The sequence below is a fragment of the Argiope bruennichi genome, chromosome 11 (assembly GCF_947563725.1).
Source record: "Argiope bruennichi chromosome 11, qqArgBrue1.1, whole genome shotgun sequence".
NCBI lineage: Eukaryota > Metazoa > Arthropoda > Arachnida > Araneae > Araneidae > Argiope > Argiope bruennichi.
The window spans coordinates 67,041,531-67,113,619 of record NC_079161.1 but is presented as its reverse complement, the minus strand read 5'-3'; the positions used below and the strand labels follow the sequence as shown (position 1 = coordinate 67,113,619).

General features: G+C 31.6%; 1 protein-coding gene across 2 annotated transcripts; it reads left to right on the top strand.

Moving 5' to 3' along the window:
• The first annotated feature begins 38,532 nt into the window (after positions 1-38,532).
• On the top strand, positions 38,533-60,876 carry LOC129957521 (uncharacterized). 2 transcript variants are annotated; one of them, XM_056069858.1, is made up of 2 exons: positions 38,533-38,746; positions 56,619-60,876. In XM_056069858.1, exon 2 carries the CDS (start codon positions 56,922-56,924, stop codon positions 58,467-58,469), a length of 1,548 nt encoding a protein of 515 aa, XP_055925833.1. In that variant the 5' UTR covers positions 38,533-38,746; positions 56,619-56,921; the 3' UTR covers positions 58,470-60,876. The 2 variants fall into 2 exon arrangements, with proteins under 2 accessions (XP_055925833.1, XP_055925834.1); XM_056069859.1 differs by lacking the exon at positions 38,533-38,746 and adding an exon at positions 45,475-45,582.
• The last annotated feature ends 11,213 nt before the right edge of the window (positions 60,877-72,089 follow it).

The following is a 72,089-nucleotide window of genomic DNA, read 5'->3' as shown; positions in this document are numbered from 1 at the left end:
TGGTATTAAAATATTTCAATGTAAATTCACACACAAACAATTCAAAAATTCACACATATATGAGTTGCTTGATCTTCATAATTTATATCAAAGGAATAGCAATTAAGAATTGCACAAATTGTCGTGGCATTATAGTTTGAGAAAGACATTTGTTTGACTAATTCTGCTGAAATTGCTATATAAATAGAAATCAATGTCTGAGTCTATGTAGTTGATTTTAAGAAGTAAAAAAAACAAAAAAACAACCAATTTTATTTTTTTAAAAAACAAATTTTCCTTTTCACTTTGAATATGTTCAATATATGATTCATATTTTTCCCCTACATATTCCATTTCAATGCAAAATAAATAAATAAACAAAAAAAGGGAAATGCTTATTACGACTTGTCATGTAACAATTAGGTAAAATTAGTATTTAATAAGAATGTCAATAATTAGTTGGGCTTAAGTATTATTGAAACAAAGAGGAACAAAAAGTAAAGAGATGAAAGTATTTAAAATTGAGGAAATATGAATATCTGCAGCAATAAAGTTTTGATAGTTAAATATGAACATGATAATCATTGTTAAAAATTATGACTCAATACTTGTGAAAACATGATACTGATAGAAAGCCTTCTTTGCATGTTCTGCACGAAAAAAAAAAAAAAATCACTAGAAAATAAAATCTTTGAAATATATTTTTAAAAAAATCATTTATCTAAATATGCTACTTATTTGGTGATACATACAAATATACTTTAAATCATAATCATCCCACATGTTACTGAAGATTTGTAAGTTAATGTAAATGGAATAACATTATGTACATGATAAAAAGAACTATATTTTTATGTTTACTATCCCACATATATCAACAATTGCTCATAAATTATTTCACACATCTGTGTCTCAAACCACCTGTGAATTTTCAAAGATTAACCAGACAGAATCTGACACACGTTTGCTGTTCATTTCCAAAATGTAAACATACACAATCAATCACGTTTGGACGTTAGCCAATCACATGTACGATTGCATTGCTCATATACAACAACGGCAACGTCGTGATGTTTCGGAGTTCCGCGATGTGACAAAGTGGTCACGAGCACCTCCACATCATAATTTGGAATAGATACTTTAATTTGTTAGTTTAGGGAAAGTTAAATTTAATTGAACTAGTTTAGACGAGCGCAGTAAAGCTCTAACGTCATGAAATTTGGTAATTAATTTAATTTATGCATATTTTTCAATATTTGATCTAATTTGATTAATTAAAATAATAAAAAAGATTATTTATGGGGTAAATAGATAATTTTAATGGATTTACGTTGCACGTGCCTTTTTTCTATGGGGGACTGATCATAACTGGGCTGAATAAAAATTACAGAAAATTTTCACGCGTGTAGCACATCGTAGCTATCTAGGGCCTAAACAGTAATAATTTTGAGAATTTTAAGCCACCAAATTGGCAACAGAGTTACGATGTCCTCAGCTTTTTTACGGCTGGGAAATTAATGTAAACATTATCAATTGCAGCTCTAGGTCTTTTCCTAGAGCTGGGTAAAGCAGGATCGTATGCAGGTAGATTTAGTAACTCGTTGCGAATCTGGGGTAATTTTTCAAAGAACTTAATTGACGTTCTTTTAATAAATTCCGAAACAGGTTCAATTTTGAGGTCGTTATGTATTATTTTTCCTCTGACGTACCAGGGTGCGTTAACTATTTTCCTCAGTTGTCTGTTTTGAAAAACTTGCAACCTCTTGATGTTAGTGGCTGATGTCGCCCCCCATATTTGGGAGCCGTACATCAATATTGGTCTTAAAATGGCTTTGTAGAGCAGAAGCTTGAGCCTAATCGATAGCTGGCTCCATGGAGCAATTAAGCTGTTGAGTTTACAACTCATTTTGGTAGCTTTGGAGAGGGCTGCTTTAATATGACTATTAAAGCTTAATTTTGCGTCTAAAACTAACCCTAAGTATTTGTATTCATTTACAAAGGGGACGGGTTGGCCGAATATTTGGATTGGGGCTAGGTCAGGCATATTCACTTTTTTAGTAAATAGGAGGCACGCGCATTTACTTGGGTTGACTTTTATTTTCCAGCCGATGAGCCAGCACTGCAAAATGGTCATGTACTGTTGAATGTTTGCTATGACTATGTTTGGATCTCTATGCTGTGTAAGAATGGCGGTATCGTCTGCAAAAATTGCTAAGTGACAATTGCTAGCTCTAGGTAGATCGTTAACGTAAATGTTAAAAAGAGTTGGAGAGAGTAAACTTCCTTGCGCACAACCGCTTCGGATTGGTCTGGGGGAAGAAATTACATCATTAACTCGTACCCGAAAATTACGAGAAAGTAGGTACGAGCGTAAAATTTTGACAAATTGCGCCGAAAATCCAAGTCGCATGCACTTGAATAAAAGCCCTTCGTGCCAAATTTTATCAAAGGCCTTGGCTACGTCCAGAAAAAGTGCACCTGTGGTTTGGGACTTCACAAAGCCACTGTGAATCAATTCTGTAACACGAATTAGCTGGTGATTCGTCGACAGATTTTTACGAAATCCGAATTGCTCGGAAATTAAAATATTATTGTCGCTGAGAAATTGATTCAGGCGTTTGAGAAGCACAGATTCGTACACTTTGCTCAAGCTACTAAGTAGCGAGATGGGACGGAAATTTTGAGGTAAAGTCAAATCAGAGTTTGGTTTTGGAATAGGGGCAACCACAGCTGTTTTCCAGCAATCGGGGAAATAACAAAGTTCCATTAATTTATTTATTAAAAAAGTTAAATATAAAATAAATCTAAAAGGGAGGTTTTTAATCATGCGATTTGTAATTAAATCCAATCCTGGCGATTTATTCGGCTTGAGGTTATTCATGAATTCCATGATTTCCGTGGGCCGAACGGGGTGAAGGTCGTTTACGTGTTGTTGCGATAAGAAGCTCTCCAGCTGATCTGTGACGAATTGAGTCAGTGGGGGGTTCGCCAGCCACGCGTCCGCGTGGGGGGCGAACTGGTCCTGTAGGCTATCTGCCAAAGTTTCCGCCTTCTCAATGGGAGCAAGTGCGAGTTCCCCCGTCCCCCCTCTTAGGGGGGGGATCGGGGAGAATGGTTTTCTAAGGAAGGAAGAGCGGCGCCAGAGGCCGCGTGTGTCAAGGTCTTCTAATTGACTCGCTCGCAGTTGCTCGAAGTGACCTACTTTTAACCCTTTGATCTCATCCTGGATTCTGCAAAGTTCCGTTCTCACTTGAGGATCGCGAGAACGTTGCCAAATTCTTCGCAGGTAATTTCGCAGTTTAATTTTGGTTTGGATTTCGAAAGGAAGCTTTTCTGGAGGTTTGTTAAATTTTGGTTTTGAGGCTTCTGCGAGCGCCTCCGTGAGAATTTTTCCTAGACTTCCAACTGCAAATTCAGCGTCATCATTGCTCTCAATTTTGAAGGGAGGAAGGGGTTTTGAATTTAAAATATGCCGAAAGTTCTCCCAGTTGGTGGAGAATTGTGCTGGTGAATTTAGAGAAAAGGTTCCAGTATTAAAAGTCAAAACTACTGGAAGATGATCTGATTCTAAACAATTTAGCACTCTAATTTGAGAGTGGAAAGGAATTCGCTTTAATATTGCGAAATCTATGACGGAATCATTAGAGCTAACTTGATTAATGTGGGTTGGAGAGTGGGGCGCCAAAACATTGATTCCGTCCTGCGTTGCAAGATAATTATACAACTGCATACCATATCTAGTTGATTTATAGTTGTTCCAAGCGATATGACCTGCGTTCATATCGCCCGCAATGATGACGTTAGGGCCTAAATTTAAAAGTTTTTTCAAATCCTCCAGAGGGAATCTGTACGAACTCCCAGATCGTACATATGCTGACACAATTTTGAGAGGGGGGAGATTTCCTAACTTAACCTCAATAATTGTCGCGTCCATCCTCTCTAAAACGGGAGTGGGGATGACGTGATGTTCAATTATTGATTTCACATAAATACAGGTGCCTCCGTATATGCGCTGACGATTAATACTATCTCCGGATCTATTTGTTTTATAAATCCGGTAATTAGCGATTAGGGGTGTGCACTCCGGTGGGAGTTGGGTCTCTTGTACCAACAACACATCAAGATTTTGCTCTAGAACAAAGTCTCTAACTTCAGCGACCTTGTTACGCAAGCTATTTGCGTTCCAAGTGCAGACCTTAAGATTATGCAAGTTTACTGAGTTGTAACGATTGAATTTTATTTTTGGGGACCGCAACTAAGTTTGACGTACTCTTGGAAGAGAAAATACGCCATATCAGCACCGTGGGATGCAGCACGAATTGCTGGTAATGCCTTTCTAAAGGCTTCGAGTAGAAGAGGTGGTTCACACCATTCTTCTCTCATTACTGTAGCTAGGCCAGAAAAGATGTCGGTAAAAATTTTGGATTTATTTGCATCCGCTGGGACCGACTGTTTTTGAATAGGCTCTACGACCACTGGGGAAGCGGGTTCTCGCTCCACTGATACATCTAAAGAGGGAAAATCTTCTTGGTTTGTCAAGATATTTGAGAACGACACTTTTTCTTCGACTTTTCTGTAATTTTTTAGAGGTCGATGCGTCCTGGGGGGATCCCAGATGGATCGATTGGTAGGGTGGTTTTTAAGGAAATTACTGGTGGCGGGATTTCGTCCACCTGATTTAGGGAATCGTGGACACTGGCGCCAGTTCGCCGCATGGTCACCTGCACAGTTAGCACATTTTAGTTTATCCTCAAAGGCTAAAGGACAATCTTTAGCTCGATGAGGTCCTGCACATTTTACGCATTTCACAGGAAGCTTGCATGCTTCGGAACTGTGAAAAAATCCCTGACACCGCCAGCATTGAGAGGGCCCCTTTCTACCTCTGTAACGCTCTACTGAAATCTTGGTGCCAAACATTTCAGTCAGAGTGTACACCGTTTCTGACAGAGGGCCGTTTGCGATTTGCGCATAAAACAACGGCATCGGAGATTTGGTTTGAAATTTTGACAGTTGGCTCATATACATGGATATATGTAGCGGCTTTCTTCCGCGAGCTGGGATTGGTCAATAAGAAAAGTGAATTTTAGTACACATTCTGGGGTAAACATTTCCTCCAATCTTCCTCGTTCATCATATTCGGTATATGGTTTTTACAGATTGGAGTAAGTCGTTGCCACCGGAAGTATACCCCTGATTCTACCGGATGTGAACCAAAATTCATCGGATATGACGTAACACTTTGCTGACGTCATACTGGTCATTTAGCGCGGGCTTTATCTAGCAATATTTAGTGACTAATCCTTTTTTTTTTGCCCTGCTGTACGTGAGACGTGTGTATTGAATCTCTTACACCTTTTATTTGCTTGTGGAGATAAGAATTCATTTTGTTCTTTTATATATTATTAATCTATATTGTTTATTTATCTTTCATTATTTATTTATATTATTTAGGGTTTTTTTTTTACTTTACTTTACTTAATTAGAATTAGTATCACTGAACATACTAATTAGGGTTAGCTAGGAAACAAAAAAGTTTCTTTGTGCTTGTATTTTATATTATAAACTTTTATATTTAATTTTACTATTTGTTTTTCCTTAGATTAATTAGATCTTATTATTATCTATAATCTGAAAGATTTTAATTTCCAGATTAGTGCTAACTTGGGAAATTGTTTGATTGTTTTTTACATTTAATTTGTGTATTATTTCAATTTTTTAATTATTCAGTGGTGTATTGAACTTGATAGTTTCAAATTTATTTGTGGTATCTAATAAAAATCTTGGAACATCTTCTGTATATTGAATCTTATAATTGTTTTCTGTTTTGCTCTGTGCTTTTTTGGCAGTTTGTACAGAATTTTGTTACTATTACTAGCTTTTGAAAGAATTCCATTTTATCTCACTGTTTTACAATGAGGGCTCTCTTTATTGGCGATTCCATGATCAAATACTTGCATAAGTATGTATCTATTGAATCACTTGACTTTCATTTGGACATTGTTTCCTATCCTGGTGCAACTATTGAAAGATTAGCTAGCAATATTTCTGTACACAAAAATTATGACTGGGTCTTAGTGCATGTTGGCACAAATAATGCATCTTTGGATACTATTGAAGTAATACTTAGAAAATATAGAGCTTTGGCCACTGAGGTATTACTTCATAACCCAGGTGCAAGAATAATTTTCTCGAGTATTGTTCCAAGAGATTTTGTTTTCCACAGAAAGGAGTATAAGTAATCGGAGTATTATTTACAGACACTAAACTATAAGATTCGAGCTATAAACTCTGCACTAAAAGAACTATGTTATTTTCAAATGTATTTCTTTTGCAGTTCTTACCAGCCATCTTGGAAAAACTATCTTGCAAGAGATGGCTTGCATTTAAACGGATGGGGTAATAAGCTGCTTGCAGGTTGTTTTCTTGAATTCTTAACAGGATGCATTTCAGCAGATACAGCATCTAAAAAGGTATGTATGAATACATTGGTTTTTTTTTTTTCCACAATGAGTTTAAAAATTTATGCAAGCCTGAAGTCGATAATTTATAATTGGTTTTTGTTTTATTTTCGCAGATTGTAAAGACTCAGTCTTCCAACTCTGGTTTTTCATTTCATGATTCAGAGTTTCCTCTATTGTCATCTTTTCCCGCGGCATTTGTTTCTTCTGCTAGGCCAAAGCAAGAGTTTGCCACGCCAGTTCCTAGGCCCGTGCAACCTGCTAGGCCAAAGCAAGAGTCTGCCAAGCCAGTTTCTAGGCCCGTGCAACCTGCTAGGCCAAAGCAAGAGTCTGCCAAGCCAGTTCCTAGGCCCGTGCAACCTGCTAGGCCAAAGCAAGAGTCTGCCAAGCCAGTTTCTAGGCCCGTGCAACCTGCTAGGCCAAAGCAAGAGTCTGCCAAGCCAGTTCCTAGGCCCGTGCAACAGTCAGCTGCTCTGCTGACAAAAGATATTTCTTCTCTGCCATCTTCTAAAGGTAATACTCAATTTGTACTGCCTGTGATCCCATGCATTCCATTCAATCAGTTTAGTGAAAATGTTTTTAGTAGTATTCCCACATCAAATAAATTTTCAGTTTTGGCAACGAATTGTAAAATATTACATGGTGGAGGCCCTCAAAATTGTTCCTATTCTAAAAACTGTGTGTTATTGTGGGAAAACATATTCTACGCGGTCCTCGTTTTTAAATCACCTGAAGAAATTTAAAAGCCCGCAACCTGTTAAAGACTGTTATCCTAAACTATGTGAAAAATGTTTGAAGTCCTATTCCTCTAAATCTTCTTTTTCAAACCATTTAAATCAATGCAACAAATCAAAAACTCGTGTTTTCTTATCCCCATCTGGAAAAAATTTCAGTAGGGTTTTGGAAACAAATGCATGTCTAACAGAATCGGTGGCAGGACCTGCAAAGGATCTACAAGCAAGTAGAGATATTAAATTAACATCTTCAGTTTCAGATATTTGTCAAAAATTTAAAAGTCCTTCCAAAGTTAAAAATACATATCCTAGAATTTGTAAATTATGTTTAAAGTCTTATTCTTCTAAATCCTCTTTTAGCTATCATTTAAAGCGTAGCTGTAAATCTGAGGTTCAAACTGTATCATGTTTGCCAGTTAAAAGTAACTGTATTGTATTGGATAATAACTCTCACAAGGAATCAATAATAAACCCCATTGCAGATGTAGGAATAAATCAAAATGTACATAATTCTCAATTTATGAGTGATAATTATGAAAAATCCCCAAAAAGTTTAAAATGTGGTAGCATTATTCCTGTAAAACCTTTTAAAAGTGATCAAGAAACCTGCAATTTTACCAAGAAAAATGAACTGTTTTTTTGTGTACAATCTGAGTGCAATCGAGTCTTTTCTAATCTATGGCATTTAAATAAACATCATAGTGCTGCGCATCAAATTCAGAATGTCAAAACATTTTCTTTTGATTCTTTTAAAAATTTTAAGATTTGGTTAGAAGCTAAAAGTTCTTCTACTTATACTTTTTTCCGGAAATCAACAGGCAAAAAAGTTTTGGGTGATAAAACATTTCATTATTATGTTTGCCAATTTTTTTATCCTTCATATCTGTCAAGGATTCAATCAAGAGTAGAACGACATGCTAAAAGATACCACCCACTTAAAGAAAATACACGTAATTTAATTAAATCTTATTTATTGCTATCATTTCCTGTTTCAAAAATAGTAAGCTTAATTCGTGGTGATGCAGGCTGTCGGGATAAAAGAAATTTCTGCCCAACAAAAGAAGTTTTTATTTCTCGGAAGACTATACAGTCTTATTCAAGGCATCTACATAATACAATAAAGCCGATTAATGATGCCATGTCTGTTTTCTGTACTGTGGAGAAATTAAAAAATGAAAAATATAATCCCATTTTAATTTTCAAATTACAAAAAACGGATACTATCTTTGGACCTTCTTATTTGGATAGCTTACCAAATTGTGAAAATTCTTTTGCATTAGGTTTTCAAACTGAAGCTCAAAAAGACATGCTTATGAAACATTCCCATAAAATCCTTTGTATTGATGCTACCCATGACACAAACCATTATGATTTTTTTCTTCTTTCATTGCATGTGCAAGATGAATATGGTCAGGGATATCCTGTTGCGCATTTTATTACAAATGATTTAGATTTTCGTACATTAGTGGCTTTATTTTCTAGTTTACATTGTCGCATTCCTAATTTGAAAGTTAATACAGTCATGACTGATGATGATGGTTTTACTTTTAATGCTTTTAATTCTGTATTTGGTCCCGATATAAAGCATCTATTGTGTCAATGGCGTGTATACCGTGCTTGGTAAAGGCAGTTGACTGTTAAAGTCCATGATAAATATCTCCGTATGAAGATGTCGTATGATTTATTAAATATAATGAATGAAAAGTCTCTAGAGGATTTTGATAATAAAGTTTCAATTTTCATTAGTAAATATTTAAATGAATGCTAAAATTTTGTTGATTATTTTGTAAAAAATTATTCTGCTAGAAAAGCATTATGGGCTACCTGCTATAGACGGTTTCCACATGGTGATACCAATACAAATAATTACTGTGAATCGTTTCATAATCAGTTAAAAACTGTATATTTTGAGCGTAAATTTAATAGGCGCATAGATGAGCTAATTTTAACTCTTTTAAAGATGGAAACAGATAGGTTTTTAAAATATTCTTCTAATGTTGTAAATAATGTTCCATTAAATTCAAATTTCAATAAAACTATTAAAGAAAAGCATGAAATTGGTGTAAAAATTCCTATTAATGATATAGTTAAACATGATGATCAATGGTTAGTAAATTCACAGACGAAAAAGGGAATAGTATACTCAGTAAAAAAAATTACAGATGTTTGTCTTTTATTTGATCATTGCTGTTTTAAATGTACTGATATTAACTGTACTGTACTATGTAGTCATTTGTATGTGTGTTCTTGTGAAGACAATAGTAACCTTTGCAAACATATTCATAAAGTACATTTATTGTATTCTGAAATAAAAACATGCATAACAGATGATTTTTATGCTGTTGAAAATGAAACAAATGCACAAGGAATTGACCCCCAAATCTTAAATTTGGAATTGAAAGGTAATGTTTCGTCTGAATGTTTTAACACAAAAGAAGCTGAATGCAAAAAACTATGCTCCGAGATTTTGGAATTAATTAAAATTCCTCGTATTCAAGAAACTATGCTAACTAATGTAGTAAATTGTTTAAATACTTTAGTATCTGGTATGCGTGGAGTTGTCTGTCACGAAGATGATCCTGCTCCTGTCGCGCCTCAGTTATATGTTGCTCCCAATCAAAAAATTCCCCCACAGATTAAATTTTATAAAACTTCTCAAAGACATAAGAGGAGAAAATCATTTCAGGAAAAAAATGGGAAACGGCAAAGATTAAATGAAAAAAATATTGATGAACCTGACAGTATTATAGATGAGATTGCACCTTTACAATTGTATCCTGCGGGAGAAATTTCTAAATGCTTTAGTCGTGATGAAAAAAGTAATGATGATCCTGATGGTCATAAAAAGGAAATTATTCCTTTAAAAGCTTATTCTGCTAGAGAAAATTCTGTATGTACTAGCCTTAATATATTCAATAAATTTAGTAAGATGAATGTGGATAATCCTACTGTAACAGTAGTAACTATTAATAATATCAATCTTTCTTTTTATATATTAAAATCTTTAGATCCTTTTGTTACTCGGAAAGAAGAGAATTATCTAAAGTCTGTGTCACCGAGCTTTAAGAAGGGTTGGATTTATGATTCTGTTATTGATGCTTTTCTTTTCCTGTTAACCGAGAAATTCAAAAATTGTAAAGCAATAGAATCCTTGCAATCAGTTTTAATTTTTAATCAGAAGGATATTCTTAAATTTTCTTGGATTCAAGAGTTGCCAAATCTAGATTTATTAATTATCCCTGTCAATTTAAATTGTCATTGGACTTTGATTATTGTTAATATAAAACTTAAAACATTTGAATATTTTGATCCACTTGGTGGCAGACCAGATAATACTGCAATTTTGATTAGGAAGTGGTCTAAGATTTTAAATTTACTTAATTCAGAAAGCCACTGGCAGATACCTTTTCCACCTCATATAAAACAAACTGACGATTTTAATTGTGGAGTTTATATAAGTTTTTATGCACATCCAAAATTGAATAAATTTTCTTTAACTCAGGACTTCAACATACTTTCATTTAGAGCCCTAATGTTTGAACAGATTACTAAAAACTTAAATTTTTAAATCTTTTATTGTGAAAATTTTAATTTTGATATTAATTTAAAAATAATAAATTTGATTAATTGTTAATCTTACTTAATGGGAATTATCCCTTATCCCTTCTAAATTTAAACACCATAAATAAATAATTCCCAATGGTTAATTTTAAGTGATTGTCTTAAGTTTTTTAGCTTTCTCTTAAGCTTAACTTTTAGGAAGTTCTTTTATTATTAGTTTCACAGAAGATTTAATGCAAGTTATGATTGCTAATCTCAGTGAGAATAGATAATTTTGGAAATGGAGTGCCTTGATGGTGTCAAGAAAAGGTAAGTGACTAAATTCAAAAATTTAAGTTAATCACATATTCAAAACAGGAAGAAACAAGCTCATAATGGAAGCAATATACTAAAAATGACTTAATATAAGTATATGATTGTGTTACTTTAAATTGTTCTTGTCTCATTTTAATGGGTTTATTAAATGTTTGTTATTTAGTGAATGTAATTTGAATCAGTATATCAATAAAAGCTCACTGTGACCAAAATAGTATATATTTTTATAAGAAAAATAAATTAATTTTTTATACTGCAGTTTATATTGTATATATTTCAGTTTATTTATTTTCTCCTGTCTTAAAATAAAGGAACAAATACCCAATGGTTTAGCTGAAAAGATTGTCCAGAAATTTCTGGCTTTCTTTTTAAGCTTTTAACATTTAGGAAGTTCCTTTATGAAAAAAAAATTTAGTATCAGGATAAATCCATACCAGAAATTGTGGTGAAGCTTATAAGCCAGATAACAGCCTCTGGAAAGAGTGTACACTTTTGTCCAGGGGTCTTGTTACTCGGCTACAAACCCCAACGTCACGAGTTTGCTCCTCGTCCTCATCAATCTTCCTCATTGGTGACCCTGGCTCTCAACTAACAAATGTATCCAAACAAGAATTCAAGAAATAAATCAGTAAGTGACAGCTAAGAAATGGAACATTTTCCATGCTATAGCTGTGTTGTATTTAAAATTAAAATAGATAATATGAAAAGAATTATATTTCATTTGTTTAGTGTACATTCTTATAAGGGGGTGGGCATAGAAATCTGTATAAAAATTATTTAGATGTAGATGGTTGAAATATATGTAGAAATTTATAATGTTATATTATCTATTCATTGTCTGCATATTTCATCACTTTGCCATGCTTGTTAAAAATCTGCAAGGATATTGCTGAGCTTGATTTTTCTTCTTTCAGCTCATATAAAGATGTATAGTTCTCACACTCTGAAGTGAAACAAAACAATAAGAATATATTACATTATTACTTTTCACAAATTACAGATTTTTAATGATTCTATGTTATTTTATTTTTCCATTTATACCTATTACTTAATGATTTCTTTTTACATAGTTAATAAATATAATTAATCTTTGGTTATCAATTAATTTTATAAATGTCTCCCAGATACAGTTTTCTTTTCTTCATTTTGCAAATGAAACAAATTTATAAGTGCTTGGAATAGTATATAAAATTAGTGAACTTAATAAAATTCATCTATTTCTTTGGCACATTGGAGTACTGAGAGAATATCATATATTTATAACTTGAAAGAATAAAATAAAAATGTCAAAATAGAAACAAATTTTATATTTAACAAAATTATTTATGATTTTGAAGATTTGTATTTTAAAAAAATGAATTATACAGTGGCAATAAACTATCTTGCAAGGTAAAAAAAAAGAAGAAAAAAAGTACTGTTTCCTGATTTTATGTTTTATATAATTTACTACACAGCACATTTTTGCAGTGTCTTGCTTGGAGTCAGTTGACTGAATATTTTTTAGAAAATGTGACTAGGTTATTGCCAATATCCAACGTAAAAGGCCCTGTCTATGAAGTTAAGAATAAATATACAACATCTTTTTAGTCTTTTTTTTTTTTTTCATAAGGTAATGAAGATATTTGTTAAATATTGTAAAATTTTTAATTATGAGTTAAGATTTTTTATAAGCAAAATAGGTATGTGATAAATCCTAACTTTAAAATGTAGTGACAAATGAATCACTAAAAAATCAGCTCATTCAGTTATAAAACTTTTCCTACCAAATGCTGATATTGATTGTTTATGCTCATAGGGTGTGAGTGGGAAATTTCAATGGAAAAAAGAAAGGTAGAATGTGAATACTGGATTTTATGACTATACTTCCTGCTTTTAAACTTTCAGCTTGAGAAAATAAGTTCTTGTCTTTTTTTTTTCTTTTCTAGGGAAGAGCTGATTTTCCGTTTTTTCTGTGAAATTCAGAAAGAATGAGTACCAAATTTATAGAAAAAAAAATAATTAAACTGTGTTAAAATTCTGTAAAAAAAAAAGAAGTCTCTCATAATATATGAACACTATATTTGGACTAGTTTTTCCTTACCAAATTTCATTTGAAGGCTATATTATTGCATGCAATTTTTTTTGGGGTGAATTAAATATATTGGATCTAAAAAACTCTGTAAAATTAAGGTAATTTTCATTTTTTAAGAAATGAGGTTTCATTATAGTGTTGACAAGTTTTTTTAACACATAAACAGTCTGAAGAATTAATAATTGTTTGAATTTTTTATCCAAGAAATTAATATCCTAATATTGAAGACAAACTATTTCTTTTTATCTAAATGATGAATGAAACAGCTTGTCACTGAAATATTAAGCAATTTTTATTTTTAAGAGTCAATCATGTGGTTATTTCTTTTAATAATTTTTCACATCTGATAGTTTAGCAACTTATGTTCCTTGCATTGTTTTTATTCGTGTAAAAAAAAGTTCATTTTAATAAAAAATATCTTCAACAGAGTATATGTTGATAGTCTGAATACAATTCTGCAGTGCCTGAATATGACCTTTTTATTAAATAGACAACTGCTTAGGTCCCTCTAGATATTTTTTTTTTTTGTGTGGTATTTCCGATAGTTTCATTTTGTACTGTCGCCTAGTGTACAAAAGTCGTGCAAACTTAATTATTATTATAAATATTGATATTAATTTTAGAATATTTTTCTAGCCGTTCGTTATTTACTTTTAGAACATTGTTCTACCGAAAGTTTTATATTTTTTTGTTCCATAATTAAAAAAAAAGCTGCATTATAATTTAAAATAAATATATCAAATCTATAATTAAATATTATTTAGATTGTCTTTAAAAAGTCTTAAAACTTATTTTGTGTTGAATTCTTCGAAAATTTAATTTGGCATTGCGATATACTGAACTTTAGAAAGTGATCCGCAATAAAAATTTTTGTTATTTCAGTTTGATGAAATTTTCTTCTTAAAACTGTTTATATAGATATTGTTGAGGAGAGGAAAAGAGAAACGACCCCTTGAGGGTATAATTGGCATTCGAAGACTTCGTTTTAGTCCGGTTCACTATCTGACTTATGATCTTCAACTTCTTGGAAATATTCTTTATAAGAATTTTTATTATGATGAATGGGTTTATTTTTCCATAGCACTCCTTTAAAGACTTTCATTCTAAATTTCTAAACGTTATTCTGTCTGACTACTAAAAAACACAATTGCTCCAATGATAGAAAATCGTTTTCAATTGATTTTTTTAGAATTGCAAATAAGTCCTTTATTTCAATTTTAAGAATACATTGTGATCAGAGACGTGTTGAAAGGAGAAGGGATTATTGCTCCTAATTTTTTTTTTTTTTTTTTTTTTTTCCCGAACTTGCTCCACATTTTGGTACTTTTCATGATAATTCGACTGGAATATTTTATGTTTGATTCCTCTGATTTTATTGTACCGAAAATAATTACTAACGAATATACTTAATATCTTTGGAATGTGTGTGAGTATAAATCCAGTTACTACATAAATTACAGGTAAAAACACGCACGGCAATAAAATAAATTTCATAGGGAAAACTCATTTTTGTATTTTTAAAATAATTTAAAAAATGGTTTGTGTCTGATATGCTTCAAAATTATTGAAGGAAAAATTTAAAGTTTTAAATAATGTTTAGGTGAAAAATCTAATTCAAATTTTGAAAAACTCTTTCTTAATCCTTTAAAAGGTCATTTTTTTACACAATCCTGATTTGTTAAAATATTTTTAGGATTGAATTTGGCTTAAGAAAAGTGACTCATTTAGCTAATTACATTAATTAAATTTGGTTTCTTGATAATTAAGTAACAAATCAAGACACACTATTTTATGTGAAATAAGGAATTGAAGCATCTAAGTTCCTGTCTTATAGAAAATTTGTCCCCTCAGGGGCTCACCTTCTTTAGGTGGGTACATGTGTTCCAATCCCGAGGTACCCAGGGATCTTTACTCTTTCTTTTCTCTTCCTACTCCTCTATCTCTTTTCTCTTCTTTATCCCCTTCCCCTTCTGTTTTCTTCATTCTTCCATCTCTCGACGGTAAGCGAGGGAGCTTTCCATGAGAATCTGTCGCCGCTCTGTTTGCTTCTTGCTTCGTATGGACAACCAATAACCCCACGTGTTCGCCGTGCGTGGCGACCCTCTAAGGGTCTAAACCGAAATGTACCACCCGTCTAAACGGGTGTTACATTTCGGTCTCTGATGCATCAATCGGCCGGTATCCCAGATATTTGACTGGGCTGCTCAGGAGGATCAAGCGAAGGGGTTACTCCTTGGGCTTGGCGTTAAGGGTGCTCACTGTCCCCGGGGGTGACTCTCAGCGTATAGGTTCCAGCTAGCGCCATGATAAGCGCTAAGGCTGGGAATGGGCAGAGCCAGTGGCTGCCTTCCCTTGTTGGGCTCCGTGGAAGGCGGTGTCGTCGTGGCCCGAATTTTTTTCCCCTCTTTTTGCATGGGTTTTCAGACACTTTGCCATGTTTACCTATCACTGAAGATACTAGATTTCTAATATTACACACACCAGAGACCTTTCATAGTACAAAGATTGATTTCTTCATTTATTGGTGATGTGAAATCTACTAAAAAACTTCCATCCGGGGATCTTCTTATTGAGACCTCATCAAAAACACAGATTGCTACGATGCAGAAATTAACAAAACTTGAAGACTTCCCTGTACAGGTAACTCCTCACAGGACACTGAATTTTTCTCGAGGAGTCATCTCTGATTTAGATCTTTTTGATTGTTCGGAGAATGAACTCATTCGGGAATTGCATTCCCAAAAAGTTTGTGCAGCTCATCGCATAAAAATTAAACGTAATGGTTCATTTATTCCAAACAAAACATGTCATTCTAACTTTCAGTAGTCCGGAACTTCCGAAATTATACGTGCTGGCTATATACAATCCAAAGTTAAACCATATGTACCGAATCTTCTACGTTGCTTTAAATGTCAGAGATTCGGACATTCGCAGGGAACTTGCCATGGCAGCCGTCGATGTGCCAAATGCTCAGCTGATGTTCATGAAACTTCAGTTTGTAGCTCACAGACCTTCAAATGTTTAAACTGCTCTGGGCTCCATCCTGCTTATTCCCGTGACTGTCCTAAATGGAAAAAGTAATTCAAAACCTGAAAGTTAGAAGAAATATTTCATACGCAGAAGCGAAAAAATTTGTTTTAGACAGAACACCCAAACCTGGCCTTATTATAGTGCCGCCATAAGTCCAACATTAGAATGTACTTGTTCTCAGACCGAATTACTTTTGTGGTCAGTTTTACCACATCGATGCGCAGATGTGAAATTAATTCGTCTATGCATTGGACACACATAGACATTTGCTGTTTGGTGAACAAGCTCCTCATTGTACGAACTGTGGAGTGATCAATTCTATTGCACATATTCTTACTCAATGTCCTAATTTTACTTCTGATCGTTTAACTCACTTTCATTCGCCTATTTCAAATTTACAGGACCTGGTGGGTGAGAAACCTCACTGAAAATTTTTTACTTTTTAAAACCTACTGGTTTCTTTCATAGCATTTAAAATTTATTTTTATTCTTGTGCCAAATCATTATAAATCATAGACCTTTTAAACTTTTGACGTTTTACAATGTATCCTTGTTTTATTTACACCTTTATGATGGAACTGCTTAAATATCCTTGTGGATGACAGAACTTGTCCTAAATTGTACCTTGTGCCAGAAAACCTAAACTATACCATACCATACTACAGAAAATTCGAGTCAGAACTTAAGTAAACCTACATAACTTCACACAAAAATTGAAATATTTGGGAGGAAGCATATTTTCCATATCTCTTGAAAGGGTTAATGAGCATCAGCAACGTAAGAAGTAACTTTTGTAGTTGCAGATGCGATGATCTGTTTTGTAAACCATTTTGAATGATTTTTGTCATGCATGGTGAAATTATAAACAGTACACAAGTCTATAAACGCTATCATGTTAGAAATATAATCTAAATCTTTGCACTATGTACCACATTTGGGTTCATTAAATTTGTGTTACATGTTGTATCATTTTTATTTTATTAATATTATATTCTTTGTTAGCACAATAAGCAGTAAATGAAAAAAAAAAAAATTGAATGGATTAGAACCTAATAATGGATAGCAGGTCAAAATTAAACTCTGTAGAGGCATATAGGCAAGCAATACGTTTTTTTTTTTCGGGAAGGGGGATCTGAAATGTTTTGAATACAAAACGAATTCTAAACTGTAGTATATGAATAATAACATATCAATTACTCATTAAAAAATCAGCAATTTTGCAATTTCATGGGAAGAATTTTAATTATTTCCCTACAATAAGTATTTGTTTTTTGAATTTCCAATATCAGAGATATTTCATAAAATCAGTTTACATTGAACCAGGATTATACAACTTTTATTTATTAATATTGTTTAAATTAAATATTTCCAGAAAATGAAATAGCAAAGCATTTAATTTTTGCTAAGTTTCAAGAGAAAGAATTTTGGCATCTTATTTGTTAGAAAGCTATTTTAATTTAAAAACAAATTTTAACAAAATAGCAAATTGTTAAAAGGAATGAAAAATAAATATTACTCTTTTTTTGCTTCACTATATTATGTGAAGAGATGAAGTTGCAATGTAATGTAAAAGTTTGGAAACTGAAGATTAATATAAAACCAGGACAAGGTTTATATAAAATTAGAGATATTTTAAGAATTTAAATCTTAAAACATTTATTTGACACTGAGATAATCATCAACAAATGTAGTTGCTGAATGGTACCAACTTTAAATGTATTTAAAACAAATTCACTAATAATTAAACAAATTCATTAGGAGCTAACTAAGTACTATTTATTATGCTTGCATGAAACTTCTGTATAGCTTATTTTAAATACACATAATTTCTCAATCCTTTAAAAAAAATGTAACATGTGTGCATTTTAATATTATATTTTCATTATATTTCTTTAACGAGTAAAATATTGTATTAAAATTCTAAGTGCATTATATGAGGCCTCATACATCTGTATAAAGCCTTCCATAAAAGGATTTTAAAATATTCACCTTTACACGAAAAAAGGTATTCAATAGATTGGCATATTTTACCTTCATTGGAATATGCAAGTTTTTGTATTGGATATATATGTTATTGAAAGAACTAATTCAAACCAATTCAGAAAAAAATATGTTGAAAATTTTTTTGAAGAAATATAACATGGCTATTTAAAATTACATTATATATATATGTATTGCAAAATATTGAGTAAAATACAGAAAACGTGTTATTAGAAGTATGTCTTTTATTGAAATTTGGATATATTTTAAAATGGTTAATATGAAATAAAGTAAAAGCAGATGGTATTAAAATATTTCAATGTAAATTCACACACAAACAATTCAAAAATTCACACATATATGAGTTGCTTGATCTTCATAATTTATATCAAAGGAATAGCAATTAAGAATTGCACAAATTGTCGTGGCATTATAGTTTGAGAAAGACATTTGTTTGACTAATTCTGCTGAAATTGCTATATAAATAGAAATCAATGTCTGAGTCTATGTAGTTGATTTTAAGAAGTAAAAAAAACAAAAAAACAACCAATTTTATTTTTTTAAAAAACAAATTTTCCTTTTCACTTTGAATATGTTCAATATATGATTCATATTTTTCCCCTACATATTCCATTTCAATGCAAAATAAATAAATAAACAAAAAAAGGGAAATGCTTATTACGACTTGTCATGTAACAATTAGGTAAAATTAGTATTTAATAAGAATGTCAATAATTAGTTGGGCTTAAGTATTATTGAAACAAAGAGGAACAAAAAGTAAAGAGATGAAAGTATTTAAAATTGAGGAAATATGAATATCTGCAGCAATAAAGTTTTGATAGTTAAATATGAACATGATAATCATTGTTAAAAATTATGACTCAATACTTGTGAAAACATGATACTGATAGAAAGCCTTCTTTGCATGTTCTGCACGAAAAAAAAAAAAAAATCACTAGAAAATAAAATCTTTGAAATATATTTTTAAAAAAATCATTTATCTAAATATGCTACTTATTTGGTGATACATACAAATATACTTTAAATCATAATCATCCCACATGTTACTGAAGATTTGTAAGTTAATGTAAATGGAATAACATTATGTACATGATAAAAAGAACTATATTTTTATGTTTACTATCCCACATATATCAACAATTGCTCATAAATTATTTCACACATCTGTGTCTCAAACCACCTGTGAATTTTCAAAGATTAACCAGACAGAATCTGACACACGTTTGCTGTTCATTTCCAAAATGTAAACATACACAATCAATCACGTTTGGACGTTAGCCAATCACATGTACGATTGCATTGCTCATATACAACAACGGCAACGTCGTGATGTTTCGGAGTTCCGCGATGTGACAAAGTGGTCACGAGCACCTCCACATCATAATTTGGAATAGATACTTTAATTTGTTAGTTTAGGGAAAGTTAAATTTAATTGAACTAGTTTAGACGAGCGCAGTAAAGCTCTAACGTCATGAAATTTGGTAATTAATTTAATTTATGCATATTTTTCAATATTTGATCTAATTTGATTAATTAAAATAATAAAAAAGATTATTTATGGGGTAAATAGATAATTTTAATGGATTTACGTTGCACGTGCCTTTTTTCTATGGGGGACTGATCATAACTGGGCTGAATAAAAATTACAGAAAATTTTCACGCGTGTAGCACATCGTAGCTATCTAGGGCCTAAACAGTAATAATTTTGAGAATTTTAAGCCACCAAATTGGCAACAGAGTTACGATGTCCTCAGCTTTTTTACGGCTGGGAAATTAATGTAAACATTATCAATTGCAGCTCTAGGTCTTTTCCTAGAGCTGGGTAAAGCAGGATCGTATGCAGGTAGATTTAGTAACTCGTTGCGAATCTGGGGTAATTTTTCAAAGAACTTAATTGACGTTCTTTTAATAAATTCCGAAACAGGTTCAATTTTGAGGTCGTTATGTATTATTTTTCCTCTGACGTACCAGGGTGCGTTAACTATTTTCCTCAGTTGTCTGTTTTGAAAAACTTGCAACCTCTTGATGTTAGTGGCTGATGTCGCCCCCCATATTTGGGAGCCGTACATCAATATTGGTCTTAAAATGGCTTTGTAGAGCAGAAGCTTGAGCCTAATCGATAGCTGGCTCCATGGAGCAATTAAGCTGTTGAGTTTACAACTCATTTTGGTAGCTTTGGAGAGGGCTGCTTTAATATGACTATTAAAGCTTAATTTTGCGTCTAAAACTAACCCTAAGTATTTGTATTCATTTACAAAGGGGACGGGTTGGCCGAATATTTGGATTGGGGCTAGGTCAGGCATATTCACTTTTTTAGTAAATAGGAGGCACGCGCATTTACTTGGGTTGACTTTTATTTTCCAGCCGATGAGCCAGCACTGCAAAATGGTCATGTACTGTTGAATGTTTGCTATGACTATGTTTGGATCTCTATGCTGTGTAAGAATGGCGGTATCGTCTGCAAAAATTGCTAAGTGACAATTGCTAGCTCTAGGTAGATCGTTAACGTAAATGTTAAAAAGAGTTGGAGAGAGTAAACTTCCTTGCGCACAACCGCTTCGGATTGGTCTGGGGGAAGAAATTACATCATTAACTCGTACCCGAAAATTACGAGAAAGTAGGTACGAGCGTAAAATTTTGACAAATTGCGCCGAAAATCCAAGTCGCATGCACTTGAATAAAAGCCCTTCGTGCCAAATTTTATCAAAGGCCTTGGCTACGTCCAGAAAAAGTGCACCTGTGGTTTGGGACTTCACAAAGCCACTGTGAATCAATTCTGTAACACGAATTAGCTGGTGATTCGTCGACAGATTTTTACGAAATCCGAATTGCTCGGAAATTAAAATATTATTGTCGCTGAGAAATTGATTCAGGCGTTTGAGAAGCACAGATTCGTACACTTTGCTCAAGCTACTAAGTAGCGAGATGGGACGGAAATTTTGAGGTAAAGTCAAATCAGAGTTTGGTTTTGGAATAGGGGCAACCACAGCTGTTTTCCAGCAATCGGGGAAATAACAAAGTTCCATTAATTTATTTATTAAAAAAGTTAAATATAAAATAAATCTAAAAGGGAGGTTTTTAATCATGCGATTTGTAATTAAATCCAATCCTGGCGATTTATTCGGCTTGAGGTTATTCATGAATTCCATGATTTCCGTGGGCCGAACGGGGTGAAGGTCGTTTACGTGTTGTTGCGATAAGAAGCTCTCCAGCTGATCTGTGACGAATTGAGTCAGTGGGGGGTTCGCCAGCCACGCGTCCGCGTGGGGGGCGAACTGGTCCTGTAGGCTATCTGCCAAAGTTTCCGCCTTCTCAATGGGAGCAAGTGCGAGTTCCCCCGTCCCCCCTCTTAGGGGGGGGATCGGGGAGAATGGTTTTCTAAGGAAGGAAGAGCGGCGCCAGAGGCCGCGTGTGTCAAGGTCTTCTAATTGACTCGCTCGCAGTTGCTCGAAGTGACCTACTTTTAACCCTTTGATCTCATCCTGGATTCTGCAAAGTTCCGTTCTCACTTGAGGATCGCGAGAACGTTGCCAAATTCTTCGCAGGTAATTTCGCAGTTTAATTTTGGTTTGGATTTCGAAAGGAAGCTTTTCTGGAGGTTTGTTAAATTTTGGTTTTGAGGCTTCTGCGAGCGCCTCCGTGAGAATTTTTCCTAGACTTCCAACTGCAAATTCAGCGTCATCATTGCTCTCAATTTTGAAGGGAGGAAGGGGTTTTGAATTTAAAATATGCCGAAAGTTCTCCCAGTTGGTGGAGAATTGTGCTGGTGAATTTAGAGAAAAGGTTCCAGTATTAAAAGTCAAAACTACTGGAAGATGATCTGATTCTAAACAATTTAGCACTCTAATTTGAGAGTGGAAAGGAATTCGCTTTAATATTGCGAAATCTATGACGGAATCATTAGAGCTAACTTGATTAATGTGGGTTGGAGAGTGGGGCGCCAAAACATTGATTCCGTCCTGCGTTGCAAGATAATTATACAACTGCATACCATATCTAGTTGATTTATAGTTGTTCCAAGCGATATGACCTGCGTTCATATCGCCCGCAATGATGACGTTAGGGCCTAAATTTAAAAGTTTTTTCAAATCCTCCAGAGGGAATCTGTACGAACTCCCAGATCGTACATATGCTGACACAATTTTGAGAGGGGGGAGATTTCCTAACTTAACCTCAATAATTGTCGCGTCCATCCTCTCTAAAACGGGAGTGGGGATGACGTGATGTTCAATTATTGATTTCACATAAATACAGGTGCCTCCGTATATGCGCTGACGATTAATACTATCTCCGGATCTATTTGTTTTATAAATCCGGTAATTAGCGATTAGGGGTGTGCACTCCGGTGGGAGTTGGGTCTCTTGTACCAACAACACATCAAGATTTTGCTCTAGAACAAAGTCTCTAACTTCAGCGACCTTGTTACGCAAGCTATTTGCGTTCCAAGTGCAGACCTTAAGATTATGCAAGTTTACTGAGTTGTAACGATTGAATTTTATTTTTGGGGACCGCAACTAAGTTTGACGTACTCTTGGAAGAGAAAATACGCCATATCAGCACCGTGGGATGCAGCACGAATTGCTGGTAATGCCTTTCTAAAGGCTTCGAGTAGAAGAGGTGGTTCACACCATTCTTCTCTCATTACTGTAGCTAGGCCAGAAAAGATGTCGGTAAAAATTTTGGATTTATTTGCATCCGCTGGGACCGACTGTTTTTGAATAGGCTCTACGACCACTGGGGAAGCGGGTTCTCGCTCCACTGATACATCTAAAGAGGGAAAATCTTCTTGGTTTGTCAAGATATTTGAGAACGACACTTTTTCTTCGACTTTTCTGTAATTTTTTAGAGGTCGATGCGTCCTGGGGGGATCCCAGATGGATCGATTGGTAGGGTGGTTTTTAAGGAAATTACTGGTGGCGGGATTTCGTCCACCTGATTTAGGGAATCGTGGACACTGGCGCCAGTTCGCCGCATGGTCACCTGCACAGTTAGCACATTTTAGTTTATCCTCAAAGGCTAAAGGACAATCTTTAGCTCGATGAGGTCCTGCACATTTTACGCATTTCACAGGAAGCTTGCATGCTTCGGAACTGTGAAAAAATCCCTGACACCGCCAGCATTGAGAGGGCCCCTTTCTACCTCTGTAACGCTCTACTGAAATCTTGGTGCCAAACATTTCAGTCAGAGTGTACACCGTTTCTGACAGAGGGCCGTTTGCGATTTGCGCATAAAACAACGGCATCGGAGATTTGGTTTGAAATTTTGACAGTTGGCTCATATACATGGATATATGTAGCGGCTTTCTTCCGCGAGCTGGGATTGGTCAATAAGAAAAGTGAATTTTAGTACACATTCTGGGGTAAACATTTCCTCCAATCTTCCTCGTTCATCATATTCGGTATATGGTTTTTACAGATTGGAGTAAGTCGTTGCCACCGGAAGTATACCCCTGATTCTACCGGATGTGAACCAAAATTCATCGGATATGACGTAACACTTTGCTGACGTCATACTGGTCATTTAGCGCGGGCTTTATCTAGCAATATTTAGTGACTAATCCTTTTTTTTTTGCCCTGCTGTACGTGAGACGTGTGTATTGAATCTCTTACACCTTTTATTTGCTTGTGGAGATAAGAATTCATTTTGTTCTTTTATATATTATTAATCTATATTGTTTATTTATCTTTCATTATTTATTTATATTATTTAGGGTTTTTTTTTTACTTTACTTTACTTAATTAGAATTAGTATCACTGAACATACTAATTAGGGTTAGCTAGGAAACAAAAAAGTTTCTTTGTGCTTGTATTTTATATTATAAACTTTTATATTTAATTTTACTATTTGTTTTTCCTTAGATTAATTAGATCTTATTATTATCTATAATCTGAAAGATTTTAATTTCCAGATTAGTGCTAACTTGGGAAATTGTTTGATTGTTTTTTACATTTAATTTGTGTATTATTTCAATTTTTTAATTATTCAGTGGTGTATTGAACTTGATAGTTTCAAATTTATTTGTGGTATCTAATAAAAATCTTGGAACATCTTCTGTATATTGAATCTTATAATTGTTTTCTGTTTTGCTCTGTGCTTTTTTGGCAGTTTGTACAGAATTTTGTTACTATTACTAGCTTTTGAAAGAATTCCATTTTATCTCACTGTTTTACAATGAGGGCTCTCTTTATTGGCGATTCCATGATCAAATACTTGCATAAGTATGTATCTATTGAATCACTTGACTTTCATTTGGACATTGTTTCCTATCCTGGTGCAACTATTGAAAGATTAGCTAGCAATATTTCTGTACACAAAAATTATGACTGGGTCTTAGTGCATGTTGGCACAAATAATGCATCTTTGGATACTATTGAAGTAATACTTAGAAAATATAGAGCTTTGGCCACTGAGGTATTACTTCATAACCCAGGTGCAAGAATAATTTTCTCGAGTATTGTTCCAAGAGATTTTGTTTTCCACAGAAAGGAGTATAAGTAATCGGAGTATTATTTACAGACACTAAACTATAAGATTCGAGCTATAAACTCTGCACTAAAAGAACTATGTTATTTTCAAATGTATTTCTTTTGCAGTTCTTACCAGCCATCTTGGAAAAACTATCTTGCAAGAGATGGCTTGCATTTAAACGGATGGGGTAATAAGCTGCTTGCAGGTTGTTTTCTTGAATTCTTAACAGGATGCATTTCAGCAGATACAGCATCTAAAAAGGTATGTATGAATACATTGGTTTTTTTTTTTTCCACAATGAGTTTAAAAATTTATGCAAGCCTGAAGTCGATAATTTATAATTGGTTTTTGTTTTATTTTCGCAGATTGTAAAGACTCAGTCTTCCAACTCTGGTTTTTCATTTCATGATTCAGAGTTTCCTCTATTGTCATCTTTTCCCGCGGCATTTGTTTCTTCTGCTAGGCCAAAGCAAGAGTTTGCCACGCCAGTTCCTAGGCCCGTGCAACCTGCTAGGCCAAAGCAAGAGTCTGCCAAGCCAGTTTCTAGGCCCGTGCAACCTGCTAGGCCAAAGCAAGAGTCTGCCAAGCCAGTTCCTAGGCCCGTGCAACCTGCTAGGCCAAAGCAAGAGTCTGCCAAGCCAGTTTCTAGGCCCGTGCAACCTGCTAGGCCAAAGCAAGAGTCTGCCAAGCCAGTTCCTAGGCCCGTGCAACAGTCAGCTGCTCTGCTGACAAAAGATATTTCTTCTCTGCCATCTTCTAAAGGTAATACTCAATTTGTACTGCCTGTGATCCCATGCATTCCATTCAATCAGTTTAGTGAAAATGTTTTTAGTAGTATTCCCACATCAAATAAATTTTCAGTTTTGGCAACGAATTGTAAAATATTACATGGTGGAGGCCCTCAAAATTGTTCCTATTCTAAAAACTGTGTGTTATTGTGGGAAAACATATTCTACGCGGTCCTCGTTTTTAAATCACCTGAAGAAATTTAAAAGCCCGCAACCTGTTAAAGACTGTTATCCTAAACTATGTGAAAAATGTTTGAAGTCCTATTCCTCTAAATCTTCTTTTTCAAACCATTTAAATCAATGCAACAAATCAAAAACTCGTGTTTTCTTATCCCCATCTGGAAAAAATTTCAGTAGGGTTTTGGAAACAAATGCATGTCTAACAGAATCGGTGGCAGGACCTGCAAAGGATCTACAAGCAAGTAGAGATATTAAATTAACATCTTCAGTTTCAGATATTTGTCAAAAATTTAAAAGTCCTTCCAAAGTTAAAAATACATATCCTAGAATTTGTAAATTATGTTTAAAGTCTTATTCTTCTAAATCCTCTTTTAGCTATCATTTAAAGCGTAGCTGTAAATCTGAGGTTCAAACTGTATCATGTTTGCCAGTTAAAAGTAACTGTATTGTATTGGATAATAACTCTCACAAGGAATCAATAATAAACCCCATTGCAGATGTAGGAATAAATCAAAATGTACATAATTCTCAATTTATGAGTGATAATTATGAAAAATCCCCAAAAAGTTTAAAATGTGGTAGCATTATTCCTGTAAAACCTTTTAAAAGTGATCAAGAAACCTGCAATTTTACCAAGAAAAATGAACTGTTTTTTTGTGTACAATCTGAGTGCAATCGAGTCTTTTCTAATCTATGGCATTTAAATAAACATCATAGTGCTGCGCATCAAATTCAGAATGTCAAAACATTTTCTTTTGATTCTTTTAAAAATTTTAAGATTTGGTTAGAAGCTAAAAGTTCTTCTACTTATACTTTTTTCCGGAAATCAACAGGCAAAAAAGTTTTGGGTGATAAAACATTTCATTATTATGTTTGCCAATTTTTTTATCCTTCATATCTGTCAAGGATTCAATCAAGAGTAGAACGACATGCTAAAAGATACCACCCACTTAAAGAAAATACACGTAATTTAATTAAATCTTATTTATTGCTATCATTTCCTGTTTCAAAAATAGTAAGCTTAATTCGTGGTGATGCAGGCTGTCGGGATAAAAGAAATTTCTGCCCAACAAAAGAAGTTTTTATTTCTCGGAAGACTATACAGTCTTATTCAAGGCATCTACATAATACAATAAAGCCGATTAATGATGCCATGTCTGTTTTCTGTACTGTGGAGAAATTAAAAAATGAAAAATATAATCCCATTTTAATTTTCAAATTACAAAAAACGGATACTATCTTTGGACCTTCTTATTTGGATAGCTTACCAAATTGTGAAAATTCTTTTGCATTAGGTTTTCAAACTGAAGCTCAAAAAGACATGCTTATGAAACATTCCCATAAAATCCTTTGTATTGATGCTACCCATGACACAAACCATTATGATTTTTTTCTTCTTTCATTGCATGTGCAAGATGAATATGGTCAGGGATATCCTGTTGCGCATTTTATTACAAATGATTTAGATTTTCGTACATTAGTGGCTTTATTTTCTAGTTTACATTGTCGCATTCCTAATTTGAAAGTTAATACAGTCATGACTGATGATGATGGTTTTACTTTTAATGCTTTTAATTCTGTATTTGGTCCCGATATAAAGCATCTATTGTGTCAATGGCGTGTATACCGTGCTTGGTAAAGGCAGTTGACTGTTAAAGTCCATGATAAATATCTCCGTATGAAGATGTCGTATGATTTATTAAATATAATGAATGAAAAGTCTCTAGAGGATTTTGATAATAAAGTTTCAATTTTCATTAGTAAATATTTAAATGAATGCTAAAATTTTGTTGATTATTTTGTAAAAAATTATTCTGCTAGAAAAGCATTATGGGCTACCTGCTATAGACGGTTTCCACATGGTGATACCAATACAAATAATTACTGTGAATCGTTTCATAATCAGTTAAAAACTGTATATTTTGAGCGTAAATTTAATAGGCGCATAGATGAGCTAATTTTAACTCTTTTAAAGATGGAAACAGATAGGTTTTTAAAATATTCTTCTAATGTTGTAAATAATGTTCCATTAAATTCAAATTTCAATAAAACTATTAAAGAAAAGCATGAAATTGGTGTAAAAATTCCTATTAATGATATAGTTAAACATGATGATCAATGGTTAGTAAATTCACAGACGAAAAAGGGAATAGTATACTCAGTAAAAAAAATTACAGATGTTTGTCTTTTATTTGATCATTGCTGTTTTAAATGTACTGATATTAACTGTACTGTACTATGTAGTCATTTGTATGTGTGTTCTTGTGAAGACAATAGTAACCTTTGCAAACATATTCATAAAGTACATTTATTGTATTCTGAAATAAAAACATGCATAACAGATGATTTTTATGCTGTTGAAAATGAAACAAATGCACAAGGAATTGACCCCCAAATCTTAAATTTGGAATTGAAAGGTAATGTTTCGTCTGAATGTTTTAACACAAAAGAAGCTGAATGCAAAAAACTATGCTCCGAGATTTTGGAATTAATTAAAATTCCTCGTATTCAAGAAACTATGCTAACTAATGTAGTAAATTGTTTAAATACTTTAGTATCTGGTATGCGTGGAGTTGTCTGTCACGAAGATGATCCTGCTCCTGTCGCGCCTCAGTTATATGTTGCTCCCAATCAAAAAATTCCCCCACAGATTAAATTTTATAAAACTTCTCAAAGACATAAGAGGAGAAAATCATTTCAGGAAAAAAATGGGAAACGGCAAAGATTAAATGAAAAAAATATTGATGAACCTGACAGTATTATAGATGAGATTGCACCTTTACAATTGTATCCTGCGGGAGAAATTTCTAAATGCTTTAGTCGTGATGAAAAAAGTAATGATGATCCTGATGGTCATAAAAAGGAAATTATTCCTTTAAAAGCTTATTCTGCTAGAGAAAATTCTGTATGTACTAGCCTTAATATATTCAATAAATTTAGTAAGATGAATGTGGATAATCCTACTGTAACAGTAGTAACTATTAATAATATCAATCTTTCTTTTTATATATTAAAATCTTTAGATCCTTTTGTTACTCGGAAAGAAGAGAATTATCTAAAGTCTGTGTCACCGAGCTTTAAGAAGGGTTGGATTTATGATTCTGTTATTGATGCTTTTCTTTTCCTGTTAACCGAGAAATTCAAAAATTGTAAAGCAATAGAATCCTTGCAATCAGTTTTAATTTTTAATCAGAAGGATATTCTTAAATTTTCTTGGATTCAAGAGTTGCCAAATCTAGATTTATTAATTATCCCTGTCAATTTAAATTGTCATTGGACTTTGATTATTGTTAATATAAAACTTAAAACATTTGAATATTTTGATCCACTTGGTGGCAGACCAGATAATACTGCAATTTTGATTAGGAAGTGGTCTAAGATTTTAAATTTACTTAATTCAGAAAGCCACTGGCAGATACCTTTTCCACCTCATATAAAACAAACTGACGATTTTAATTGTGGAGTTTATATAAGTTTTTATGCACATCCAAAATTGAATAAATTTTCTTTAACTCAGGACTTCAACATACTTTCATTTAGAGCCCTAATGTTTGAACAGATTACTAAAAACTTAAATTTTTAAATCTTTTATTGTGAAAATTTTAATTTTGATATTAATTTAAAAATAATAAATTTGATTAATTGTTAATCTTACTTAATGGGAATTATCCCTTATCCCTTCTAAATTTAAACACCATAAATAAATAATTCCCAATGGTTAATTTTAAGTGATTGTCTTAAGTTTTTTAGCTTTCTCTTAAGCTTAACTTTTAGGAAGTTCTTTTATTATTAGTTTCACAGAAGATTTAATGCAAGTTATGATTGCTAATCTCAGTGAGAATAGATAATTTTGGAAATGGAGTGCCTTGATGGTGTCAAGAAAAGGTAAGTGACTAAATTCAAAAATTTAAGTTAATCACATATTCAAAACAGGAAGAAACAAGCTCATAATGGAAGCAATATACTAAAAATGACTTAATATAAGTATATGATTGTGTTACTTTAAATTGTTCTTGTCTCATTTTAATGGGTTTATTAAATGTTTGTTATTTAGTGAATGTAATTTGAATCAGTATATCAATAAAAGCTCACTGTGACCAAAATAGTATATATTTTTATAAGAAAAATAAATTAATTTTTTATACTGCAGTTTATATTGTATATATTTCAGTTTATTTATTTTCTCCTGTCTTAAAATAAAGGAACAAATACCCAATGGTTTAGCTGAAAAGATTGTCCAGAAATTTCTGGCTTTCTTTTTAAGCTTTTAACATTTAGGAAGTTCCTTTATGAAAAAAAAATTTAGTATCAGGATAAATCCATACCAGAAATTGTGGTGAAGCTTATAAGCCAGATAACAGCCTCTGGAAAGAGTGTACACTTTTGTCCAGGGGTCTTGTTACTCGGCTACAAACCCCAACGTCACGAGTTTGCTCCTCGTCCTCATCAATCTTCCTCATTGGTGACCCTGGCTCTCAACTAACAAATGTATCCAAACAAGAATTCAAGAAATAAATCAGTAAGTGACAGCTAAGAAATGGAACATTTTCCATGCTATAGCTGTGTTGTATTTAAAATTAAAATAGATAATATGAAAAGAATTATATTTCATTTGTTTAGTGTACATTCTTATAAGGGGGTGGGCATAGAAATCTGTATAAAAATTATTTAGATGTAGATGGTTGAAATATATGTAGAAATTTATAATGTTATATTATCTATTCATTGTCTGCATATTTCATCACTTTGCCATGCTTGTTAAAAATCTGCAAGGATATTGCTGAGCTTGATTTTTCTTCTTTCAGCTCATATAAAGATGTATAGTTCTCACACTCTGAAGTGAAACAAAACAATAAGAATATATTACATTATTACTTTTCACAAATTACAGATTTTTAATGATTCTATGTTATTTTATTTTTCCATTTATACCTATTACTTAATGATTTCTCTTTACATAGTTAATAAATATAATTAATCTTTGGTTATCAATTAATTTTATAAATGTCTCCCAGATACAGTTTTCTTTTCTTCATTTTGCAAATGAAACAAATTTATAAGTGCTTGGAATAGTATATAAAATTAGTGAACTTAATAAAATTCATCTATTTCTTTGGCACATTGGAGTACTGAGTGAATATCATATATTTATAACTTGAAAGAATAAAATAAAAATGTCAAAATAGAAACAAATTTTATATTTAACAAAATTATTTATGATTTTGAAGATTTGTATTTTAAAAAAATGAATTATACAGTGGCAATAAACTATCTTGCAAGGTAAAAAAAAAGAAGAAAAAAAGTACTGTTTCCTGATTTTATGTTTTATATAATTTACTACACAGCACATTTTTGCAGTGTCTTGCTTGGAGTCAGTTGACTGAATATTTTTTAGAAAATGTGACTAGGTTATTGCCAATATCCAACGTAAAAGGCCCTGTCTATGAAGTTAAGAATAAATATACAACATCTTTTTAGTCTTTTTTTTTTTTTTCATAAGGTAATGAAGATATTTGTTAAATATTGTAAAATTTTTAATTATGAGTTAAGATTTTTTATAAGCAAAATAGGTATGTGATAAATCCTAACTTTAAAATGTAGTGACAAATGAATCACTAAAAAATCAGCTCATTCAGTTATAAAACTTTTCCTACCAAATGCTGATATTGATTGTTTATGCTCATAGGGTGTGAGTGGGAAATTTCAATGGAAAAAAGAAAGGTAGAATGTGAATACTGGATTTTATGACTATACTTCCTGCTTTTAAACTTTCAGCTTGAGAAAATAAGTTCTTGTCTTTTTTTTTTTTCTTTTCAAGGGAAGAGCTGATTTTCCGTTTTTTCTGTGAAATTCAGAAAGAATGAGTACCAAATTTATAGAAAAAAAAAATAATTAAACTGTGTTAAAATTCTGTAAAAAAAGAAGCCTCTCATAATATATGAACACTATATTTGGACTAGTTTTTCCTTACCAAATTTCATTTGAAGGCTATATTATTGCATGCAATTTTTTTGGGGTGAATTAAATATATTGGATCTAAAAAACTCTGTAAAATTAAGGTAATTTTCATTTTTTAAGAAATGAGGTTTCATTATAGTGTTGACAAGTTTTTTTAACACATAAACAGTCTGAAGAATTAATAATTGTTTGAATTTTTTATCCAAGAAATTAATATCCTAATATTGAAGACAAACTATTTCTTTTTATCTAAATGATGAATGAAACAGCTTGTCACTGAAATATTAAGCAATTTTTATTTTTAAGAAGTCAATCATGTGGTTATTTCTTTTAATAATTTTTCACATCTGATAGTTTAGCAACTTATGTTCCTTGCATTGTTTTTATTCGTGTAAAAAAAAAGTTCATTTTAATAAAAAATATCTTCAACAGAGTATATGTTGATAGTCTGAATACAATTCTGCAGTGCCTGAATATGACCTTTTTATTAAATAGACAACTGCTTAGGTCCCTCTAGATATTTTTTTTTGTGTGGTATTTCCGATAGTTTCATTTTGTACTGTCGCCTAGTGTACAAAAGTCGTGCAAACTTAATTATTATTATAAATATTGATATTAATTTTAGAATATTTTTCTAGCCGTTCGTTATTTACTTTTAGAACATTGTTCTACCGAAAGTTTTATATTTTTTTGTTCCATAATTAAAAAAAAAGCTGCATTATAATTTAAAATAAATATATCAAATCTATAATTAAATATTATTTAGATTGTCTTTAAAAAGTCTTAAAACTTATTTTGTGTTGAATTCTTCGAAAATTTAATTTGGCATTGCGATATACTGAACTTTAGAAAGTGATCCGCAATAAAAATTTTTGTTATTTCAGTTTGATGAAATTTTCTTCTTAAAACTGTTTATATAGATATTGTTGAGGAGAGGAAAAGAGAAACGACCCCTTGAGGGTATAATTGGCATTCGAAGACTTCGTTTTAGTCCGGTTCACTATCTGACTTAAGATCTTCAACTTCTTGGAAATATTCTTTATAAGAATTTTTATTATGATGAATGGGTTTATTTTTCCATAGCACTCCTTTAAAGACTTTCATTCTAAATTTCTAAACGTTATTCTGTCTGACTACTAAAGAACACAATTGCCCCAATGATAGAAAATCGTTTTCAATTGATTTTTTTAGAATTGCAAATAAGTCCTTTATTTCAACTTTAAGAATACATTGTGATCAGAGACGTGTTGAAAGGAGAGGGGATTATTGCTCCTAAATTATTTTTTTTTTTTTTCCGAACTTGCTCCACATTTTGGTACTTTTCATGATAATTCGACTGGAATATTTTATGTTTGATTCCTCTGATTTTATTGTACCGAAAATAATTACTAACGAATATACTTAATATCTTTGGAATGTGTGTGAGTATAAATCCAGTTACTACAGATAAAAAATTAGAAAGTATATTAAAAAATATTTTTAAAATTTTATATAAATTACAGGTAAAAACACGCACGGCAATAAAATAAATTTCATAGGGAAAACTCATTTTTGTATTTTTAAAATAATTTAAAAAATGGTTTGTGTCTGATATGCTTCAAAATTATTGAAGGAAAAATTTAAAGTTTTAAATAATGTTTAGGTGAAAAATCTAATTCAAATTTTGAAAAACTCTTTCTTAATCCTTTAAAAGGTCATTTTTTTACACAATCCTGATTTGTTAAAATATTTTTAGGATTGAATTTGGCTTAAGAAAAGTGACTCATTTAGCTAATTACATTAATTAAATTTGGTTTCTTGATAATTAAGTAACAAATCAAGACACACTATTTTATGTGAAATAAGGAACTGAAGCATCTAAGTTCCTGTCTTATAGAAAATTTGTCCCCTCAGGGGCTCACCTTCTTTAGGTGGGTACATGTGTTCCAATCCCGAGGTACCCAGGGATCTTTACTCTTTCTTTTCTCTTCCTACTCCTCTATCTCTTTTCTCTTCTTTATCCCCTTCCCCTTCTGTTTTCTTCATTCTTCCATCTCTCGACGGTAAGCGAGGGAGCTTTCCATGAGAATCTGTCGCCGCTCTGTTTGCTTCTTGCTTCGTATGGACAACCAATAACCCCACGTGTTCGCCGTGCGTGGCGACCCTCTAAGAGTCTAAACCGAAATGTACCACCCGTCTAAACGGGTGTTACATTTCGGTCTCTGATGCATCAATCGGCCGGTATCCCAGATATTTGACTGGGCTGCTCAGGAGGATCAAGCGAAGGGGTTACTCCTTGGGCTTGGCGTTAAGGGTATTCACTGTCCCCGGGGGTGACTCTCAGCGTATAGGTTCCAGCTAGCGCCATGATAAGCGCTAAGGCTGGGAATGGGCAGAGCCAGTGGCTGCCTTCCCTTGTTGGGCTCCGTGGAAGGCGGTGTCGTCGTGGCCCGAATTTTTTTTCCCTCTTTTTGCATGGGTTTTCAGACACTTTGCCATGTTTACCTATCACTGAAGATACTAGATTTCTAATATTACACACACCAGAGACCTTTCATAGTACAAAGATTGATTTCTTCATTTATTGGTGATGTGAAATCTACTAAAAAACTTCCATCCGGGGATCTTCTTATTGAGACCTCATCAAAAACACAGATTGCTACGATGCAGAAATTAACAAAACTTGAAGACTTCCCTGTACAGGTAACTCCTCACAGGACACTGAATTTTTCTCGAGGAGTCATCTCTGATTTAGATCTTTTTGATTGTTCGGAGAATGAACTCATTCGGGAATTGCATTCCCAAAAAGTTTGTGCAGCTCATCGCATAAAAATTAAACGTAATGGTTCATTCATTCCAAACAAAACATGTCATTCTAACTTTCAGTAGTCCGGAACTTCCGAAATTATACGTGCTGGCTATATACAATCCAAAGTTAAACCATATGTACCGAATCTTCTACGTTGCTTTAAATGTCAGAGATTCGGACATTCGCAGGGAACTTGCCATGGCAGCCGTCGATGTGCCAAATGCTCAGCTGATGTTCATGAAACTTCAGTTTGTAGCTCACAGACCTTCAAATGTTTAAACTGCTCTGGGCTCCATCCTGCTTATTCCCGTGACTGTCCTAAATGGAAAAAGTAATTCAAAACCTGAAAGTTAGAAGAAATATTTCATACGCAGAAGCGAAAAAATTTGTTTTAGACAGAACACCCAAACCTGGCCTTATTATAGTGCCGCCATAAGTCCAACATTAGAATGTACTTGTTCTCAGACCGAATTACTTTTGTGGTCAGTTTTACCACATCGATGCGCAGATGTGAAATTAATTCGTCTATGCATTGGACACACATAGACATTTGCTGTTTGGTGAACAAGCTCCTCATTGTACGAACTGTGGAGTGATCAATTCTATTGCACATATTCTTACTCAATGTCCTAATTTTACTTCTGATCGTTTAACTCACTTTCATTCGCCTATTTCAAATTTACAGGACCTGGTGGGTGAGAAACCTCACTGAAAATTTTTTACTTTTTAAAACCTACTGGTTTCTTTCATAGCATTTAAAATTTATTTTTATTCTTGTGCCAAATCATTATAAATCATAGACCTTTTAAACTTTTGACGTTTTACAATGTATCCTTGTTTTATTTACACCTTTATGATGGAACTGCTTAAATATCCTTGTGGATGACAGAACTTGTCCTAAATTGTACCTTGTGCCAGAAAACCTAAACTATACCATACCATACTACAGAAAATTCGAGTCAGAACTTAAGTAAACCTACATAACTTCACACAAAAATTGAAATATTTGGGAGGAAGCATATTTTCCATATCTCTTGAAAGGGTTAATGAGCATCAGCAACGTAAGAAGTAACTTTTGTAGTTGCAGATGCGATGATCTGTTCTGTAAACCATTTTGAATGATTTTTGTCATGCATGGTGAAATTATAAACAGTACACAAGTCTATAAACGCTATCATGTTAGAAATATAATCTAAATCTTTGCACTATGTACCACATTTGGGTTCATTAAATTTGTGTTACATGTTGTATCATTTTTATTTTATTAATATTATATTCTTTGTTAGCACAATAAGCAGTAAATGAAAAAAAAAAAATTGAATGGATTAGAACCTAATAATGGATAGCAGGTCAAAATTAAACTCTGTAGAGGCATATAGGCAAGCAATACGTTTTTTTTTTGGGGAAGGGGGATCTGAAATGTTTTGAATACAAAACGAATTCTAAACTGTAGTATATGAATAATAACATATCAATTACTCATTAAAAAATCAGCAATTTTGCAATTTCATGGGAAGAATTTTAATTATTTCCCTACAATAAGTATTTGTTTTTTGAATTTCCAATATCAGAGATATTTCATAAAATCAGTTTACATTGAACCAGGATTATACAACATTTATTTATTAATATTGTTTAAATTAAATATTTCCAGAAAATGAAATAGCAAAGCATTTAATTTTTGCTAAGTTTCAAGAGAAAGAATTTTGGCATCTTATTTGTTAGAAAGCTATTTTAATTTAAAAACAAATTTTAACAAAATAGCAAATTGTTAAAAGGAATGAAAAATAAATATTACTCTTTTTTTGCTTCACTATATTATGTGAAGAGATGAAGTTGCAATGTAATGTAAAAGTTTGGAAACTGAAGATTAATATAAAACCAGGACAAGGTTTATATAAAATTAGAGATATTTTAAGAATTTAAATCTTAAAACATTTATTTGACACTGAGATAATCATCAACAAATGTAGTTGCTGAATGGTACCAACTTTAATTGTATTTAAAACAAATTCACTAATAATTAAACAAATTCATTAGGAGCTAACTAAGTACTATTTATTATGCTTGCATGAAACTTCTGTATAGCTTATTTTAAATACACATAATTTCTCAATCCTTTAAAAAAAATGTAACATGTGTGCATTTTAATATTATATTTTCATTATATTTCTTTAACGAGTAAATATTGTATTAAAATTCTAAGTGCATTATATGAGGCCTCATACATCTGTATAAAGCCTTCCATAAAAGGATTTTAAAATATTCACCTTTACACGAAAAAAGGTATTCAATAGATTGGCATATTTTACCTTCATTGGAATATGCAAGTTTTTGTATTGGATATATATGTTATTGAAAGAACTAATTCAAACCAATTCAGAAAAAAATATGTTGAAAATTTTTTTGAAGAAATATAACATGGCTATTTAAAATTACATTATATATATATGTATTGCAAAATATTGAGTAAAATACAGAAAACGTGTTATTAGAAGTATGTCTTTTATTGAAATTTGGATATATTTTAAAATGGTTAATATGAAATAAAGTAAAAGCAGATGGTATTAAAATATTTCAATGTAAATTCACACACAAACAATTCAAAAATTCACACATATATGAGTTGCTTGATCTTCATAATTTATATCAAAGGAATAGCAATTAAGAATTGCACAAATTGTCGTGGCATTATAGTTTGAGAAAGATATTTGTTTGACTAATTCTGCTGAAATTGCTATATAAATAGAAATCAATGTCTGAGTCTATGTAGTTGATTTTAAGAAGTAAAAAAAACAAAAAAACAACCAATTTTATTTTTTTAAAAAACAAATTTTCCTTTTCACTTTGAATATGTTCAATATATGATTCATATTTTTCCCCTACATATTCCATTTCAATGCAAAATAAATAAATAAACAAAAAAAGGGAAATGCTTATTACGACTTGTCATGTAACAATTAGGTAAAATTAGTATTTAATAAGAATGTCAATAATTAGTTGGGCTTAAGTATTATTGAAACAAAGAGGAACAAAAAGTAAAGAGATGAAAGTATTTAAAATTGAGGAAATATGAATATCTGCAGCAATAAAGTTTTGATAGTTAAATATGAACATGATAATCATTGTTAAAAATTATGACTCAATACTTGTGAAAACATGATACTGATAGAAAGCCTTCTTTGCATGTTCTGCACGAAAAAAGAAAAAAAAAATCACTAGAAAATAAAATCTTTGAAATATATTTTTAAAAAAATCATTTATCTAAATATGCTACTTATTTGGTGATACATACAAATATACTTTAAATCATAATCATCCCACATGTTACTGAAGATTTGTAAGTTAATGTAAATGGAATAACATTATGTACATGATAAAAAGAACTATATTTTTATGTTTACTATCCCACATATATCAACAATTGCTCATAAATTATTTCACACATCTGTGTCTCAAACCACCTGTGAATTTTCAAAGATTAACCAGACAGAATCTGACACACGTTTGCTGTTCATTTCCAAAATGTAAACATACACAATCAATCACGTTTGGACGTTAGCCAATCACATGTACGATTGCATTGCTCATATACATGGATATATGTAGCGGCTTTCTTCCGCGAGCTGGGATTGGTCAATAAGAAAAGTGAATTTTAGTACACATTCTGGGGTACACATTTCCTCCAATCTTCCTCGTCCCATATTCGGTATATAAGGTTAACCTTTATTTCACTTTAAATATAAGGAAAAAAAAAAATCTATAATCATACTTTCCTAACTTATATCCTTAATATAGTACTGAAGACACATTAATTTTACTGTCATTTTTCAGGAAGTTTCATTAAATATTTAAAAATCCAAAAATCAACCCTATTTTTAAAGTTTGAATTATAAAACATTTTTATTTATGAAATACTTTTTGAATTAACTTTAAAAATACGTTGAAAAAAAAACGTTCCTACTTTTTTTATGAGTTGTAAATGATAAAGTATTTTAAACATTTTTGATTTTCTAAACATGAAAAAATTCCATCTTGCTAATGCTCCTGACGTATGCAGATAACGAGAGAACGATCATGAGTGAATATTTCTCATTTCTCCAGTTAAATCTGAGCATGCGCAGAAACACTCATTCCTGTTCAGAAAATTTCTAAGTTCGTTAACATTGTATGATCGTTCTTTCGCTATCCGCTTCTCATCATCACCAACAATAAAATCGGAACGAACGAACCGGCTGTCACTTAGTCATGTTTTGAGAAAGGTGGTCTAATTCTCTGATTTCTTTTTTAAAAAGTGAAAAGCCTGTGTTAAAAAATTTCATATTTTTATTTCGCTTCTTGCTATCGTAAGAAAAGAATCGCATGGATTTCAAATACAAGAAAACTTTCCTTCAATCTGGTCTGTTCATTACCTGGTATGTATGTTGAAAATAAAAAGCATTAATTGAACGTTGTAGAATGCTCAAAATTAATATTGATTTCCCTTCACGTTTATTTTACGAAGAAATGTTAATTTAGTTAGTACAAACGCGTGAGTAATTTTGAATAATTGCTTGGAGAATACGTAGCTAAGGAAGAAAAATTGACATGATTCATATGAAAAACAAATCAGTCTTTTAGGTTGCCATTTTTTTATTAGAACCCCTTTATTCTTATAATTTATATTTGTATTATTATTTTTTTTATTATTGATATAAATATTAGATTGTGAAAAAGAAGTATATTTGATGAAATTTACATCGATATTTTGGTTGCTTAATTAATGTTTGTTCTTTACAGTGATTACTTTGTTTAATTTGAGCTTAGACTTAATTCCAGTACTTAATTTGCAGTGCTTGATTTTTTTTTCTAAAAATTTATTATGAAATTGTTATAAAAGAAGTGATAATGATGGAAATATTAAATTTATCATTAGTAATTTGTTGGTTGAACATTAAATAAATCTTCCACTCCACATCAGATTGATTTCTTCCAAAAGTAAAATGAAAATGTATTTCAAAGGTATTAAAGATTGATATGGATAGAGAATTTTCAGTATTCATTAATTACAAGTATAATGTATATATAAAAAAAATGCATTTTATTTCTAGCAGTGTATCACATTGGGATAGAATTTAAAATTGTAACAGGAAAAAAAAATCAGGACCTTAATTTAGTGAAATTTACTGCCCTTTTGTGCTTCTTGTTTATTTTTAATTGAGAAAAATTGATAAAAATAGCTAAAATATTCTATTTTAGCTATTTTTACAATATTTATACAGTATTGATGGCTAAATTATTCTATTTTAGATATTAATACTTCTGTGATTATTTTTGCATGTTTTTTAATAGGAGAAAAATAATAAAAATAGTGTTAATAGAGAAATATTGCACATATTAAGATGACTGAAATCCCTCTAAGAAAGTCATTCCATTGTTTTTGTGTAAAGTTTTACTGATAAAATTCTATAATATCATATCTATGAAATAAAAAAAAAAGGCTTTTATATGCTATATATAAAGAACAAAATAATGCCTTTTTTTTAAACTTTTGTTCTAACTTTAAACTAGCACTAATAGATAATTAGTTTTAAAAAAATTATTTTATTCATCTAAAAAAAAAATCTAGGATTTATATTTCTATATATGGGCAATGGGGCTTTCATTAGATAATTATTTGGTATTGACCAGCAAATATTTCATTTTCTTATACACTATTTCTTTTTAAATATGATTTATGCATAATAATTTTACACCTATACTCTGTTTCACCCTAACTTGGCAGTATTGTAAAAGGTAGAAAATGTGACGCTCCGCGTTGGGAAAGAGTTCCCCATCAATTCCGACTTTAAAATAGTTAAAATGCGCAGAAATTTATCAAATAATATCATAAATTACAGAAATCCTTTTTTTATCAATATGTATTTAAAATTATTCTCAAGTTAGAAGTGCTTATATGTTAAGTATTTTGTAAATAAAGCGAACGAATAAAACTAAAAGATTGACATAATGAATTCCACTTTGGCTAGAACCGGTCTTCAAGGTCAAATATTTGGCGCACTTTTCTTTTACATCTCCGCCAAACATTCAGATCTTGTAAAATATGATGATTTTACATTATCCTGTATTTGACGAAAAATCCATGCATATTTTCGTAGAAATGAGATCCCAACATTAGATAAAGTTTTAAAAGATGTGAACGATTATACAGATATCTTTTCGAAAAACATTAGCCGAACTACGCTTTACCGAATATTGAAAGATTTAGGGTTTTCTTTTCAGAAACGATGAAATGAAATGAAATAACATTAATGATTTATTAAAATAATGTATCAATAATATTAAAAAAATAATGAAAATAAGGAAACAATTAATTCTCTGATAAAGTGATAATATAATAAAGTAAATAAATATTTACTATTTGGCGAAAAATTTGCGAGATAAAGTTTCGCCAGTGATTTGCATTTCTAGTAACTTTGTACTTTAAAGTAACCCAGTTCCCCTGATAATGACTGCAATTCGGCATCCCTAGAATATACACTACTGCCAAGTTAGGGTGAAACAGAGTATAGTAAAATACAAGTTTATTTATATTGGTAACTAATGAGAAAATTAAATATTTAATGTAAATTAATGAATTCAATATTTTTTTCTGGAGTATTAATTCATGCATGAAAAGGAATAAAATAATTTATTAGAATTTATAATAATGTGTTTATACCCTGCCTTTGACATATCTTAAGTTGTCTTTGACTTTATTGTATTTGCATAGCTGCCTGGTATGGATCTTAAGGATCATAATAATTGATGAATAATACTTTATGGTGCTCAGTAAATTTTAATACTACATTTGAAATATACATCTGTTGAGAACTTGGAAAAAAAGATGTTACAAGTGTGAATGGAATCCTGTTTCTCTATGATTGTATTACTAGGTGTTTTTTCCTCTTTAAACATTTAATATAATGTTTCATACTGTTGTTCTAAAAAATTCACATTTACATGAATCAGTTGTTAGATTTTACATCATTCTACTTACTTAATACTTAAATATAAATTTCATGGAGAAAATATAAATGTCATTCATGTAATATATGTTATCACTTTTCTTTGAGTATAATATTAATATGGAGATAAATTTTCAGGCTTAGTCTTCTGTTTGTAACTTTTATTTCCATTTTTAAACTTCAAAAGAATAGATTTTTTTTTTTTTTACTTGACTATGTTTATCTAAAGATTATTAGATTTTATTTCTAAACTCTTTTTAATTTTAAAAAACATTAAACTTACATCCCAAAATATTTCAATTTCATTTTTGTTTGAATGTATTTTTATCAAAAGATACTAAAATTACTCCTTATTTCAATTTCTAAGTTTGAATTTCAGCTTTAATATGGATTATAAGTAATTGAAAATGTGGCTTCTGCGACAATCATTTGTTTTCCTTTATTTATTATTTTGTTCTAGTATATATTAGAATGGAACTTAATTAGCTGAAATGTTTATAATTCATTAATTTATATTGCCACAAATACTTGGAATTTCATATTATCACATTGTGAAAGTATTTTTTTTTTTTAAATCTGTATTTAAATTGCTTCATGTGAAGTCTAAACTAAAAAAAAAAAAAAAAACTTATAGTTTTCATAATTAAATACACCCATAGTAATTCCAGTGGTTGTGAATGAATTATTTATTAGTCTTTAATTTAATAGAAGATTGGACTAATGTTTTGTGTAATTTAAAAAGATAAAACAAATTTATCACATTTCTAAAACTTTAAAACAATAGATATAAACTATACTGTTTATTATGATGGTTTGCTGAAATAAAATTGTTAAAAATAACAATGGTGTTGAAAATTGCTTAATGTTAAAAAATAAATATTTACTATCATTTTTTTCTTAAAATTTTTCATTTTCCCTTGTTGTACTTCTTATAAGAGTCTTTTTAGAATGCAAGGTTTTTGATAAATCTAATTTTATGACCTAGCAGCTCTTTATTATATATCCAATGAATATTACATATAACAATTGTTTAAAAGAAACTAATGGAAAATTTGAAATTAATCAGAAAAAAATTTGGAATATTTTTGTAGCATCTGTTTTTTATTTGAAGATACCTTCTTATATTTGGCTTTTTGTACGTATATATTTATAGATTGAGAGAAGATGAGATTTGTAACTTCAGAAATTACTTATGAATATATATATATATATAAACAAATTTTTAAAAAAACAGAATTTGAATGCACACTAAAAAGAGACAAAAAAGGTAAAGGAATGTCCTTTATCAGAGAAAGTAAAATAATAATTATTATAAATAAAAAAAGAAAGGTGACCAAAAGAAAAAAAAATCATTTGTTCTGTTGAAGAGGGATCTTATAATTAGTCTCTTAAGGATCACATAATTAATGCTAGTAGAATTCTTTATTATTACATCAACATATTAATTACTTTGTATTTATGAGTTGTGTGAAATAATTTTAAAATCATAATCTTCAAAAGTTACAGAATGTACCAAATAATTTTTTAAGAACTATTCCAATTTAATTATTTCTTTAAACGAATCAAAATTTTTAAAGAATAATTTAAAATTCTACAAAATGTAGTGAGTGGCTCATGGAGGTAAATAAAGTAAAAGGATGTAAAATTCCTTCAATAAAATGGCAAGGCAAAATATAAAATTTTTTGTATGTTTGTAATCATTTTATGGAACTTCCACTGAAATCTTTTTTTTGTAATTTGTAGTATTAATCTACAAAATTGAAAGAAAATCTATTTAGAAGATTAGATCTGTATAGCTTACACTTTGTTTTGAATTTATTTTTATAAATTATTAGCATTTATTGTGAATGTTATGGTAACAATAATTAGATGACAGTAATTTAAACAGTAACTAGCTGTCTTTGGCAACCAACTTTTTTGCATAGATTATTCACTTTTTAGACTGTTAAACAATTAATGTGAAGTGCATTTTTTTTAAGAATCATCTTTTTAATTGATACAACTGAAAAAATATTAACTTAATTGTATCACTTTGGTACTATTTATTTTAGATGCAAATTGTAAAAAATGTATATAATGGAATACAAATTATAAAAATCCACAGATATAAGACCGGAGTTGAAAATCTTTCTTCGCAGTCTGTGTCCAAAGAAAGCAATTATTTTGATTTAACAGAAGATTAATATCATGTTTCTTGTAAGCATGCATTAATTTTTAATTATAATTTCTTTTCTTTCATGTAAAAACATTTAATTATGATATTGGATTATAAGAAAACAATATACCATTGAAAATTAAAAATTTTCAGGGCTTATCAAGTGAAATATAACATTATCCATTAAATGAATATTTAATATCTCAATTAACCATAAGTAATTAACTTTATTTTATTATCTTTTGTAGACAAAAAGGTAGACACATTTTTGAAAAATCCCTCTAATGAGCTATTTCAGTTCATTTTCTGGATCAGTATGATTGCAAATAATGAAAATTATTGACCAGGACATTCTGTGGTAGTTGAGATTCTGTAAAATATATCAATTTGGGTAAAAAAAATAGTGAAAATTGCAACAAAAATCAAAATGCTACAAAAAAAATTCTATTACATATATTTCAGTTATTTGTATACACGACATGCTTGCAGCTATGGTGAAGGGAATGAACTAGAATCTCCGAAATATGTGCATTTTCAAAAAAAAGTTATAGCTGATCGAATATTTCTGTAATAAAAATTTCACAAAATGTGTTGTTGAAAATTACACTTGGTAGCTATAAAACAAAAACTACTCAGTTCAAAATTCAATCCCTAGCTCATTACCTTTGTAATACTTAAGGTAAGATATATGCAAAATTTCAAGGTAATATATTAATAAGTTTTTAATTACTACAAAAGTACTATATTATTAATACAGAAAATGGTTGAACCGGAGTTTACCCCCCCCCCCTCTTCGCCAAGTTAGCGACAACGCGCCAAAAATTTCAACGGCCGTTTTCTGTGGTCCTTCTGGCAACCCTTTTATCTTTCACGTGATCCGCTGTCTGCTATGGTTGGACATCTACTTTGTGATTGGATAGTTTCTAAAAATTTTATATTTTCAAATTTCTTATATTTATATTTCAAAAATCAAGCTTAACATTTCCTTTCTGTGGGTCTCAAACGATCTCTTGCCTCTCTGCTACAATGGAATGTGTGGATTATAAGAAAAATTTGGATGAATGCTTTATGAATGAGGTAAAATATTCTAGTGGATATTTTGCGTTGATGCCTGTGTATGGTAAGAAATTTGTGTTAGATTGGTGTATGAATGAAGGTTTGATTGCTTCAAGTTATGAATGTCCGAAATGTGGGAAGCAAATGAATTTGACCAAGCAACCCAAGCTGAATGATGGGTATGAATGGAAGTGTAGGTCTCGATCTAAAGTGAATCCGCATGATTGCTCTCGTAGTGTAACGAAGGGTTCTTGGTTTGCTGTAAGCCATCTGAGTATATGTGATATTTTGAAATTAACGAATAAATGGTTAGGACAGTGTATGCAAAAGCATAATATGGCTGAATGGGATTTGACGGATAAAACTGTGACTGATTGGTATAGCTTTTGTCGAGGGGTTTGTCAGACTGTATTGATTAAAGAGAGTACTATGATAGGAGGTGTGGGTTCGACTGTTGAAGTAGATGAGAGCAAATTTGGAAAAATGAAGTATGGAAGAGGAAAGTATGTGAAGGGTGAATGGGTGTTTTGTGGGATTGAAAGAGGTTCGGAAAAATGTTTTTTTAAAGTGGTTCCTAACAGGACATCTGAGGAACTTGTTAGTGTGCTGAAGGAATGGGTGTTGCCTGGCACGGAAGTCATCTCCGATTGTTGGAAAACCTACGACTGTTTAAAAGACGAGGGCTTTACACATCTTCAGGTCCAGTACAATCTACATTTTACAGGTGCCCACACAAATACCATCGAAGGAACGTGGTCGGCGATCAAAAGGGCCTTGAGGAATACTCCTCATAAGGCTGATTATTTTGATTCGTACTCGTTTGAATATGTGTGGAGGAAAAACCACGGTCACTCGGTGGGACCTGACGCTTTTGAGGCTTTCAAAAATGATATCATAAAAGTTTACACCCCTTAGGTGAGAGATGAGGCCGAAGACACCGACAATAGATCAAGCGCCTAGTTGGCAAATTAGATCAGGCGACTGACCAGTAAATGTGTGGAGTGAATATGTGGAATGAATGTGCTGTTCACATTCATCAAACGAATGTGAATGGGTAAGTGAAAATTTTCTGCATTAAAATAGTATCTTTGCAGTATTTTAAAACATGTTAAAAATTAAAAAAACGGGGGGTTCAGGGGGGCCCAACCCCCCTGAGAAAAAAAATGCTTAAACTATTAAAAATAACAATGTGTTATTAAGCATTTTTGTTTGCATCTAATTTCCTTAAAAACTATTATTTTAAATGTTCTTTTTCAATTTTAAACATTATTATGCATTATTTTAAGCTTTTAACAGTGGTATTTTGTTTACTTTCTCAAAATTGTCTTCGCAAAAACCACGGTCTTGCGATCACGTGCTTCACGGTAACCGCACGTCGCAAGACCGTTGTTGGCGGGTAGGCGATTTTTTGAAAAATACGCCAAGCTCCGGTCGTACCCAGAAAATTTTCACTTACTCATCCACATTCGAGGCAATGAAAAGAAATGCTAGATTTGATTTTAAGATGCGAGATAAGATGTAAAGAGAGAAAATTTTAGTAAGATTTGAAGTTTTGAAACTATCCAATCGCAGACTAATTTACAATTCAAAAGCGAGGGAGCAGATGTCTAATCATAGCGCATAATAAAGGCGACGGATAATAGGTTTGCCGGTCTAGAGAAAAAAAAGGGGGTTGCCAGCTTTGGCGCGTTATCACAACTTGGCGAAGAAGGAGGTTAAACTACGGTTCACCCATGAAAAGTATGAAATATTTTACAAAATCCAAGTTTTTCAAAAAAATTCATTTGTCTTGTACTAAAATTGCTTTGTAAACATGAAGAAAGTTTAAAAGCAGATGTAATTGCCAATCCTTTCGGCTTAAAAACTACACAACACCTGTTCTAATACGCTTGGCTTGCTGATAGAATATGTTATAAAATAAATTATAATTCAGAGAGGCGTGTGTTTGATAAAATGTTGGAAAAAATACAACTTTCGGTTTCGCTACTGTAGTTTATAAAAAATCACGTATCTCGGTTTCTATTTATCGTAGAATTAAAACTAACACAGTTTTGAAAACCCAAATATGTGGGTTTTAAAATAAAACAATTAAAAAAAATGCGAATTTTGACCCAAAATCGCCTTTTAAGCGTAGACAGATACCTTAATACTGTTAATTTCAAACACATTGTAGTCCTACATTTCTAATTAATGAAATTGGTATTTTTCACTAATTTATTTGACATTTAGGCTAATAGCATTAAAAAAAAATACCTGCCTATTCTCGCTACTCGATGGACCTAGTTAGTAGTCTAGACTGCGCAGTAGTTAATCCGCCATTGTTAATTGCACTGAACGAAGTAAGTTGCATTTATAAGCCAATTTTGAAATTTAACACTGAAAAGTGTTTTGCGCCATGCAAGAAAATTCATTACAGAATAGAGATTTTAACTGATAAGTAAATCAGCTGGAGTGGTCTCCGCAAAACTTTCTCGTATACTCTCCAATAAACTTGTCATGCCAGAGAAAGCCTTCCTTGGCGTTGGCTTACCATAATTACGAAATATTAACTTTTGGTGTGAATTTGGCATTTTTACTGAATCTATCCTGTCGTCCTTGGCGATTAAATTCTGGCATGCGTTAATAGTATACAGAAATCGAATTTGTGTTTTGCGCGCACTTTTCTTAGCCGATTGAAACAAAAATTTTACAGAAAGCTACACTTGTAGTTAAAAATTCTTGTACAAAATTTGATATATTCAAGTCATTGAGTTTTTTGAATTATAGCTTTTACTTATTTCTGAAGGTACAGATTGATATACTGTCAGCCGGTTGTTGGTTTGGGTGTAAAATTTGATACGTTATCTACGCTATAGATGTTAAATCAATGTACCGAATTTCATCTGTTTAGCTCTCTTCGCTTTGTTAACTTATATTCGAACAGATGGAGTTTCTTATGTCTACTTAGTATGGTCAAAAATCTCGAACTCGAGATTTTGACGAATCTTTACGTTTTAAACATCCCGACTTCGAAAAGCACATTTTGGAAAAACGTCCACCTGTCTGTGAAAAACATAATTCAAAAACACTTTGAGCTAGACGCTTTCAAATTTGGCATACCATCTGTACACCAAATTTGCAGATTTGGTGTAAAAATTTAAAATCTGTTTTTCTTAAGAATTTAAAATTTTTGGTGTAACAGAATTAAAATCTGTTCAGCGGAAGTCTGGCTTTTCTAATATAAGTTAGCACTATAATTTTTAAACGAAGAGAGTTAAATAAAATTCGGTACTCATATTTAATATCTATGGAGTAGACAGCCAACAAATTTTGAAGTAATTCCGACTATGGGTTCACTTTCTGTTTGTCTGTACATTCAGAAATGAGTAAAAGCTGCAGTTCAAAAACGCAAGGACTTTAATATACCAAATTTGGTATGGAATTTTGTGACTACGAGTGCAGTTTTATATCAAATTTTTGTTCCAATCAGTGGAGGAAAACGTGTCTAAAGCACAAATTTGATTTTTCGGAACTATTAACAGCTTGTGAGGGATAAATTGTCAAAAAACACGCCAAGTATGACACTATAGATTCAGTAAAAATATAAAATTCATACCAAAAGTTGATATTTCTTAACTATTGCACACCTAATGTCATGTAAGGCGTTCTCTGGGATGACAAGTTTATTCGAGACTATGAGAGAAAGTTTTTGGTATATTCCTCAGGTTGTTTCTATTATTTACTCTTTGTCTACTTGACTGCATGCCTAGCCAGGAATTAATCACATTAATTAAATCAGAATGATATTTTTTAATTAAGTTGAAATATTTCACTTTATCGGATTGTTCTTTAAAAAGAATTAATATCTTTCAATTTATATATTTTAGTTTAAATAACTAAGCTGTATCAGTTTTAATCATAAAATAGTGTGTTTTTTTAAAACTGTATATGAATGATAGGACCAATGTATCATACAGAAAGTTAAAATGTAATCGTCATAAATTCTGTGGAATGTTATGATCCACTATTCCCTGATTTCTTTGAACATGATGGTGTTTACAGGCTAAAATAATGCATACAAGGTCACCCATAAAAGAGATCTTTGGACCTGAAACAAAAAATTCGCACGAAGTTACTTCTTCAGTTGTCGATGCTTAGAAAACGTTTAAAAAAGAACCCTTAAAATTATATATATATAATATGTATAAAATATATAATAGCTCGATATATGAGACGATAACTATCATAGCATTCAAAAGTTCACTAGAGCAGAATAAAATTTTTGTTCAAAGTATTAAGGTATGTACTCGAAGTCATATGAAAATCAACAGTTAAACTCTTAAAAATAACGGTTACAGTGACAAAATTCAGATGGCAACACTAACTTTTTTTTTTGTTTAAATGTGTTCTCCATAGCTAAAAAAAAAAAAAAAAAAAAAAAAGACATTGGAATGGCACTTACCACGAAAATCACCAGCCCTAGGCAGCCTCAGAAGAAAAGAGAAAACCACTGTGATTTGCCTACCATAGACGTGAAGTTCAACAAATTCCTTTCGGCATGGAACGTACTTTGATTCTGTGCACCATGAAGTAGATCAAGTAGAAAATTTGTGAAACTCAATAAAATGTGTTGTTTTCTGTTGCTTCTTTGCTGCCATTGGTTATTTTCGGTTTTTGTTTTTGTTGTTTCTTATTAGTCTGTCTAGAGCTGGTGATTTTCGTTTACCAGTACTTTTTCCAATGTTATTTATTGTTTTTTGCCAAGGAGAACACATTCCAATAAAAACAGTTAATGTTGAAAGTTGAAAGTGTTGTCATTGCATCCGTTAACTGTTGTGTTTTGTGTGATTCTTTAGCGCATACCTCTAAGTACATTGGTACTGTTCGTTTCAGTATCCTGAGACGACTGCTTTTCGACGATTCTATCTCACTAAAGGGCGAGACGCGGAAGGATGGGCGCCTCTCCGAAATTCTTCGTCATTTTTTGACTTGATTCCATCTCTATTAGATACTTGTTCGTTCATTTTTTTTTTCACGTGTATATAAGTATCGTGTCGTTTGTGACTTTATTATTTTATTTTAATTTAGTCTGCGAGTAATCCGAATTTTCCTTATTGTTAAATGTAAACATTTCCTTTCATCTTTCCTCTCACCCCTATTTTGACGAATTAAATCCATCATAACGCATGCGCAAAAGCGCGGTGGATTTTAGAAACCGTTGGCAAACAGTAATTACGTATGGTAGTTACGGTCTCATATATCGGGATAGCTTGTTTATAATCACCCAGTATATATGTATAGTTTTATATTTTTTCCTTTAATTTAAAGAAATTTATGAAATTATTTTTAAGTTAATTTGCAGGTAATTGTTTTGGTTTTTACATTCATACCCACATGATTTTAGATTCATTTCTTGTATGCATGTTTTCATTATTATATAATTAAAAGTAATTTTTCTAAAAATAAATAAAGATAAACGAATCAACCCTAAAACATCATGTTACGATGCATTAAAATGGAGTTCAATTGCTGAAATTAATTTGTCAACAGTTGATGTTCATTTCAATTCATTTTATTTGTGATTTGTGTGATTATTTTTTCGAACCATCTTTAGAACGAAACCTTTAATGAAAATAAAGGTTTCTTTCTGATTATAATTTTTTTTTTAATTTTTTGTTGTTCCTTGCTTGTTTGAATGCTCTTATTTGCTTTAGTTTCTTTTTTGATATCATTTAGTCATACAGACAGTGAAATAATAAAAAAGTAACTTCTTAAAATTTGATATTTGTTTGATATTTGTAACTTGTTCTTAAAATTTGATATTTGGAATATTCAGTGTTTTTTAATTATATTTCTCGACAGTAGTTTCGTAAATTGAGTTTTATTTCCCCATTTCTTTTTCAAATTGTCACACTATTTTTTTGATTTTCTCATATACGTAGTATAGAGAAAGTATTGTAACAATAAAAAAAGTCTTAATTCGAGATTTTGACGATTCTCCTTGTTTCAGACCTCTCTGAGTTCGAAAAACACATTTTTGGAAAATGTCCGTCTGTCTGTGTTAAAAATGCTTCGAATTAGACGGATGAAATTTGATATAAAATCTTTACACCAAATTTGCAGATTTCTGTCAAATTTTGAGCAAAATCTGCTCAGAGGAAGTCCGTGTATCCGGTTCTTTGAATATAAGTTAAAACGACAGCTACAAAATAAAGAGAGCTTGAGAGATAGAATTCGGCACATAGATTTAACATCTGCAACTTTTCAGATTTTGAGCCAAATCTAACAAGAATTTGACCGCCTGTCGGTCCGCACTTTTAGAAGCATGCAAACGCGATAACAAAAATGCAATGACTTGCATACATAAATTTGGTATGGAATTTTCTGACTACAAATGTAATTTTTGTTTCAATCAGTTGAATAAATACCTCTGAAACATGAATTCTATTTTCGGATATACTATTAACCGCATTCCAGGGATAATTGCCAAAAAACTCGAAAAGGATGATATGGCTGATGGAATAAAAATTCTAAATGAACACCAAAGGTTAATATTTCGTAACTATTGGACGCCAGTGTCATGTAAGGCGTCCTTTGGGATAACGTCTTTATTAAAGTATGCGAGAAAGTTTGGAGAAGACCACTCCTGCTGGTTTTATTTATTGTATGGCTAATGTTTTAAACCGTTTAATTTCTAAAAATTAAATATGACTGCATTCTTTCTTTTAATTTATACATTTTTAAAAATTATGCTTACAAATTACGCATTAAATTGAATTTACATTAAATTCATATTTTTCATAATTGTGAAGTATCAAAGAGAAAATTATAAATCGATATACTTACCAGATGCGTAATTTTTTTTAACAGTCTGGAATTCAGTGTTTCAAAGTTAAAAGTGAAACTCATGGACTGGAAAATAAAGTTCGAGATAAGATTTAATATATTGGTCGTATGCTTTTAGTGTTCATTCATTAATATATTAAATCGCAATAGCCAGCCAATTTTGAGAAATTTGCTTTCGGATTTCTTCAATGTTCATGCTTCGCATTCTTGAGGTCTGGATTTGATTCTAGGGATTTTTTTATTTATATTTTCCAGAATTATTTAAATTAACTCTTTACAAATAGTTTTATTTTGTATGTTACTCAATTTTTATGCTGAAATAAAAATATTTTCTCCTAATATTGGAATTATAATTTTACTTTTAAACAGAAAAATAATTATAAACATGAATGCGTTTTTGTTTTAAAATTTTTGGTGGTTCGAAGTGAGCAGTGGTTTATACTTGTGGTTAAATTCTTTATTTACAAATATTTGCATTTCTTTTGAGATGAACAAACAGTTCATACATAAGTGCAGGAATTAGAGTTCACATGAAATTAATAATACATGGCTGCTGGCTTTGTTAAATTCAACAAATTGAAGCCTTTTACAGCTTCTGCGGTCGCTGTTGAGCTGATGCGGGTTATTGTTCTAATGAATCTCTGACAGGCTCGACGTGGTAAGGCGAGTAAAAGGCTTGCTGTAATTTCTAGATCGCCAAGTTTGGTGTTATGCTACGTTCGCGTGAACAATTTTTAATAATCCAGTGCCCAGTCAGAACTGTGGCCAAGGTATTTTCTTTCCAGTCGGGAGGCCAGGGTTCGATCCTGGATCCGTTTTTATTAAATTTCTTTTTAAAATTATTACAAATATTTTTAAATTTGTCACTGTTTTGAAAAAATTAATGTATATTTCATCTAAATACTTGATTTTTTTTTCCTGTCGTGTGACTTATTTTTAAGCCAAATTTTGCGCCGTAGCTTCTGAGGATAAATACCCCTGAGCACCCGAGGGCAGAAGTCTGACTTCTAGCTCAAATGAAGATAGCACACACACATTCGCTTGCACAACCCCTTTTTACAGGGAGGCTCATTCACGCACCTCACAGAGAGAAGAGAACAACAATGCCCGAACCAGGACTCGAACCCGGAACGCCTAGATGACAGGGAAGACGCGCTACCCCTAGGCCAGGACGTTGGCAATACATGAAATATAATGAGAATTTAAATTTTTAAGTGGTAAAATAATTTAAATATAACTTTAATAGTGTTAAATAATTTAAATTGTTGCTGCCATCTTACAATTATTAAAAGTTTTTAATTTTTGGACTCTTAAAGAAAGTAACATAGTTTATTAAATACATAAACAAACGTTCCTGACCTTTAATAATAGAAATGAAATAGCAGGAAGTGGGTGTTGAGTTATTGAATACGCAAACAGGTGGTGCAAAATTTTAATGATCACTCAAATTCGATTAAAGGCTAAGGAAATAAAAAAAAAATCTAACACAAATATTTATTTCCTCATTTAGATGAGAAATACATAACATACACGCTCCTACACACACACACACACACACACACACACACACACACACACACACACACACACACACACACACACACACACACACACACACACACATATATATATATAAATACCAGCAATAATTCAAATGAAGAACTGTCATCAGAATGCTCTAGCAGAAACCTGTGGAGAAAATTTAAGTGAATATTGCGTCTCAACTATATTTTAAAATTCTTCTTTCCTACAACTACAAATTTAGAGCAAAGGAGCCAGTTGTGGGTTTTGCTACGACTGGGATATCATCCTTTAATTAATTTAATTCATTATATTGCGCATAGTTATAATATTCTGAAATCTAAATGCATGTGCTTAGTAATGTATAACATATTAATAAAAACTAGTTATAAATGAATAATTTATTTTAAATAATTCTGATAAAATATAATAATGCATCCATATTTATAATTATTTTTTCTGTTTGAAAGCCATTTTCCGAATAATTGAAATTATAACCTAATTATTCCTGTGTAAATTATGAGTAACATATAAAACTATTTGTAAATTGTTAATTCAATTTAATTAATTATGGGGAAAAATTAAAACGAAACCAGAACCAGGGGAAAAAAACCCCATTTAGATTCGAACCTTAACTTGGCAGATGAGAAGCGAGTATACTAACGGTTGTGCTAATCCGCTGCTCAGCGAAGGTGATACCTTACTAGTATACAGGATGTCCCTGAATTCATGGATCAAACTTGAAGGGAGGCAAAAGAGGTATACAGAAGCATTTCTTCTATAGCAGTGTGGGGTCGGGAATTTTTGGCGGAAAAAACAAAATTGCTGGGGGAAAAAAATGAAAAGAAAGTTCTTTACCTACAGCCGCTCCAAGCCAAACAAGGACAAAAGATACGAATACAATCAGAATTTGTAATAAAAAAATAAGAAACTTAGTTAAATGAATTTTCAATAGTATATTTATTGCAATTATAAAATCAAATAAAAATTATAAATTAATTCATTTTAACCAGAAATTATAGCAAAAAACAAAAAATAAGGTACAAGCCAAACTCGGACGGATAAGAAGATTTTAAAAACTACTTAATATTTCAAATGTATTATTATTTTGTATGCAAGTCCTTGCTTTTTTATTACCATTAAGTTCAATTAAGTAGTTTCTCATTCCTGCAACTCTTTTCAATTCTTCTCAACAAGAAATGTCGTGTTCCCGAATTTTTTTCTCAAGGTATTCCAATAAATTTTCGATGAATTTTATATCGGAGCTTTGGGGTGGAGTGTCCATGACGCGAGGACATTTATATAGAAGCCAAGAATGCACTTGATAAGCTTTAGATTTCAGATCATTATCCTGTTAAAATCGCCAGTTGTTGCCAAGAGAAAGTTTCAGCACACAATGTTATAAATTTTCCTTTAAAATATCGGAATATACATTCTGATCCATTCTCCCTTCAATAAAATGCAGGGTTCCTGGGTCAGTAACTGAAAACGAGCCCCTGACCATTACTGATCCACCATATGACTCACAGTTGCTTTCATTCTTTTTTTTAAACCGAAATTCTTCGTTTGATTTTCTCCAGACGTAAGGCTTGCCATGGGATCCAAAATTGTTGAATTTGCTCTCACTAGTAAATAAGACATTTTTCCAGTAATAAAAATCCTTATTTTCACGTTCCTTGCGAATTTAAGTCTAGTCTGATTTCTCTTATTTACGAAAGGCTTTTGTTTGGCTTTTCTTCCATTGAAATCTGCCTTATGGTGCACGTTTTTTTTTATTGTTGATGGACTACTTTTTTTTTTCCTATTTCTTTTTTAGTAATAATAGATAGGTTTGGTCACCAAGGAACAGATTTACTTTTACTTTTCTGATTAAGTATTGATTATCTGCTTTTTTGAAAATCTTATTATGGGTTGTGCCGTAGCTGGTTCGTGAGTGCTTTGAATAAATAGGCAAATAGAAAACTTAACAAATTTATTGCAGATTTGTTCGAGTTACTCTGCTCAGTAACTCCTTCTCCTCCAAGAGCAAACATTAGAATGACATCACTCTTTTAATTACACTCGCGCTAGTTGTCTAGCGCCATCTATGAACGTTTATTTCCTAACGCTTCAAAATCCAATCTTAGGCTTATTTTCCACTTGATTAATGGTTTTAAAGCGTCTTATGATGTCATTAACCGTTGAATGAGTTCTCTGGCCAATCTCTGATATTTCTGGCGTATACTTTCCATCTTCAGAACGCTTAATAAAATCAATTTTCTTACCTCAGTGCTCGTTTGGCCCCTTTGCCTTGATATTTTAATTAAATTAATATTTTCTTCCACAGTAAAAGAAAATAACACAATTGAGAAATTCCCCTGAACAATTATAACGTTAACCATAAAGGTGGCAGTAATTTTTACCCAGATTTGTCATTATTTGGCGCTTGATTATGAAATGTCCGAGTTTAGCTTGCGGACTCTTTTTCACAAATTTTACTTTTATATCTAAATATTTAATTATCATTTATGAATTGGCATTATTTGGTTTTGCTTTTAGCTGTACAATAAACTCGCTGTTTATTGTACTGCTTTTTTCGCGTTTTTTCTAATTCATTTTAGTTAAAATATTTTGGCAGAACAAGTTTTTTTGTCTTTGATGTCCGAGTTTGGCTTGTAGTGACTGTTAATATTGCAGTAAATGCACAAATGTGCCATCACCAATATTGATACAGGCCTGGTAGTGCCTAGCAAGTGATTGGTGTGCGTTTTCAAAGACACCCGGTGTTTCACGAACAATTGCGATAGCAACTCAAAAGTTTTGCAATGAAGTCTTCATCCGAGTCAATTGGAGTCTCCTTGGCACTGCATACTTCCGCTTTGTTTGTACTTATTTAAATTTATTTATTCCAATTCTCTTCATTTCTGATCCAGTATTGCTATACAAAAAATGCTTCTTTATATATATTTTACCTATCCTTAAAGTTTGGCCCATGAATTCAGGGACACCCTGTGTTCGTGGGTAATCAAATAAAAGGGACCTGATCTGTCTTTTTTCCATTTATTACACATAAAGCAGCTACTGACGAAGACATCTAAAGCACATTAACATAACATCACAAAAGCACGCGCACACACAGCAACCGGAAACACATCCGTTACATCTCTAATAGGTATTACCAAATTCTGAATCACAAAGTAATAATAAAAAAAAAGCGTATCAAAGTTCAACAGAAACTGCGCATGCGCCGGTTTCCTGATGACTACAGCTGGAATAGGGGAAAGGCGTCTCTAAGACGGAACACCCTGTATAAGCTATCCTGAAAGTTGGAAAGTTATTTTTGCGGAATTGGCTGACATTTCCGTTTTAATATTTTTAGGAATAAACATCTTAAAGGCATTCACCATTATACTAAATTTCACTTCGAACGCAGTTTTCCAATCCCTGGTCTCCCCTTATTGAAAACAGCTGTCGAAGGCTGGTTGTTTGTGATAAAAAGGAATCAAATAAATATTTTTCAACTCTTGCTATTGAACTACAATGGTTAGAAAAATTATAATATACTTTTTCGTTTACATTTTTCTCGAATTAATTTGTCGCTTAAAAGTGTTTTCTGATATTTATTTGCTTTCTTGAAATAAAGAAGTTAAGTCTTTAATCATGTTATATGTAACACAGTTACGATATATTACCATTATTTGGAAGCATTTTTTTTTCTTTTCAAAATTAAAGCATTTGATGATTTTATTTCTTTTTTTATTGCAGGTAAAGGACTTACCTGCAAGTTGTTTGGATATTAACACAGATGATAGGACTTGTGAAAGAATAGAGCAACTGTGGCTTATTTTCTTGCATTTCAAACACTATTGTTAACGACAGCATTATCTTGAGAAGGGAGACCAGCAATAGACGGCAATTTTCATTATTTAAGGACACAATATCAGACTTGTAACAACCACAAACCGAGTGAGGCATTAAATGCCATCAATATTTACTCTAGGTGTGGAAGCATTATCTTTGTCGACTTCTTAAATATTTCAGGAATTAATTTTCATTTGCTTTTTAACGATGGAGCAGCGACCAATGATCTATAAGAGGTTGTCACTCCAAGAAATGGCTCTCAGAACAGCACTTGTCGACATCTGGAACAAAACAGTCGATTTACTTTCGGATGAGAATTTCCGCTGTCGATTATATTATGCCCCTTGCAAAAAAGTCAATACAAATGTTGAAAATAAAATAAATGAAATAATTGAAGGTATGGTTAAAGACAATGTGCTTAAACTGATGATACCTGCTCCACTGAAAAAAAGAATGATGCTTTTAGTGAGACCTATAGGCACAGAATTATTAAATTGGCAAAAATTCCACAAGGGGATTTTAAAACATTCTTGTAATACTTTCTATATACCTCTCTTACATCATTTGTGCTGGCAATCTGCTGGCTTGATAGCTTATGGGGATACAGCGGAGAGACTCGTACATCTTGAATCGCTTGATGTTGAGAAACGCTATCAGTTCGCTTGCACATATTGCCTGGTAGATTACATTCCAAATCTTTGGGAAAAACTCTCAGAAGAGACCAGGGAGCGTTTCTATGGACAATTGAGCGTTTCACCATGGAGACAGGTCCAACTTGAGTCTTACTGGGCTTATGTCCTTAAGGGCGAAGAATCTAAACTAGATTCTATAGTTTCAAGACGGTTTGAGGAAGGATTCTCATTTAATCGGTATGCTTTCGAAGGTGTAGCCCGCAAAGGCAATAGAACAGCAGCTGAGTATTTCTTTCAGAAACTTACTGATGAAGAAAAGCGTAATTCTGTACGTGATACAACTAAGTTTATCTTGAAAATCGGACGTCCGAATGCGACCAGGATGAATTGTGACGCTCCAAAAGAAAAACTTTCTGACGTCATGTTTTACATTTTTAGTCAAATGCGTGATGAAGAACGGCTAGAACTAATGATTCGATTTCCTGCCGAAACTTTAGTATGCTATTTCGATTGGCCCTGGCAAGACGCTTTGTTGGATCACGCAGCTATTATTTGGGAATTTCTTACTGGAATTCAATGTTTCAGATTAGTAAATGAGATAAACCAACATATTGAAGATTCTGGTTACTATTTGCCAGATTTGTTACAACAGTTTTTTCTGAGGAGTCCTGACAGGTTTAGAACAGACTTTGTGTGTTACGAATGTGAGATTTCTGGGTTTTATGGTGATCCTGGTATTCTTTCAAAACTTTTCGAAGCTGAAGACAAAGAAACTATCGGAGTCATATTTGGAGCGATCGATGTGGAGGATAGGAGAAAACTTGTCTCCACTTATCGTTTTTACGAAATTTTCGAAGGCCTGATAGAGAAAAACAAATGGCAGTTGATTGAATTGTGTCTCCAAAAGGCCTCGTTTACCGGAGAAAGCAAGGAGGAATTGAAGAAGACGTATAGGAGATTTCTTGACAGAGCAATGCCGAATAAAAAACCTGGATTGGATAAATTCTTTGAGTTCCTCGACAAAATGGAAAAAAATACTTCTAACAAGAGAAGCTCCGAAGAAGAGACAGAACTAAAATCGAAAAAACGGTGCTGTGAAAAGCGAGAAAACGATTTGCATTGATGTTCCATACGGAGCGTGCATAAGATGTCAATTCCTTTTAACACTTATTTAAAATATTCCAAAAGTTTCTTTTTGATTCTGCATTCTACTTGCCGTTATGTATTTGTCGAAATTCATACGACTGTTCATGGAACGGCTTATTGTACTTTTGTAATTTGTGTTCCATCAAAGCCCATTGTTGATTTTATTTAGTGTAGCCTTCTCTTTCATGTAATTCACTGACAAAGAGTCACCTGAAGCATCCTTTGGACTTTGTTTGTTGATCTATTATAGTACAAATGATGATGATTTGTTTCTGTATTCCCAACATTCTCTTAAAATTCTGTGAACGGACTTTTTGGAACACTCGGCGTATTCCTGTTAGGTGGGTATAAAACAATAAAATTGAAAATTGAAAAAATTAAATTACTAACACTAAATTTTTACTAATGCACTAGATTTTTTCTTAATCAAGGTTTATTCCCTTTTGTTTGTTTTTTCTATGCATTCTATTAAAATGACACTTTAAGAAAAAGCAAATTTAAAATCATGGAGAGTGCATACTGCATTGATACTTCTAGTAAAGACGCATAATGATTTCAATTTTAAAATATTATTTGTGTTCTACGCTCGATTACTGAATTATCTACAAATATTCATTTTGACTCTCAGAGATAATTGGTAAGCAATGAGTGTATAGTTCGTCAACGGATTCTGAGACGACCACATTTCGATGACTCCATCTCATTAAGGGGTGAGACGCGGAACGATGAGTGCATTTCCGGTATTCTCTTTGACCTTGGATTTCCCCTATTAGATACTAGCAAATGTAAACATCTCCTCCTTTCATTTTTCCTTTCACCCTATTTTGACGAATTAAACCCACCCTAACGCATGCGCAAATGCGCGGAGGGTTTTACAATCCGTTGCTGAACTATATAGGCATTGTTGAACAGTAGCATCTTTACATGTATTTCGGCTTATAAATATAATTAATAATTTATTTAATTTTGCAACATTTAAATTTCATTTATAATCAAATCATATTGACTTTTAAGCAGTTTCAATTTAAGCAATTAAAAGAAAAGCAACGCAGTACTACGATGCAAAATTCACTTCCCTTTTCCCCCCCACTTTATTTGAAGTATATTTTATAAACAGAACTATCCGGATACTTTTCGATACCTTTATTTATTTATTTATTTCCCCAATTTCTCCAGGTATGCAGGACGAACTGCTTTTGAACTTCACCCATAAAAAGATTCTAAGTTATCATTTATTAAATATAAGAATCGATCAGAACTTGTTGAATAAGAAAATGGTTTGGATTCACTCCATTTCACACAAAATTGATAATCATTTGCAATTTTCATTAATCATAATTTTTGTCGTGTGAAATCTGTATATACATTTATATATATATATATTTTAAAAAAACACCACGTGATGATATTAAAGCTTTACTTTTTTTTTAAATCCTAAATTTTTAAGCATGTTTTTGGTTAATAACACACAGTTTTCTTACGAAATTCTGGTAAACTTGCAGAATATTACTGCTCATGTTCGAGACAGTTTATCATTCCGCTATTCCAAACTCGAATAGCTTTTTTTTCTTTTGCTAATGACACAGTTTTCTTACCAAATTGAATGAAACTTGCAGAATATTTGATAGTATACTAATGTATTACATTAATATTTGTATATTTGTTGCAAATAAATAAAAACTGCTCATGTGCGAGACAGTTTATCATTCCGCTATTCCAAACTCGAATAGCTTTTTTTTTCTTTTGCTAATGACACAGTTTTCTTACCAAATTGAATGAAACTTGCAGAATATTTGATAGTATTCTAATGTATTACATTAATATTTGTATATTTGTTGCAAATAAATAAAAACTGCTCATGTGCGAGACAGTTTATCATTCCGCTATTCCAAACTCGAATAGCTTTTTTTTTCTTTTGCTAATGACACAGTTTTCTTACCAAATTGAACGAAACTTGCAGAATATTTGATAGTATACTAATGTATTACATTAATATTTGTATATTTGTTGCAAATAAATAAAAACTGCTCATGTGCGAGACAGTTTTTCAATTCGCTATTCCAAACTCGAATAGCTTTTTTTCTTTTGCTAATGACACAGTTTTCTTACCAAATTGAACGAAACTTGCAGAATATTTGATAGTATACTAATGTATTACATTAATATTTGTATATTTGTTGCAAATAAATAAAAACTGCTCGTGTGCGAGACAGTTTTTCATTTCGCTATTCCAAACTCGAATAGCTTTTTTCTCTTTTGCTAATAATACAATTTTCTTACCAAATTGAGCGAAACTTGCAGAATATTTGATAGTATCCTAATGTATTACATTAATATTTGCATATGTGTATATTTGGTGTTAATAAATAAAAATTGCACCTGTTCGAGACAGTTTTTCATTTCGATATTCCAAACTCGAATTTTTTTGGTTATTTCAAAACTATAATTTTTTTATTATAGGGCGGTTTAAATTTTTATTTTTTTAATTGTTGCTTACCGTTCAGATTTTAAGAGATCACCATTGCAGCGATCTGATTTCAGCTGCTTTGTTAGAGAGTCTAAATAATGAGAGATTTTTCTGGAACTGAATATTTTTTTCAAATTTGAATGTTTGAATTATTATATTGAAAATATTTATACTTAAATTAAATGTTTTGATGCTTAAACTTTCAAAATAGACTAATGCATATGTATGCATATGTATAAATTAAGTATATGTTTTAAATTGCATTAAATTAGACATCGCAAATAGCAATAAATAATAATTTATTTTAATTGCATAAATATAACAATAGTAACATTATGTAATTTAATATAGAAGTAATGGATTTGAATTTTTCAAAATCCTGTAGATGTGTGAATTACTAACTTGAAGGGGACATCTTTTGCTACAGTGTTACCATTACTCTATAACTTTTCACAAGTTTTTGAAATGCTTCTGTGAATCTTCATATCATTCTTCAGAATGGAAACTGGTAAATTCAAATGAATTGGCTCATGTGATTTGCGTTGCAGCTTCTTAGATATTCTATGGTTTGAGATCCGGACTTGAATTAATCCAGTCAAATTCTTGAATTCCAGTAGTCGTCGAATGTAAGTAAAACCACACAGTTCCACATCAGCGGATCTCACTAGAGCTTACTAAGTTTCTTGGTCCGTTTAACTGTCTGTGAAAAAGATAAGATAACTGAAAAACGCTTTGAATTAGACGGCTGAAATTTGGTATATTTTCTGTACATCAAATTTACAGATTTCTGTCAAAGTTTGAGTAAAATCTGTTCAGAGAGGACTGGCAGTTCAAATATAAATTTACACGATAATTACAAAACGAAGAGAGCTAAATAGATAAAACTCGATGCACAAGTTTAACATCTATAGTGTAGACGTCTGTCAAATTTTGAACGAAATCCAAGAACGGATTGACTGTTTGTACTTTCAGAGACATGTAAACGCGATAACTGAAAAACGCAATGACTTAAATATATCAAATTTGGCGTGGGATTTTTGATATATTTAATCAACCTCTGGTTTCAATCGGTCGAGAAAAACTTGTTGGAAATACAAATTCCATTTTTGGATACTATTAACGGATGCTTGGAATGAATCGCCAAAAAACTCGCCAATGGTAACACGACAGATGAGGTAAAAAAAATGCTGAATTCACCCCAAAAGTTAACATTTCGTAACTATTGTACGCCAATGCCAAATAATGCGTTCTCTGATATAACACCTTTATTAGGGAGTATCCGAGAAAGTTTTGGGAAGACCATTCTCGCTGGTTAACGAATGGTGAGAACTTCTGGCAGAAACATCCCAAATACAAGGGAATAGCTTTTCGCATAGAATAGTTGTCGGCATTTTACCAAAAGGTTACTCCACTTTGTTGTTGTTGTCAGTAACTGATGCGTTTGCAGAATGAATAAAACATAACTGAAGTAAACCGTTGCGAGTTGGGGTTATGATTAACTATTCACTATAGTTTTTATTAATGTGTTGTGCTGTCATTTAACAAAAAAAAAAAAAAACGATTTATCTAAATTTCCCTAATTTTTCAAATAGAACAAAAAAAATTTTTTTACAACAAATAAGAATTATTTTTTTTTCACAACTAATGTGAACTTGAGAGCATTTGTTGTTTCTATAAAAAAGGGGGGAAATCCATTTCTGTTTGCGATACTTTTACCTTTTAAGTCCTCTGGCAAAATTTTTAAATTTTCACACATGATATAGCTTGTTAAATGACAATGTTAAATAAGTGGGGTCCCCTAATTTAGAAATTTGACTGAATTTCTTTAATTGTGATTGCAGTTTGTTTTGTGCCGTATTTTAAGCCGTATCGAGTTAATTATAGTCAATAATTACTGTTAGAGTTACAATAAATTACTATGTAAATTATAATTCATTCAATATTAATAATTATTGCAAGGAAAAATAAATATATTACATGCAGTCAGGTTGTCTCAAAATGCAATTATGTAGGGTCGTTAAGGGGTTCAGTAAAAAGTCCTAATTAGTGTAACATTTATTTACAGATTACGTTACACACAGACAGTTTACCTACAAAATGTAGGAATAATTTTAATTAAGATATATTTAAGAGCATTCATCTAAGCACGCAGCATACGCCGTCATTTCCTGTTCTGATCTCTTGCTGGGTGATTAAATCTGAAACTCTGTTAATCCCTACACTTCAACTGACGAATTTGTGATTCTATTTTGCTGAATTCTTGGAAGCATTTATATATGTAAAGTAAATCTCTCAATCCTAAACTTCTTGTTTTGTTTTAAATTTCCAAATTTTCTACAAAGCAACACTGTTTGCTTTACGATTGATTAATTAAAAAAAAAAAGTCTAGCGACAAGACGCTTTATTATTATTATTATCATTATTAGATGACATTGCATACTTCTTTCCATTTTAGAAGAATAGAGGCTTCCAGAGGTGATACACAGCCTGTTTGAAAGAAAAAGCTTTGGAGAAGCACATAGATATTATCTGAAATAGGAGTCTAGGAAGGCATGTGGATATAAATTGGCCTTCAGTTTAACTTTAATGAAAATAATTCTCTGTTAAATATTTATAGGCCCTTTAGTAGAAAAATTTACATATTTTCGACATTGGTCCTTCATCTTGAATCCTGAATAAGCCCTTTTCGTCGAAAAAGTGAGGAGAAGTGTAGAGCAGTGGCGGATTTCCGCACTAACTTTGGATACGCTCACCTCATGACTTGAGACCTTCAGGGGGGGGGGCAAAATCTATATCGTAGTGCTGCATCCGCAGCAATTTTTTTCGTTGCAGACTAGCATACAATCCCCCCCCCCCCTTTTCCTTTACTCAGAAAAAACAAAACAAAAAAAAAAAAAAACGATATTCAATGAAAATGCAGGGTATATAATTATAAATGAAAAAACCAAAAACAAATAATATCAAAAGTAGTAATATTCGAGAATTTTCTAAGATATAAAAAGCTCTAAAGTATTGAGGGGGGGGGAACCCGAAATATCAAAACCATTTGTTCCAAATAAATTGCAATATGACTAGCAATGTTGCTATATGATTTGTGTATTATTAACAACTGAGGAAGATATAGCACACCGGGACGATCTAAATGCTTTTTTTTTTCGGAAACAAATGAGCAATTTTGTTTTATTTATTTGATTTACAAGGATAGTGTACTCTAATTCATTATAATTAAAATTAAGCTTCTGTCAAATTTCAGAATATTTCTCTTAAAATTTATTTCAAATTTGTTTACAGATCTTTGAACTTTTCTTTTCGATAGCTAACTGACTCACAAGTTAACAATTCTCAGCTAACATAAAATAAAAAGGGGAAAAAAAAAAGCCCTCTTTTACAAGAAATGCCAATGCTGTAATTACAACATTTTTTATAAATATCGTAAATGGAATAAAAACAATTCAAGCATCAAAACCTTATTAAATAATGCATTCAATGTTAATATTTAAATGCAAAATTATCTTACATTTATTCCATACACGTGTAAAAATGAACAATTTCAAATAATTTTATGATTTATGAAGTATTGATTAATATTTTAAATTATCACTATTTTTGACTGCATAAATTCATGCGTTTTTAATTTTTTTTTTACTTTTATATGTAGGACAGAAATGCATCAAATAAAATTAAAAAAAAAAAATTCTATCTTTTAACAAAAAATTTCAATCTTCTTCTACTTGATATGTCGAAATTAATAACTTCTGGAAAAATAGTTTTATTAGAATTTCTTTTGATAAGCCATACATCTGACTCTCCGACCCGTCCGAAGGCACACGGATTTAAACCATAAAACTGAATGATCTGACCGCCGCAACAGCAACACTGGCGGTAACTGTGGTTGAGTCCTAAGGGCCATCACCGGCCACGGTACAACCCTCCCCGAAGGAAGTACGTCCCGTCACTAATGGGAGGAGTCAGATACCCCACCTATTTGTGTACCGTCCAGGGTGGCGAGATCCAACCACCGTGCCGGAAGCATCTCATCCTCATTTCGAGGTGCCGCCCGGGGGTTATTTCTTTTGATAAGCAAGAATATTTAATTTCAAAATAGTACATAAATTTTCGAATGAAATACATTTTTATTACTTTTTTTTAAAGATTTGATACTTACAAAGAAGACAACAGATTATAAGTGACTTTTTAAAAGTTCTCGGTTATTCTTTATTTGACCTGTTATAATAAGATTTGTGATTTGTCAAATATTTTATTTAAGGGACTTAAAGCGCTGTTCTTCTTTTAAAAAGAATTTTAAATTTTTTAGAACGAATGCGAAAATTAAGCCTATATTTACTCTGAATTTTAAATATAATTATTTCTGATAAATTACATTTAAATGTATTATTACAATTTTTAATTCTTTTTTTTTTATTGATTTTATGAGTCCATTTAATATATTTGGTTGATGAAGGCTATAAAGTTTCTATTCCGAAACGGAACGAATTTTATTGAATTCGTTTTGCTCTGTTTTAATAATTAAAAAAAAAAGCCTTAATATAAATTTTTGTTAGTAAGACATACATTATAACATCTGATTATAAAGATATCCTATAGAATAATTATTCTCGTAATTATGTATATAATAATTATTCCTATAATTAAATGTATTATTATTATCCCTATAATCATATCTGTGTCGATGTACTTCAAGCTTTTAATCACGGGCGAAGCAACACATTTAAAACAAAATACGTCGTCACAGTAAAAGATCCTTCTTACAGAAGCAATTTATCGTGAGCTAGAAGCAGCATCAACGGTGAGAAATTGAGCTAGCTAGATATAAACATATGTATTTCCCCCTTCTTTGAGTAACTGCCAGCAAGGTAAATACAAAAGACTGGAGAAGCATTTGGTCTGTAGAGAATGGAGATCAGGGGGGGGGGGGCTTCTTTTGTTAGAAACTTCACCTGGATCGTAATGGGGAAATTTACCTATTGTTAGGTTACTTATATTCTGCAAATTGTTAAAGATGTTTTCTGCCAATTTAAGCATGGGGGAACTTTTAAGACTTTTCACTGAAACCTGAACAATAATTCAGTTTAAGTTCTTTTTTCGCTGTGAAAGCCCAAATGGGGCATGCTGATTGAATGGGTGCAGACAGGGGTGAAAAATGGGTTATTCGTCGTCGAGAGAAGGACCAAAATTTCTACACATGAATAAACATTTGACATCGAAAACCTTATTGTATAATTTCCCTGAAAATTGAATATGCGATTTGAAATTTAGCTGCTTATCAAGGATACCAAGTACTTCACTTCGTTTTTCCAAACTATTTCGGTATCATAAAATTTAATCCTTAATTAGTTATTTAGGCTCTGGGTGTAGATTGTTGTTTTCGTTTTTAGTCATTTAATTTTCTACCCACGTTGTCAGTCAATATTCTAAGTTCTTTAGGGGAAAAAATGGGAGGGTGGATTGTATTGCAGTTTTGCTTCTTCTTCTTCTTCTTTTTTTTTTTTTTTTTTTTTTTTTTTTCTTCTTCTTTCCCACTACAGTTTCCCCTTTGATCTGGTTGGCAGAATTTTCTTCCTTCACTTTTTTTTTCTTAAAAAGTAAATGTATATAAATAGCAGAAGGAAATAACGTAGGGAATAAGTACTAAAGGAAATAAGTAGGGGAAAGAAGAAAAAAAAGAGACCAGATCTCTAGATAAATAATCAATGATCGCCGTCCGTCCCACCACCCCATTTTGAGAGTTACCGCAAAGTAAAACTATAACGGAGCCCTCTTCCTTAACAACCTGATAGATCATGTCAAGTTTTATTCTCCAATGAGTTTTGCTTCCTCGCCTGCATTGCTAATCAGCCAATGCGCATTATGATTATTGTGCAAGAATGCTTTAAAATATTTCATTTGTTTTCGTAAAATACATTTGATCAAAGATAGTTGAAATAGCTAAATTATTACTTTAATGTGAAGGGCAAACAGCTAGTTGCCAAAGGCGGCTAGTATCTTTTAAGCTAAAAGAATAAAAAAAATGTCTATCAGTCTTTTGTTTATCCAATGAAAAGGATTAATTTTGAATAATAACGATTTACATCAATCGTCGAATTCTGATGCTGTAGTGCGATTTTTTTCCCCTGCTTATATCAAAATTGCCAATAATGAGGGCATTTTATAGCCCCCCCCCCCTCAAAAGTCTTATCGTCGCTCAAGGCGACAACTTCCATTTTCAGTAATATCAGATTTCTTAAATTTATGAAAATATTATTACTACATTTTTTTTTTCTAAATTAATGGAAACATTCTGAATTTAGTAAGTTCTAAATGGTGTTTAAATATTTAAGTAAAAATTCTTTGATTGCTTTTTGCTTAGTTTTCACCAAATTGAAATCTAACGGAGAACCATACCGAATCTGTAATGCAAGTTGAGACACGACCTTCGTAAAACAAGGCCTCACAACTTATTTGTGACGTCACACGGGTAGGATGATTGGCTGCCATGAGCACAATCCCGCTTTCTTCCTTGATGTTTAGGTATATTTTAAATTCACTTAAAAATAACTTATTATTAATATTAAGACATTTACCTTGCATAAAATTCAAAATTATTTATTTTTTCCCTGTGTGAATAAAACTGCATGGTAGAAAATCTTAAGGCCCTCTATAGCTTATTAACCATTTAATAACATTCAAACTTCATTTAATAACATTTAAATCACAATGTAGATTTATTAGATTGGAGTATTATTGTTAGTTTTTCTTGTTTTAATGGAGATTTTCGTTTTCATTTTATTAAAAGTCTTTTTCTTTTTCCCTGAAAATATTTTGTAAAGCTTAAAATTAAATGAAACTAATACTTTTTAAAGCTTTTGATGATTTTTTTTTATTGTAATGACAGGTAATACATGTATTTTATAAGTTAACATAAAATTGTTTACTTCTCAAATTACTTATGAACTTTCAAATAAAATATTAATGTATTTAATATAAAATTTAAATTTTACACCAACTAATTCTGTTGATAAAAAAGAATTAATTTCACAGCTTGTTTTTTCACATGAAGAATTGTTTTCATTTAATATATTAGTAATTCATACAATTTAATAAACTAGCTTTTATTAGATCTGATTTTACATTTCAATGCATTTATAATTAATTTCAATTCAATCTGTAGAAACAATAAAAGAAAACACAAATAAAAAAATCACACATTATTTGAATCATAACATTTTATTTACAGAGAGACAATAACCAGATACATTTTGTTTTCCAACTTTTTATAAATTTCACACATACAAATGAAAATAATTATAATATTAAATAAAGTTAAAATACAAACTTACAAATTACTTCTAATTTGGAAGAAATTAATAAAGAATGACTTACTTTAGAAGCTTGAGAAGTGCCTAGACAAATAAAAATTATTTTGTTTGCTTTTTGAATTATACTCCATGTATTTGATTTAAAGTTTTTAAATTTTAAAATTAAATCAGAAAAAGTGTTGATATTTTCTATCTCCTCTCTTTTTACTATGTCCTGGAGACTGCTATTTAAAGCTGCTTTTAAGTTTTCCCATTTTTTTTTTTTTTTGTGTTGCCCTATCCATTAGAGTTTCTCTTCTTGCTTTTGATTCTGAGAAAATGTATGAGGGTAAATTGGAGAAAATTGAAGGTACAGCATCAGGTACAAGCCTAGAAAAAAAGAAAGAAAAAAATGGAATTCTTTGGATAAAAAAAATTAGTAATTTATTAAAACTTAAAATCAAAAACAGAATAGATATTTTCTTAATACATAAACTAAAAGCTAAGGTATGTTGGACAATATTAAATAAAATCATTTTGAGTATTAAATAATAAAATTTAAAATCAACAGAAACATTCATTCATCCAAAATAAATACCTAGTTCAATATATGTTGGAATATCTATAGTAATTATTTATACTACCATTCAAGTAATACAATATTCTACATGAGTTAATCAATTGATTTTACACGGTATGAAAAATGGATTTAAAAACAATAACTTTTCATTACTTTAAAAAAAGTTTCAGATATTTTGTACTAGTTGCATTCATTTATAATTAAAGATTGTGTATAACTAATGATATTTAAAAATAATAATAAATATTAATTGTTTTATATATAATCTGATGATTTATAGATAAACAAATAAAAACTATATTTTCTAAACCTATATGAGCATGCAATTCATATTGTTTTTACAACTATATCTTAACTTTTTTACATAATATTTTAGAATAAAATATAAGTTTTATCTGCTGCAATCTATAGTCATGATATATATAATTAAAAATTAAGTTTTATTATTCATTAGATGATTTTAAACTTTTTTTATAAGAGCATAATAACAATAAATCACTTAAGTAGTTTGTAAGATTTTGGTGATAATTATTAAAAATTTCTAAAAAAATTGCCTTTTACACTCTAGTGGTACTTCAATAAGTTCTCCTGTACTGGTATTAAACGCTTCTCTAACTGTTAAAAACTGATTTTCTTGAAATTGTTTAGTACAGACTTAAATGTTAGCAACAAATATTAGGCCTAAATCAGATTTTAAAAAATATGTATGATATATAATTAAAAAGATACAGAAACAAAACATTTTAAATACTAGGAACAAATAAACAAAAGACTACGAGAAGTAACAATAAGACAAAGAAGTTTTTATTTAGCTGAAGCAAACAATACCTAGTAATTGGAAGCATAAGCAACTAAATGTGGAGCAAACAAAAATGACAGAAGATAAATGGAAGTTATACATAATTTTAAATGTTTCGTATTTCAAAAGACTAAACTAAAAATTGTACAAAAAAAAAAAAAAAAAAAAAAAAAATCAAACCTACCTTACTATATTTAGTTGGCACGAAATCGTCCCGCTTTATTGCAGAGATCCATGCTCTTCTAGTGTTTTCATCTTTTGTAAACGAAAATACAGAAACGTTGGAGCTATTTTTTGTGTAATGACTTTTACAATTAGGAACACAGCACGCACTAGGCATCTTCATTACGATAAATTAAAATTAATATGCAAAAAGATCTGAAAACTTTCAAACAAAGCCAATAACACATTTCCCATTCCTCATTATGATAACGACTATCATTTTCTACAGAATTCATCCAACCTCATGACGTCACGGGCTGAAAGCGTTGGGAGTTGTGAGGCCCTGTATTACGAAGGTTGTGGTTGAGAGCGTTTTTTCTGTTCTAAAATAGTAACTAACCATTTGCGGATTAGTATGAATCAATTGTTTCGCTTATTTATTAAAAATAATATTATCGAAGAATTATAGACAAGTTTTCCGAATGAAAAGGAAGAAAAGTGACATTTTGATAATTTAATGCCTTTCAATAACTGTTTGTAAAATTTTACTCTCGTGTTTTGTTTCATTTCTTTTATTGCCATATCAAAAGTATAAATTTAATGTTACTTGATATGCACTTTTGTATCTCCTCTAAAATTTAATTTTGTTTGTTATTTGGAATTAATATTTCTTTACCGGAAAATACACTAGATTGTAGAATATGACATTCGAGTTATAGAAAACTGACAATGTTTATTTCAGTTCGAAGTTCAGAAAGAATATAAAATGTTCCTTTAATAGCCTTCTATTTATAATACTTTTTTTATTTCATAAAAAAATTTAGTGATTTATGAAATGAAGTCCATTTTTAATTACTAGTTTAAGGAAGTATTCAAAGTAGATATTGTAATCGCCAAAAGTTCAATTCGAGATTTTGACAATTCTCAACATTTCAGACTTCCCGGAGTCCATAAAGTACAGTTTGGGAATTATGTCTGTCTGTATGTCTGTGAACACAAAAGCTCGAAAATGTCTTGAGCTAAACAAACTGAAATTTGGTTGCGTGGTTTTTACAACAAATACGTAGATTTCTATCAAATTTTGAATGAAATCGATCGCCATGAAGACTGCCTGTTTGGCAGTTCGAGCACGATAGACAATAAATAGTGTTACGAAATTTCCGGGTTCGTTTGGATATTGGAAGTTATATGGCGTGGAGAACGCTCAATCAGCAGACGGCAGTAGAAAATAAAACAACGACGTTTATTTACACGAAGACACACAGGACAGCACAAGGACGACAACTATATACAGCATAGAGAAGAAAATTATCTTCAGCCGAGATGTGCACACAACAAGACTCTACTGGAGACAGTAGCGCACAGCTTAGTTCAGCACTAGCTTGACTCCGTCGCTGCTCTGCTAATCTCTGGAAGACTCGTTCTTCACCGTCGATTCCGACTACCCCCGGCAGCTGCAGACTGCCTCCTTTTATAGGTCTCAGGAGGCGGGGCTAGAAGCCTCTCAACCAAGCAGGAACTTTCGAGGCGTATCTCGGTTCCTAATGGACGGATCGGGAAAATTCTCGATGTTTCGGATATAATCTATTTTGGCGCCAAAGTCTCCAAATTCGTCGCCAAATGGTCGCCAAGCTCTGGGACCTCTGACACGACACCCGGACTCCGTCCAATACAGATGACTGTAAAACAGTCTTTCTGATGATGGAACCAACTATGCTGGGTAGCAACATCACAGATTCGTAACATTGTCCCCCTCCTAAGGATTGCACGTCCCGGGCAGTACAATATCTGAGTAAGAGGCATCTACTTACAGGATTACCATATTCACGCAATAAGTAAGTATAAAATAACAAATACTCAAAATGACATACAGCGTAAATATTTTCAAAATACATGAGCAATACAAAAATAAATTACAATACTAAAATAACAAAATTAAGAAACTAAATGATTTAGATTAGTTATCATATAATGGGTGACTATGGTCTGAACTGAAAAGATCCTAATCACCTTGGCCAAGGTAAGGGGCTAGCCTGTTACAATGTATCACCTTCGGTTTTGAGTGTGGTGATTTCTGAATCCGTACCACAACGTCATTCAGTCTTTTAAAGACTGTATAAGGACCCTCCCAGTTGGTCTGCAACTTCGGAGAAAGTCCTTTGCGACGTTTCGGATTCCATAACCACGCTTGGTCTCCTTCGTGGAAATTGTGTCCCGTTGCTCTAGCATCGTATCGGGTCTTCATCTTCTCTGAAGCCATGCCGATCCTATCTCTGGCCAGATGATGCACCTCC

Excerpts from the sequence above, each read along its gene's own strand:
- LOC129957521 (XM_056069858.1), top strand. The coding sequence starts at position 56,922 with ATGGAGCAGCGACCAATGATCTATAAGAGGTTGTCACTCCAAGAAATG.